Here is a 64,258-nt window from a genome sequence, read left to right as displayed (position 1 = left end):
TGCTGAGGAAGTAGACCAAGGTTCAAAACACACTGCAGAAATAATCCTGGTTGAGACTACTCTGCCCTGGCTCAATGCTAGGGAATCCTGGGAACTGTAGTTTTGTGAGAAAGTACAATCCCCAGGATTCCCTAACACTGAGCCAGGGCAGTTAAAGTGGTCTCAAACTGGGTTATTTCTGCACTGTGTTTTGGACCCAAGTCTACAAAAGCTAGTGCTATACATAATTATGTGTATTTCTCCCCTTTTCCTTTTGTAATTTGGTCAGAAATAAAAACATAATAGATAAAAAAGGTAATGCTATAACTTCTCTGGCACAGTCTCAAAGGTGCTACAAGGTCCCTTTGCATATTACAGTGGACCCTTGTTATACGCTGGGGTTTGGTTCCAAGATCCCCCGTGTATAACAAAATCCGTGTATGCTCAAGTCCCATTAAATATGACATAGCAAAATGGTGTCCCTAATAAAAAATGGAACATCAAGGTAAATTTATACTTTTTTGGAACATTTTCAAACCGTGTATGCTTGAATCCGTGTATAAGAAGGGCCGACTGTATCAGCCAGAAGTAATAGGAATCTCATATGCAACTCAGTGGCTAAATATGAAAAGTGTTGGAATAGATTTAAAAAATGGTCATAGCGGTGGAGGGAGGACAGTGTGAACCTTGGGATTCAACAAAGATCTGTATTGGGCCTAGTGCTTTTTAATCTACGGAGAAAATATCTGCATTAATTGGGGCTAATGTGGGTCACGTTTGCCAAACAGTTTGAAAAGAATCTCTCCATGCTGGAAGAAATGGGCCTTAAGCTACAAAATGTGGTTCAATGTAAGGAAGCATATTTTGGCATCTTATAGGAAAAGCTGGCAATGACTGACCAGGAAAGGCGCATTTTTGGTTTGCAGCAGATAGCTAGTGTCCCGCTGATACAATAAAGGAAAATGCCATGCTGGGATAAATAGAAGTCAAAATAAATTTGCACATATATCTCTGTCTGTGGTGAAATCACACTGGGAATACTGAGTAAAGTTCTGACCACTGCCCCTAATACTGTACCACTCAAAAATGTGTAAAGAGCAACCAAAATCAACAAGGGGCTAGAGCAATCCCGCCATGAGGAAGGGTTACAATATTTAGTGACTGGCTTTGCTTAGAAAAAAGGGGGAAACACAGAAGTATATAGATTATGGCCAAACTGGTCAGCATTAAAAGGAGGTATAACAAATTTATAAGGATAAGGCTATCAGTAGCTATGAGTCAGGATGGCTATGCTTCTTGCTCATTCTAAATAAGCAGGGGCTAATTCGGCTGGGCTTGCCAGCAGCGCAACTCATCTCCTATCTTCCTGCATTAAAATTTATAAATCAGTAACAGATTTTGTCCAGCTGAAGGTAACTACATACATCAGCTGCCTTACAGCTATGAGAAGTAGATTCCAAGGGGCCAATTTAACCACTGAGAGAAAATGCAGTAATAGGGCAGATGCACAGGTTGCTGCCACATTAAATCTGCCCAAGCAAGATATATTTGTTACCACTCAAACATCCCATATTCAAATTAGGTTATGGAATTTAGCCACCTTATATATGCTTACGTAAGTGATGTGCTGTTGCTGAAAGTATCAGGAAACATGGGACTGGTTAGAGGTTTTCCACCCTTTTGAAAACTTTAGGATTAGAAATAGTATCAGTTAACAGCAGCATATAATACACTCAGACCTCTGCATCTGTGGGGGATCCATTCTGGACCCTCCCCCTCACGGATACGGAAAAACGTGGGACCGTATCCCATTGTCTCTAATGGCGGCATGATGTGTGCACACAGCACCATTAGGGATAACGCAGCTTGCCATCCACAGATGCTTAAATCTATGGATGGCAAGCCTGTGGATAGCAAGGCCCCACTGTATATACTGCTGTATATAGATATATTTGTACACAGCCCAGCAACACCAGGCTTCTACACTGACTGAGACATCTGCTAGATAATTATTTTTTTAAAAAAAATATACAGTCGAGCCATATTTGCAGGGGACCCATTCCAGACCCCCCCCCCCCCCGGCAGAGATGATAATTTGCACATGCTCAACTCCCATTAAAAGTAATGGCAGGACGGTGCAGCTGTTGCATGTATGTGGCACTATTACCCAAACTGGGGGCTTGAACTCCACAGATGGTTAAATCTGTGGATGGCAACTCCGCTGATAAGGAGGGTGGACTGTAACAAAATTTCTTGTGGAAGGAGTCATATTCCCTTCCAACTCTATGATTCTATGTTTTTCACCTTGGAAAAGCAAAACCTTTTCCTGGCATATGGCAGCTTCCCTTCTCTACTAGGCTGCTTACTTCTTCCTAACAATCTGTTCTTCCGCTTGTTTAGGAAAGAATACTGGTTTAAGAACACTGCATCTTCCCTCACAGTCTGGTTAGTTAAGGGTTCTTTTCTGTTATTCCAAGTTCTTTAGGTCAGAGCAACCTTAAGATCTGGAACAGCCTCTACTTCAATCTAGCTGTAGCTGCAGGCTTTGTTGACACATTTGCTCAGGTTCTGTGTTAGAATATATACAGTGGGGCAAAAAAGTATTTAGTCAGCCACCAACTGTGCAAGTTCTCCCACTTAAAAAGATGAGAGGGACCTGTAATTGACATCATAGGTAGACCTTAACTATGAGAGACAAAATGAGAAAACAAATCCACACAATCACATTGTCTTGATTTTTAAAGAATTTATTTGCAAATTATGGTGGAAAATAAGTATTTGGTCACCGTCAAACAAGCAAGATTTCTGGCTCTCACAGACCTGTAACTTCTTCTTTAAGAGGCTCCTGTCCTCCACTCATTACCTGTATTAATGGCAGCCGTTTGAACCCTTTATCAGTATAATAGACCCCTGTCCACAACCTCAAACAGTCACACTCCAAACTCCATTATGGTGAAGAATAAAGAGCTGTCGAAGGACACCAGAAACAACATTGTAGACCTGCACCAGGCTGGGAAGACTGAATCTGCAATAGGCAAGCAGCTTAGTGTGAAATCAACTGTGGGAGCAATAATTAGAAAATGGAAGACATACAAGACCACTGATCAATGCCCTCGATCTGGGGCTCCACGCAAGATCTCACCCCGTGGAGTCAAAATGATCACAAGAATGGTGAGCAAAAATCTCAGAACCACACGGGGGGACCTAGTGAATGACCTATGGAGAGCTGGGACCAACGTAACAAAAGGCTACCATCAGTAACACACTATGCCGCCAGGGACTCAGATCCTACAGTGCCAGACGTGTCCCCCTGCTTAAGCCAGAACATGTCCAGGAACGTCTGAAGTTTGCTAGAGAGCATGTGGATGATCCAGAAGAGGATTGGGAGAATGTCATATGGTCAGATGAAACCAAAGTAGAACTGTTTGGTAGAAACACAACTCGTAGTGCTTGGAGGAGAGAGAATGCTGAGTTGCATCCAAAGAACACCATAGCTACTGTGAAGCATGGGGGTGGCAACATCATGCTTTGGGGCTGTTTCTCTGCAAAGGGACCAGGACAACTGATCCGTTCACAAGAAAGAATGAATGGGGCCATGTCTTGTGAGATTTTGAGTGCAAACCTCCTTCCATCAGCAAGGGCATTGAAGATGAAACGTGGCTGGGACTTTCAGCATGACAATGATCCCAAGCACACTGCCTGGGCAATGAAGGAGTGGCTTTGTAAGATGTGTTTCAAGATCCTGGAGTGGCCTAGCCAGTCTCCAGATCTCAAACCCATAGAAAACCTTAGGAGAGAGTTGAAAGTCCGTGTTGCCCAGCAACAGCCCCAAAACATCACTACTCTAGAGGAGATCTGCATGGAGGAATGGGCCAACATTCCAGCAACAGTGTGTGCCAACCTTGTGAAGACTTACAGGAAACGTTTGACCTCTGTCATGGCCAACAAAGGATATATAACAAAGTATTGAGATGAACTTTTCATATTGACCAAATACTTAATTTTCCACCATAATTTGCAAATAAATTCTTTAAAAATCAAGACAATGTGATTGTGTGGATTTGTTTTCTCATTTTGTCTCTCATAGTTAAGGTCTACCTATGATGTCAATTACAGGCCCCTCTCATCTTTTTAAGTGGGAGAACGTGCACAATTGGTGGCTGACTAAATACTTTATTGCCCCACTGTATATATATAGAGAGAGAGGTAAAGAATTAGAGACCTTAATCCTAAAACCCAGTCAACATGTTAAAAATGGGGGAAACAAGAAATTTATCAATGTTGAGTTAGGGAAAGTATACCATTTTCCAGTTCTAGACAATCAAGAATTAATGGAACACCACATCTACTACAGCTAGATGTGGTGTAGCTGACAAGACCAAGGACCAATCTGAAGGGAAGTGCCTAGTTTGTGCCTAACGATTCTGATACAATTGCAGAAATCTTGTCCCAACAGAAACGCAGATTCTCATGGTAAGAACAGGAGTCTATGATAAATGAAAACTTGCACATAGGTTCAGCTGTTCAATGACATATTATTCAAAGAATTTAAAATAAAATCATCTTTCATGAGCCAAATGTAGAAGTAAAATACAAGGGATTACATACTCCTCACTTCTCACCTCTTCCCAGGTTTACCACTATAGACAACTGTTGCCAAGTCAGTGAGGTGAGAATAGCTCCCAAATGTACTTTGCCAATCCAGAATAAAAACCAATTCTCAGTGGTCAAAGGCAACACCAAATCCAGATGGAAAGGGGACAGAATGAGCTATAGGAAAACATGCTCTCTAAATCCTGGTGCAATTTGTATATCTGTTAACAGGTTTGAACTTTCCAGCAGGTTGGGTACCTGAAAAAGAAGGAATTTTCTTGGCCTCAGTGTATGTCATCCTCACTCCAAACTCATTTAATCCAAAATTATTCTGCAATCAGAGTTACTATGAAAGCTACAAGCCAACAGCAAAGAATTTCTAAAGGAATTTAACAGTGTGTCACTGGATCAGTGGGATGCCCCCTACCACACTACTAATCTTTTCTGAAAATTTCTCATAAATAAAGACACATTGTTCAATAGCATGTTGAAAAGACGTGCTCGTCATTCTTAATAAACAACTAGCGTAAGAATACATAAGAGAAACAGGGCGGTATCTTTATATGATACACAAGTGTATGTTACAAGAATTCCATCAGGCACAGAAGCCTCAAGGTTTTAAGGCCTCAATATCAGGCCAAAAAAAATAAAAGATAAGAGAAAGAAAGAAAGAAAGAAAGAAAGAAAGAAAGAAAGAGAATGGACTGTGGTAGTTTGTACTTAACATCTAAAAATGTCACTTTTAAGGTCTTAATAGAAACTGATTTTCTTCTTTTTCTTCTTATAAATCATAATTGCAGGACAGTCTTCTCTCCTTTCCAAGACATTTCCGTGTGAGCTTGAGGAAACTGCAAACTGCTTCTCTTTAGATCATTTCCTGCTCTTTCCTAGTGCATGAGCGCCAAAGTAGCGGCCCATCCTGGCCAAGTCCCTTAGTTAAATTTGTTTCTTTTTTTTCCACATCATAAAAAACCCCAAAGTCAACCTCCGGCACTTCACAGCTCCCAGAGAGAGAGAGAGAGAGAGAGAGAGAACACAGCCCTCAGTGTGTCTAGAAGACTGATGCAGTTGGATCAGATACACAATGGGAAAGGTCTCTTTTTAAACAGAGGAAGCCTAAAAGGGCTTCATAACTACACCAATTAAAAAAAAAAGAACCAAAAGAAAAAAACTTAGGCATCTCCTTTAGTGTAAAAGGCTGTACAATTGATCCTGGCCTCATGGCCTACCCTCCCGCCCCACCCACCTTTTTCTGAGCTGGCAGGGATGCTTTAGTGCATGGTGCTGACATTTGCCACAGCAATAGCTTCCTGAATCTCTCGTATCACCAAAATTCGGGTGAGCATCTGCTCCATTTGCTCTCGACTGATTGGCTGGATGGAATACCAGATTGGGCTGTTGGGAGCTACCACTGGTTCAGGAGTCAAATAGAATGTGTCATTCCGGCCTTTCACGCTCTGGGGGCTGTGGAGAGAGAGAAGGGAGGGGGAGAGACAGACTGAACATTAAGCAATTACCCTGAAATTTCTACCAACATTATCCTAGTAATGCAGACTCCATTTACTTCTACTACTACAGGATCCACATGTGCTGAATATGGCATGGAAACCCAGGAGTTTAAACTTTAATTTTACTAATATTTAAGGTGGCTATGTATCTTGCAGACAAAGAAATCGGACAGAATTAGTATTTTCTAGTGATGGGTACTATTCAGCACGCACTTACTTCTCTTGCCAGTTCACTTTTTATATAGGTTGACCTACACACCTTAATTCCAAGACAGAATGTAGTTTAGTTGGATGAGCTTCTAGTGAGATGCACATTAAAGTAATTATAATTAAACACAAACTCCTTTAATCCAGCCAGTTATCTTCTGTGGCTCTCAATGACAATGACAGAAATACTCACCATTTGAAGAGGTAGAAGTCATAGAGCTTTATAGGACACCTTAAAGGGTTCTCAGGGTTCTCTGTCTGTTCTGCATACATGTCATCAGTAACTGCAAGTTAACCCCAACAACAGAGGTTTATTAGACACTTTGCAGGGAAACTAGAACATAAGCACCAATCTCTTTCTTGTTGGGGATGAACCATCTTTATTTGTTTCGATAGTTTTTGTTTACAGTCATATATAAAAACTTTCAATCTTCTATCCAGTTTTTGGCAAAAAGGTAGAAATCCTTTCTCAGTAAAAATCAAATCTAAAAAGTGAATAGTTGGTCAAAACTGTGGCTCAACCTCAATAGACACTGCCTAAATCCACAGCAGTGTCACTGACAAAGAAGTGGACTTTGAAAAGGACCTCTGGTTCTAAAAGAAGGAAGCAGACAAAACTTCCAATGCCACTTCAGAGGCCCCACAAACCTGCAGGAACATTTTGATACATTTTATTTAAATTCCCAGAGAAGTAGGTTTGACATACCCTGTTAACCCAATAAAACACCTACAACTATCAAAAATAGTAGAAACAGGACTGCAAAAAGTGCAGGCAAAATATTTGTATAGAAAGAAACATTTTTATGTGCAGAACACGAAGGAAAAGCACCACTATTAAGACTCAAGTTCTGCCCACTCTCATTCAAGTGTACTTGATTTAAAGTTTTACTCTGTGAACTATTGTGGGGATGCTTTACATGGAAGAGCAGTATAAAAGTATGATAAATGAATCAATAAAATGCCAGTTTGAAGATACCATAAAACCCCATTTCTCTCCTTGTTTGTCTTGCAACCTATCAGCAATCTTTCACAAAGACAGCACTATAGAACAAATAGGATCAGCCATTAGAAGCAAAATTAAGTTAAGTTGTAAGTTCTACCTTTCTGTCCAGCCTGGTGTATACCAAGTGCCTTCAGATACCGGATACTCGTACTCTTATCCTTGGGATTAGAAGGGTTCTTTTTAGTCTGCCTTAAGACTTTTGAAAATGCCAACTTCATGTGCTGGTCCACTGTTTTCAATAGAAAGTATCTGCACAAGGAGGGACACACATGCTAGTTAAAGATGCACATTTAAAAAAAATCATACTGAGAGAAGTAACCATTTTGCATCTAACAGGACGTAAATGAGAGTCATAAAATCCAGCATTTAGTCGTCATAATCAGGGAAATACACATTTTTAAAAAAAGCCATTTATTTTTAGTAAGCAAACACTGTTGTGGTGCCTTCACAGTAAATTCACATATTTATCATGAAGTTGCACAAAGAACAGTTTACTTCAGACATCTACAGTGTGAACTGAGAAGGGGTTTTGCCAAATTCATGCAGTGTATGCCTATCACTAACATTTAGCTGTGCTACTCAAATGACATCCCCTTGTTTCAAGACAGAATCCCTCCAACACCAAATGCTGGGGGCAGAGGCGTGGTCTGACAGATATTGCAGCAACATTGTGCTGATGACTTTGGAAACAAAATAATGAACAAAACAACAGCTAAGTGTTCTTTACATACAACTTATCTTAGAAAATATCAAAACAAAGATCTAAAACAGATCAGTACCAATACTGAAGAAGAGCTAAGGACAAGGCAGCATGATCTACCTACGGCCACCTAACAAATCAGTGGAAGAGGCAAGGCATGAAGTGGTTTTTTTAATTTTTGAGTAATCAGAATTCACTAACTCTAGATGCATTTTGATCTGATCCATTAAAGTAATTCCTGTCTGTTTGTTTTCTTTTTATCCACCTCCTTCCACTTCCACACATCACAATCCAGGACTCAGTAAACAATAGGATTCTACTTATTTTAAAGTAATTTATACATATTGGGAACAAAACTCATACAGCAGTACATACTTTGTGTTGAAAAACATAAGAGTAGTAAGCAAGGTGGCAGGGGAGTGAGCTCCCAGCTGCTTGCACTCCCACAACATCTCTTCCGTCACATGGCTCGGGAGAACATAGCCTGAGAAGACCAGATGACAGCATCACCAAAAGCACAGAATCAAGCAGCATTTCCACCCATCCACCAGATTTTTTACATACAAGAAATAATGAAAGAACTTTTTCTCAGTTTAACAGCAGTTTGTTTAGTTAGTTGGTAGTTACTACCATGTATTTTAGTTTACAACAATTCTAGTTAACTGTTCAGTTAATTATTCTATTAAATCAAAGTGCAGCTCACAGCCCACATGTATGCAGCTTTCTTGTTGCTGAATGCCTGCAAGACATTTTTGATTTATGGCAACCCTAAACCAACCCTATCATAGGGTTTTCTTGGCAAGTTTCTTCAGAGGGGGTTTGCTGTTGCCTCAGGCTGAGCGAGTATGACTTGCCCAAGGTCAGCCAATGGGTTTACATGGCCGAGCTGGGATTCAAACCCTGGTTTCTCTCCCAGTGTCCTAATCCAACACTCAAACTTCCAGTATCTTTTTGCAGCCCCCGCCTCAAGCTCTCTCATCTTTTTAATTCTGTCTTCAGTGAAAAAAGTGACCCCAAGATGCAAATAAGATAAAAGAAATCACATGGAATGGCATTGCCATTAACCACATATCTTCCAACTTGCCCACCTAGTCAATGTAAGACCTGATTTTCAGCTGAAAATCAAGAACGGGACACTATAAAGATGATCATTGCCCAAATACCAGCTGCCTATTTCATATTAAATTACTGTATTTTTAAAAATCGAACTCCATCATGCTTCACATTATTTTTCTACAATTACTATGGGCTGAAGAGTATCTTACCAAGAGGAGTGACACGAGGTTGGACATCCTTGAGAACTTCATGTAACCACTCAGTGAACCGTATATAATAGAGATCAGAGAAGATGTCATCAACACGCCCGTTTTCAAATAGATACTGCAAAAAACAGTAGCATGGGTGAGACAAAACTTTATCCACAGGAATCTAGTCCTTAAAAATGAAACATCAAGACAGTAGTTAAAGTGTACATGTTTTAAAGAATGCATTTAATACATAGTGGCTAGACAATTTATTAATGACAATAATAAATTAAAGAAAAACCTAAAATGACAGCAATGATTTTGTATTTGTTATGTGCTTTCATGCCAACTCTGACTTGTGACAACCCTCTCCAAGTTTCTTGATATAAATTATTCTGAGAAAGTTTGCATTTGCCTTCCTCTGAGGCTGAGAGAAAGTGACTTGCCTAAGGTTATCTGGCGGGTTTCCATGGCTAAGCAGGGTTCTGAACCCTGGTCTCCCAGAGTCCTAGTCCAACAGTACCCCATGCTGGCTCTGGACAATGGCTACCACCCATAAAATCTGTTTTTACTGTTTTTGTTTGTTCAACAGCTACTGAAGATTTTCATTTTATTGCAAGCTGCCTTCAGAGTTAAAGTGATGTGCCTGTATGTACATTTTCTTAATTATTAAAAACAGAACCAGTATATTAAATTTATAGTCAAGTCACTTACACACTGAACCTTTCCTTCGTAGTCCAAAGCTTCAGTGGTTACTTGCATGATTTGCTGACAATACACTATCTACTACACATAAATCTGAGTAACCTACTTTTCAACTGTTCTCTCTTTAGCACAGAGAATGCCCACAATTTCACATGTTAATTTTTTAAAAACATGTCAAATGTACAATTTTATATGTTAACCAATGGAGCACTTCTTAGTGCACAAACAGTAAAACATGTTTGGGTTTAATATAAAAAGTACAGCATTAATTGAAATTTCCCCACAGACTTTTTTCCCCTTCATGGCTTCAGAATCTCCAAATTTTTATACCTCTAATCCTACTTCTGTGAAAAATCCACAGAGAACAACAATTCCATGTATCTAAATAACTAGCCTATAAAGCTTGGTCATGAAGGGTCTGGAGTATAGTAATACTGTCAGGAATGGAAAGAATGTGGCCTGCAGACTATGTGCAGACCATACCAGGACCATTTTCAGACCTCCTGAGCCCATACCACCCCCACTTTCCCTGCACCCTAAAACCTGAAGATGATTTTAAAAATTGTCTCAAAGTACCTCTCAGGCTCCCAAGAGGCTTAAGGGGACAATTTGCAGAAGGATGTTATTCCAATATAATACACATATGTAAATGAAAGCAATATAATTGTATATTAAGTTGTTGTGGTGTTTGGAAAAGAGATAAGTGGTTTTATAAAAGGTAAAGAATAAAAACTACTGGATAAGTGTGAAGATTTCAGCTTTATTATATACATGACACCAACACAGAAGTGTTTCTCCTAAGGACTTAACACACAGTGCTGTACTTCTGCTGGAGGAAAAGTGATGTTCTTAAAAGCCTTCAAAATTACTCCAACTTATGGCTACAGTAAGATAGGATTTCCTTCAGCAGGATTTCTTTATGTTTCCCACTGCATTCCTCTTAGGCTGAGAGAGTTTTATTTGCCCAAGGTCACCCAGAGGGCTCCCATGATTTAGTATGGGCTGGAACCCTGGTCTCCCAGACTCCTAGTCCATCACTTAAACCACCACGTCATGCTGACATGCCATAGTAGATTCCAAAAAATGGGGGAGATAGGGTATTCCCTTTTTATTGCAGATTATTATGCACCCCGAAAATCTGTTTCAGAGGGCTAGGAAACCCTCTAGCATTAGTTCTGAGGCAATCCCAAGCACAGCAGTAAGGAGAAGAACAAAATTCAATTGCACTGGCAGTGAAACATCAGTAATTGTAATTAAATTACATAGCGTGAAACAAACTATAATGAGCCTGCTATATCAGGCTAACCATCTAGAGGCTGGAGTTCTGCCCTATATTAACCAATGGTGGGGCAGGCCCATAGGCATGCTGACACAGTCATCCACATTAATAAAGCCCACTAATATGGGCTTGAGCACCAGAATTTTTCCTAGCTTGGGGGGGGGGGGGGGGAACTGAACCAAACCGCTATGGATGGGAAAAGTCCATTGTATTTGTCAAAATGGAAGTATACTGGCATTCCATGGGTGGATTCATGGTTATGTGCTTTCTAATGTATGATATATTGTGTGTATCTCTACATCTATGTTTAAGATAAAATTCACTGTACGCAACTTGTTTTATGTCGAGCTACACAGGCATAAGATCCATGTTTTGTTCAGTTTGCAGGCATAAAACTTATGTTTTGTTCAGTTTGTACCCTTAGTTCACTTCTTAAACAAAAACAGAGGTGAGCAGTAATATGCTGTTTGAACATAGTCATTCTAATCACAACAAATATATAGCCATAAATTCTAATCACTTGTTGCAGATTTCCATGATATCATACCTTTTGAATACACAGGAAGATATAGTACAAAACATCTGGATCATATGGCTCGCCTTCACTATTACGAGCTTCACGGGTCATTAAGCACAGTCCATAATTCAATTCTGCTACAGCTGATGATATGAGATCTTCCTGGAATCTCAATAGCTGACGTCCTACAAACCACAATTAAAAAGTTGTTAACTGACAGTTTTCAGAAGGCCATTTCTAGATCTAATCATGCTTCCTTCACTATCTCCCCAGTAAGAATACGCTGGCATTTCCAAGAAAGGATTTGTCCCCAAGCACCTAGTAGTCAAAAAATCAGAACATGATCAGGAATGGGAAGGGCAGCTATGAAAGAACTAGAAAAGATCCTAAAGAGTAAAGATACACAACTGAGTACAAAAGTTAGAATCATACAAGCCATCATGTATGGGTGCAAGAGCTGGACAGTGAAGAAAGTGGATAAGTAGAAAATAAATTCATTTGTGATGTGGTGATGGAGAAGAGTACTGAGGATGCCATGGATGGCCAAGAAGATGAACAAATGGGCCTGAATCATGCCTGAAACCTCCCTGGATGCCAAGATGATTAAGGTGAAGCTGTCATTCTTTGGCCATATCATGAGAAGGCATGACTCATTGGAAAAGACAGTAATTCTAGGAAAGGTGGAGGGAAATAGAAACAGAGGAAGATTGCATGCTAGGTGGTTGGACTCTATTAAAGAGGTCATGGGTATAATTTTGCAGGACCTAAACAGAGCAGTGGAGGATTTGGGGGGGGGGGGGGGTTCTTGGAGGTGTCTCATCCACAGGATTGCCATGAGACAAGATCAACTTGAAGACAGTTAACAACAAACAAAAACAAGTGACTTTAGTGTTTTGTATAACCTTTGTAATGTGCCAATGCAGAAAAAATTCTAGAGGCCAGAAAACCTAGGACACATGCAAGGTTAGTTGTTCCATTAAGTTATCAAGACTCATTTTTAACTAATAAAAAATGAAAAAAGCTCTCAATCTATAGGAACACAGCAGCAAAATAATTAAAATTAATTTAACAATTTAACAAGACAAGTAAAAATGAAATCAGTAAAAAGAGTGAGGCGGATCAGCACTCAACTGAACACTTGGCATGAGCTGCCTAAAGGGAAAGGATAACTTTCGCCCAATATAAGCAAGAATTCCTTTGCCATAGCTGGAAAAGTTAGAGCACTACAGTAGAGCCTCGGGTTACGAAATTAATTCGTTCCGCGGCCGCTTTCGTAACCCGAACGGCTTTCGCAAGCCGAATCCCCATAGCCGCTAATGGGGAAAAGCCGCGATTTGGTGTAAAATCGCGCCGAAAAGCACCAAAAGTTTTTTCGGGACCCGAAAAAACTTTCGTAACCCGGATCAATAATTTCCTATGGGTTTTTTTCGGGTCCCGAAAAATTCGTAACCCGGGTATTTCGTATCCCGAGGTTCCACTGTATTACTTCTTCCTACAGAACTTACTGCCAATAGGTGCAAGCCTGTTCTGAGACTCCTTCTCCAGCTCTGCATTCTTAGTCTGTGCCCAGCTCTTCCACACCTCCAGCCCCTCCTCTGGCTTGAGAGATTGTGGAAGGAGAAGTTCAGGTGAAGGCTGAGGCTGTGGCTGCTGCTCAACTTCAGCAACCTGAACAGTTTGAGCCTGTGGGAAAAAGTTATTTCCAGTCACTTAAATCAGTAAAAGTAAGTTTTGTATAATTTATTAATATTAGTACATTTTCAATCACATTTCAAAACTATTCTGCCACCCACACAGTTAATTAGCAGGATTATACTATTCTGATCTATTTTGATATAGACAGCATTTTGATCAAACAATGCTCCAGGGAACTTACAAAATATTTCAACACCCACATGAACATATGCATGCATACATGTGGGTGTGTCCATGTATGCACATATGCACCAATCTTCATGGGAAAAGAGTATTCTTCAGCTTGTTTTAGCTCTTTATTCTTCAAAGGTAGGTGCCCACCTACCAGCAGATCTCTGGTTGATTTGCAGTACAGCAAAGATTTTTGAACCAACTGTTTTAACACTAACAGTAACAAAATTATTTCCCCCAAATCCCATTATGCTGCTAAAATGAAAACAGTCTGGGTAACAAGAAAAGCATCTTTCTTTCTTTCTCTCTTTCTTGTGTGTGTGTATAATGGAAGGCCTGTTAGCTCCATTCAGATGTGGTACTGAAAACAAGTTCCCATGGCCAGACTTTGTTAATTATAACTGTACATATTTTGAACTGGAACTGTTAACAGATCTTGAGATTCTAGAAAAAAACAAACACAAAGTTGATCCTTGAGGTCTGAAGTCTAGCCATCCAATACACAGCAGTTCTTCATGCCTCCTCTTAATTTCATCAAAAATACTGAAACAAACTCAGTTCCCCTATATGCAATTTCCCATTTCGTATTCTTTATGAATAATAATGAAGTGGGAGTCTGCCTACAAAGAGGACTGTGACTTCACTGGCATGGAGACATACTGGACTGCAAAAGAGGGGTCCCTGCTGAGATCAAAATAGACTTTAAATTTCTTGGACTTTGAAAATCTCCCTACTGCCTCATGGCCAGGAGGAGGAGAAGCCTGCCTGCACAAAACATATCCTCCCCATCATAACATCTTTAGGAAGGACTGAAACAATATACAGGCATCTGACTAACACCTCCCAATTGTTCCCCCCCCCTCCTTTTTGGTTTGTAACATCTTGCCTGATGAAACCCATGGAACTTTGAATGCTTCTATATTGTGCATTTTGGTTGGCCAATAAAGGTATCATTGATGGATTTTTGTTTGAATGAAGTGGGTGTATAAAACTGCTTAACCTGAGTGTCTTTTACTTACATTCACACACCTGTTAATGTGGGAATAAGTAGGGACAAAAAAAGGACAACAATTCTCTCATGAGCCAACTCTCCTTAGCACAGCTAACATGTCTCTTCCAAACCTATTTCCTTCTTTTCAAAATTTAATAGGAAAATCCTCCTGGGGCAGGGTTCCTCCTTGCTTTGGAGCAGACATAAGAAATAGTCCTTTTACTTAAGAGATGCAAAATGGGTGCCTTTGAGGGCAACAATGGAGGTTCATGCTTCATGCTTTTAAATATATACTTTACTCTACTATGAAAGTCAGTTTGCTGCAGTCTCCAGTTCATGCCTAGCAAGCCACTCTAACAAACCACAAGATTTCTGCAACATGACTATATGATAAACATAACTTTCCCCCGTTTCTCTGTTTTCTACAATATTTTCTGCAATGTTCTGGTTTACAATCCTAGTTTGTAGGTAGCTTTTAATCCAATTTCTCAATTCAGGAATCACAGGAAAGGGCTAGTTATTTCATCTCATCATGGGCGTCTAGTATTTAAACTTTTACTTGGGGTAGGCTAACAGAAAACAAGATTTTCATCTACCTATTCAACCAATCACCAACCCACATCCATTCAACAGACTATAGCAGACTCTACAATGCTGCAAAACTACAAAGACCTGCCTCTGTTGTTGAGGTCTGGACAGAACAGGTTTTTTCCCTTCTTGAAATGGGCCAACTCTTTCCAAAGACATTTTAAAATCCATTGGTGGAGGAAGAGAGCATATTGTAAAAAATATGTTTGTGACTGTTTTTAAATTATAAATGTTTTTCCCTCTATAGGTTGGAAGGGGAATGTAGTAGACCTGGGAATGAGAAAGTCCTTTTTTCCTGCTGTACTACTGACTGAGACTGTTCTACTTTCCCAGCAGTTCTGCCTTGGGCAGAAGGTCTTGCTAAGTCATCAAGGCTTAGATTACTGTATATACTCGACGATAAATTGACCTCATAAGTTGAGCACATGTTTGGGGGACAAAATTATGGATTTTATGACTCGTGGATAAGTTGAGGGTAAAACTTAGGGGCATGCAACAAAGGGTCTAAATGATGAAGCAAAGGAAAATGCCGCCAAAGAACCTACAAAATGTTGGCAGGCATAACTATCTGTGTTCACCCTAAAGGCTGGATGGATGAGAGAGTGGGGGGGGGGGGTCACTGCTTCCAGGACACATTACACTCTTGCCTATCACTAGGTGATGGTACCTTTTTCTATGAGTCGCAGTACAGTATTTACAATGACCCATGGATAAGTCGACACAGGTTTTTGGGGTTAATTTTTAACTAAAATGTACCTCTAGAGAACTGAAAGTATCAACAAGCTACTCTAATGATTACATAAAAACAATTCTATGATTCTAACTGTAACATCATTACCTTGTATAATCTTCCTCCTCATACTTTTTACAAATCATAGAATCCTAAAGTTGGAAGAGACCGCAAGGGCCATCCAGTCCAACCCCCTGCCATGCAGGAAATCTAAATCAAAGCATCCCCAACAGATGGCCATTCAGCCTCTGCTTAAAGACTTCCAAGGAAGGAGACTCCACTACACTCCAAGGGAGTTTGTTCCACTGTCGAAAAACCCTTACTGTCAGGAAGTTGCTCCTAATGTTAAGGTGCAATCTCTTTTCCTGTAGCTTGCATCCATTGCTCTGTATCAACATGCTACTCTAATGATTACATAAAAACAATTGTAACAGCATTACCTTGTATAATCTTCCTCCTCATACATTTTACAAATCATAGAATCATAGAGTTGGAAGAGAACTAGTCTCTGGAGCAGCAACTCCTCAATATGACATCCCTTCAAGTATTTATGTTATATATTTTGTGGTCTGATATGTGGGCTGCATGTTAAATGTGTGATTTGCACATATAAAGTGGACCCTCCATATTCGCTGTGGCTAGGGGCGCAGGACCCTGTAAAAGTGGGAAAACTGCAATTTTTTTAAAATAAAACTTTTTTTAACCTGAGACAACACCTATCTAGGAATTTCTAATCCAAATCCACCAGAGGCTGACAGCAGAATTGTGCTGGAGGACCTGGAAATGCCTAGAGTAGTGTTTTCTCTAGGAATCTGTAGTTCAGTGATGGTGAACCTTTTAGAGGCTGAGTGCCCAAAATGCAACCCAAGACCCACTTATTTATTGTAAAGTGCCATGTCCCTCTGGTTTTCTAGTAACAAACTCTGTGCTGCGGTGACGGCACATGTGCCCACAGAGAGGGCTCTGAGTGCCACCTCTGGCACGCGTGCCATAGGTTCGCCATCACTGCTCTAGGTTCTCCATCACAATCCTATGGTCAACTTCCAGCAGAGAAGTGCTGGAGGACAGAGAAATTCCTAGAGAGAAAATATTACTCAAATCCATGAATAATCAAAGCTGCAAAAGTCAATGTCACAAATGTGGAGGGCTCACTGTATTCTTATTTTGTACCATTATAGGTTATGGTAGTAAAATACATCACCTCATATAATCTATGAGAAACTATCTTCTTGAATTAGAATTCCATTCCTACAGGAGTGTTTTTGGTGTGTTTGTTTTCTTTTAAATGAGTCTCCATTTGATAGGTGCCAAAAGATCAAGCCTGTTGTCTGTTTCACATGAGCACACAGTTCTGTGTTGGAGCAGCCAGTTATGCTTGAACCAGGCCAGTATCTAGCAGCAACTTAAAGACCAATGCAATTGATTTCCCTTAGTAATTAGAAATAATGAGATTTTAAAAGTCTCTTACTGAAGGAAAGCTAAATGCTAATTGCTTTAGACAATGCAAATGATTATGGTTATTATTATCTGTCTGCCAATAGCTAAAGGGCAAACTTTACAGTAAAACACACTTTTGTAGAAGTGTTTCACAAGTAAATTATCTGGTTTCTTATAAACAAGTTGGACAGTTATTTAAGTTTACAACTGTAACCTTTTAAAAATACTTGGAACAAGGACAATAACAGGAAAACAAAGGCTATGAATATTTTTAATGCCCACCCTCATTAACATCCTACTATAAAAACAATTGGAATGATAGACAAATGTGGTGATGTATCTTTTTTTTATCCTTTACAGGCTAATTTATCTAATCTACACTGGCAGGCATTTTTACACACATATCTAGGGATTGCAGCTCAGCATTTTGCATCTGCTCACCTGTTTCAGGCCCTGCAGATTTAAGAACCCCTGACCCAATATCCTAAACCGCAATGCAACAGGGTTATGTGAACCTTTATATAGCACTGCAAAACGATTTTCCTGGAAAAAAATGGTCTTGGGCCATATTTTCTCCGCCTGTGATCAACAGATTTGCTCAACATTTGAAATCAAATTTACAGTATGACTTAGGCCTCTGAAAAATCTTGCTAAAATAGTCTGCATTTTAGTTTCCAAAAAACCCCAAAAGACCAAGTTTAACAAGAGTTTCCTTATCTGGTTGGAAAGCAAGCAATTAAATTATGACTGTCTGAGGATTTACAAAAAAAATGTTCACATAACAAGCCAATACAGTGGCAAAGAAAATTAAAACTATATACAAAAAAGGACAATTTCCTCTGAAGTCACAAACATGTCACTTCAAATTACAATTATTAGTGCAAATTCAACTATTACAACTATCAACTCAAATCTCTGTCACTTCAAAGTACTGCCCGCTGTAAACTCTACAGTATGCCATCAGACATTACAAGCTAAGCAAAACATGCTTAACTAGGGTCCAAAACATACTGCAGTAAAGAATTTTGGGAACTGTAGCTTTGTGAGACATTTAGCCTTCTCTGTCAGAAAATTTTGGTGCCACAATAAACTACAATTCCCAGGATTCACTAGCATTGAACCATGGCAGTTAAAGTGGTGTCAAACTAGGTTATTTCTCCAGAGTGTTTTGGGTTTAGGTTCCACTAAATGTGGATACACTCACTATTAAACTAAATATGTGTACCTATATTATCAAGGAATCACACAAATTGATGGTCCCTTTTCAAGATGCATATGCCTGGGGACCACTTGACAGCATGGTGGTGAAGAAACATGTTAAAGGTAAAATATAATGAAACAAATGTATGGAAAGCATCAGAGCAAACCAGTAACATTTTATTTTCCAATTTGCAGAAGGGTTTTTTCTTAGGCTTCACTGTACTGCTTGCTTACGAACAATCAAGGAAGCTTTGCTGAATGTCATTTTATTCCTTCAGGTTCATGTACCCCAAATTGTATGAGTACATACATGGTTTGAGTGTTGGACTATGACTCTGGTCTGGAGTAGTGAAGAGAGGACTGAAAAGCATATTAAAAGCAAAAAACAGTAAGGAGACAAGCACCACGTCCTCTGAGATGGTAAACCATTTATTCGTTTTTTAGAATGCTCAACGCATTTTGGCCTCAGCAGGAAAAGGCCTTTTTCAAGAAATCACTGCAGAACACTCTCCAAAACATAGGACCATTGCTCCTGTTTTGGAAAGGGTTCTCAATTCCAGTAATTTCTGCTAAAGGCCCATGAAGAAGACATGTTCTCATAATGATGATTTTATTGTTTTGAACTGTATTTTTTGAGCGATGTTATTGTTTTACTATATGGATTTCAGATGTTGTTATTGTTTTATGGCTGTAACCCCGCCTCGATCACAAGGAGAGGCGGGGGGGGGGGGAATGACCATCTCAGACATGTGGTGCTTGTCCCATTACTGCTTTCTGCTTACTTTTCAGTACTCTCTTCACTACTCCTGAGTCACAGTTCAACATTCAAACTATGTATGTACTCATACAATTTCTGATGCATGAACATGAAGGAATAAAATTATCTCCTTGCTGTTTTATAACTCTGGATATCAGAGAATTCCATCTTGGCTATGGGAACCCACTGGGTGGGCAAGTTATACTCTCTCAGAATAAATCTTGCCAAGAAAACCCCACGATCAGTTTGCCTTTGGGTCATCTTAAAATGGAAATGACTTGGAGGCAAACAACATCATCATCATACAGACTAGATTTTTCTATAGTTGCTGTTGTTATTTGCCTATCAAGCCAGCTGCGACTTATGACAACCCTATGAATGGGAGATCTTTGTGACCCAATTGCAAATCTGTTTTCCACCAGATATTTCAGTAACTATGATCCTTTAAGAAGACCTTTTAGCTCCAATCTGTCCAAAAGCATTCAAAACCAGCATGACTAGTGCATGCTTCAGTGCAAAATTCAAAAGCACATGAGTGAAGTCTTCCCAGAAGTATCACAGGGGACACTAGCAGCTATTGGTGACACAGCAGAAACTGCATTTAAACATTGCTTCCAGTTTGTAAGAGCCCGGTCCTTAAACTGAAATGGCTTGCATTTGAATTTTTTATAAGTTCAAAAGCTGTCAAGCTACTGCCTTACAGATATACCAGGTATTAAGAAATAAATGGGTATTAGGAATTAAAATGTAAGAAGGTACTTAAAAATGCCACTTCTGTAGACAGACAGGTCCCCCACAGTCTTTTACAGCTAATTTGCCTGACAAAGGTGTTGGCTATACTCCTGCCATTACGTCACCCCTACTTTCAAGGCCAGCATCCCCTCAAGATGGTGCAGAGAAGCCAATTTCAATGCAGCAAATCAAATTATATGGTGGCATTTGGCTCTAGCAGAGGTGGTAATACACCTTTAAGTCGCCAAGGCTCTGAAAAGCCTGCGGGGCTCCTTCTTTGAGTTTCATATACAGATTCTGTTACACTGGAAAGATGCAAGGCCCAGAAGGCAAAACTCTGCAGAGCTTCTGCTCAATCAACAGCTAAGAAATCCCGTGTCGCTGAAAAAGAATCATTTGCAGTTAGTCTGACACCACCATTAGCAGAATGAATGGCAATTTTTCAGGATAACTCTGCTTTCATAAAGTCCAGTTGGTCTGGAAAGAGAGGAAAAACAGAGCAACAACACCAGCACACAATGGGATCAGTAATTCCCAATATTTATTCTTTATATTAAACTGAAGCAAGTAAACTGTTTTAAGCTAATGAGATTTTTAAAAAGTCACTCATGGTTTAATGAAATATTGATTTACGAAGACAGCTGTAGTAACCATAGTCAGAATAGGTACATTCACACAGTAAGTGTTAGAACATAAGCCAAAATCCTATCAAATGTCCTATCTACAGTAAATACATGGTGCATGTACACACATTATATAAGTTCCACTGAGACAAGGAGTCTATGCCTGTTGTTGTTGTTGTTGTTGTGCGCCTTCAAGTTGTTACCAACCAACTTATGGTCACCCATCAATGGGTTTACTTGGCAAGATTTGTTCAGATTTGCCTTCATTTGAGGCTAAGTGTGACTTGCCCAAGGACACTCAGGGCGTTTTCATGGCTGAGTGCGGATTTAAACCCTTTTTTCCAGTCCAATGCCTTTAGTAATGCTCAATCACTACAACATGTTGGCTCTTTTCTACGTTAGCTGTGTATGCATTGGATAAAGTAATTTTTTAAGAAAAAGATTATTACATCTCTTCTTCTCCCTATCTTTTTACTGAATATTTAGCTTAAACATTCTAAAGGCTTTTTGAAGGTCATTACCAGAATCTACAACTCCCTCCTAAAGAAAGCAAGGTGAGTTTCCTCTGTTTGCCTTTTCAGTGACAGGCAAAAACCCTATTAATGCAAGCCTTGGGAAACTGACCTCCCTGGGACTTTTAACTAGGCGACAGCTGTATTTTCTTTGTGTGTTTGTGTACGATAAATTGTGCTTAGTTTTAAAATATTTGCACCTGTTTTATTATCTAACTACAGCGCACCCATGTCACACATGTGCACACCATACACAGTTTTCAGCTTACGCTGAAAGCCGTGAACCGGAAGAGGTAATGGTGTTCGTGCCACACCACGGACACAAGCCCCATTGTTTTTATGTGGTACAGTGTGCCCTTCCCTTACGTGGGGAATCTGTTCTGGAAACAAGCACCCCCACGTAAGGGAAATGCCGAGTATGCTGGACCCCCATTGAAAACAATGGGGCTTGTGCACGTGTGCCATTGCCTCTTCCGGTGCATAGTTTTCAGCGTAAGCTAAAAGCTGCATACAGCACACCCATGTATGATGTGGGCAAACTGTATTTCCCTTGTGTGTGTGTGTGAGGGGGGGGGGTTCCCGGAATGTACCCCCTGCATAAGGAAAGGGCACACAGTATAAGTTACTTTGAGCCACATTTTGGGGAGAAAGATGAGTTATATAAAGAAATATTAAGAAATAAAATAAAAAAAACCTTTCCATGCAATACTGGGGCTAGAATGATACTAATTAGCATTAATACACAGTAGTTGCTATTGTAAATGGTCAATTCCAAAAGAATGAAAACTCTTTTAAACCAAATTATTTTTAAAACTGTGATTGGTTTGGGGGGGAATTATAAATCTTATTTGATGCATTTCTTTAAAAGGGTAACCAGTGATAATCAATCCTGTAAACAGACCATATCTGGGGCTTTTAGTCAAATCGCTTTATTTGACAAATATTTATAGATTTATTTATTTATAGATTTTTTTTCTTTTGTTTTTTTACACAATCCTTAGCCCATACTTTATGGATACTCCAAACAGAGTTCAACAGCATACACTGCTCCTAGCACTGGGCATACCCGATAATACAACAAGACAGAATTCTAAATAATCTTGGCTCATTCCACTCAACTGTTCCAACCTGGCTCTTCCTGCAAGCAGGAGCAGCTAAATAAACTGACACCTCCCTTTTTGTTTAATGAGAAAAGTGAAGTAGGAAGTTTAGCTTCAATCTCCAATGATAAGCCAGGTATAAACTATGGCTTGTTATGTTGCTGGTAAATAACCAGTCCGTGATCCCCTAGAACAGTGGTGGCGAACTTATGGCATGCATGCCAGAGATGGCACTCAGAGCCCTCCCTGTGGGCTCATGTGCTGTTGCCCCAGCACAGATTTCGCATTATTAGAAAGCCAGACGGACATGGCACTTTGTGATAAATAAGTAGGTTTTGGGTTGCAGTTCAGGCACTTGGTCTCTAAAAGGTTCGCCATCACTGCCCTAGAATCTCATCTTATTGTAACATGTGAACATCTTATTGTAACACTGACGATGCCATTCTATCTATGGGGAAGGGCACACATTCAAGGTCTAGGTTCAACAACATCTGCTTCAGCTACACATTGTGCTTCCTAAGTATTTTAATGATCCCATCTTAGCCAAAACACTTACATCCTACACTAGCAGAAGGCAGAGAAGGCTCTAGTAACAGATCTCCAGGTAATCAGCAGTAGATCAAGAAGGGGGTCAAAATGGGCTTAAGAAAAGCAGTAAAGAGACTCTTTGATTTCTCTAATTAAGCTAGCAAGAACTGAGAGGAATAGGAGTAGACATGTACGAAAGGATCTGTGGATGAGTTCTACTAGAAACAAACTTCTGACTTAGCCTTTGCTCTTATAGACACTTTGTCCCACAACTCTGTCTCCACCTTTTCAAAACACTATGGCCTGTTACAGACTGCCAAAATAAAGCTGCTTCGGGTCTCTTTGGAGGTATGCTATTTAAATGATGCATGGGTCCTAAGAGTCTGGAGGTCGCGCCAAAGCCACACTGCATTCCTAAGCACTGGAGTGCAGCTTTGGTGCAGCTTCCGGATTCTTAGGATGCATGCATCATTTAAACAGCATACCTCCAAAGAGACCCGAAGCAGCTTTATTTTGGCAGTCTGTAACAGGCCTATGTTACACTTATGTCAGTCTTGCAGAGCCAAGTCTGTCCACTTCTGCCCTACTGATTCATACAGCTCTATTTTACTCAGATGTACTAGAGTGGGAATAGTTCCAACAAAGACATGCCTTTTCATACAAATCCAGGTTCTAACCAAGGCATACATTTCTCTCAGAATTAGTATGTAAAATTCTAGGGAGCAGTTGTTTTGTAAACCACTGATCTGACTTAAGCCTAACAAAACTCTTTATCCTGCCAGGTAATTCAATAAATTTTGAAATGAGAGCAGAAGGAAAATAAGAAATCTTTACTGTTTCACCTACTAGTATCACCCCAGAAAATACTACTCACCTTCTGCAATTATGCAGGATTAGATCAAACAGTCAACATTCCTAAACATCCCAGTGCAAAAAAACACAGAGCCCATTCTCAAAGGGAATATAGGGAATATTTGTTTGCATGTGTCTGCAGACACATGCAAAAAAGTACAAGGGTTTCTGCAGAATCTTGTACAGTAGAAAACAATAAATGATCTGTGCCATGTGTGACTATCTGATGCCAACTTGTCAAATGTCCACCTCTTTCTACAAAGACCCCAAATATCGCAAAAGCATAGACACATTTGGTCCACAGTAGTTTGTAAATGAAGATTTCACATAAAATAATTCATGTATTGATCTGTGTACATAATTTAGGTATCCTGGACACAATACATTGATAGTTCCACCCATGACTTTTCAACGCCTCTTTCACAAAGATCACAACCATTCCTTCCTCAGTCAGAACATTAAACATGGCAAACATTTTCTTTGTTGAGTAGTTTACTTACTGAGCAAGTAACCTGCAGCTGCTGCTGTTGTTGTTGCTGCCCCTGCTCTTGTGGGGTGGCCTGCTGCTGTTGCGGGTCCCATATGTGAACTGTTTGGGCTGTATTTTGGTAGGTCCCTGCCACTGCTTGCACTGCCACTGGAATGTGGATATTGCCATTCATAAACTGTGCTGGGAAAAGGGAATTAGCAAGAGTTTGCACCACTTCCTCATGAGAGTTTTTGACGACAGATGCACCTCCTACCATCTTATCCTTATCATCTTCCAGCTTCACAGTGGCCAAGGTAGTTGGGGAGCCACTGACATGGACAGCATTGTAGGCCTCCTGGGGGATGGCAATATGGGTTATGTTTTGCTGTTGTAGATCACCACGTGGCTGCGCAGAATAAACAGGGATGGTCCAAGTCTCCCCAGTAGGGCTGGTTATGGTCCCAGTGGCACTATAGAGGTGGGCACTATCCACCGTTAACAAGTCCGGCCTTAAGGATACATAACTCTGTTGCTGGCCCTGGGGGATGGCCAAGACTGTGGCAACCGGCTGCCCTGAAATAGCATATGACACAGTAATAGGCATATCCACTTTGCGCTTCTTTACTGGCTGGAGGACACTAGCGGTGCTGATCCTCCGCTCACCTTCCCGTGGTGAGCCTTGCTGAGGTGGAGGCGGGGAAAGGGCTCCAACTGTTTGGATCTGGATCTGCTGGCCCCCAGCAATAGCCTGTCCTGCCACAAGCTGTGCCTGGATCTGCTGGTGCTGTATGTGTTCTTCTTGTATTTCTGCACCCTGGATTTGCTGAGCAGTCTGCACGTGTTGCACTTGGATCTGAGCTGCTTGCAACTGAGAAGGACTAGGACTCTGAAGCGCTTGACCCTGTATTGTCTGGGATGTCTGTTGCTGTGCCTGGCCTTGGATCTGCACCTGGACCTGTATCGGCTGTTCCGTGGCTTGGTGAACAGTGAGTTGGGGGGAGAGCTGTTGAGTGGAGACTTGCTGAGGGGACTGTTGAACCTGAACTTGCACCTAGGGAAAAGAAAAACCAAGGATTCAACAGTTAGCACTCTTAACTCCAAAATCCTTACACCAGTGACTCTGTGACTAGACAAAAGAGTTTATATATCATAATGCTTCCTGTCAGAAAAATGAAGCCAGCCAGAGACCAAATAATAGCTTCCACATATTCAACTAACAACCCCGCCCCCCAATCTACTGCAGGGTCATAGGGGTAACTTTTATAAATAAGAAGTGAAAGGAAAAAAACCCATAATCTCAATGAAGACTGTACATATTCATAAACAAGATTTCATTTTCAACAACTGACTGAATGCAAGACACCATAAAAACAACAACAACAACAAAAAGGGAAACTGACATGATAAAGGGCCTACAATTGTTCTGATGAGATTCTGAAGCCTACACTTGGCAATGCTAATGAACTGCAACTTCCACAAACCCTTAGTAATGGCTATCCTGTTTAGGGTTCGTAGAAATTGAAGTCTACAAACAACTAAAAGGCCACAAGGTGCCCACCCAGTTCAAACCATATAGGCATGGCGACATCAAAAGAACAACTTAGAAGAGATTCACACACGCACACTTCGTACTTAAGAGCAGCATCAAGTAAATCTGCATCCATAAATAAGTCACCACTGATTAGAACAATACGATTTTCCTTTCACATCAAACAATGCCTTTTAATGGACTTCGTAAAGGCATACAAGCAAGTCACACAAGTAAATTTGAGAATGAAAAGGCAAACTATGTATATGCTTATGTATTTAGGCAAGCCTTTGGCTCTTCACTCATACTTCAGAATCTCATCAGACTCACTGGAGGAATCTTATGTCATTTTTTTTTAAATCTTGCATTCAGTCAAGAGCTAAAAAAATGATAAGTTTTTTTTTTCTTTTACTGATTATATTGATGATGTTGATGTGGTGTGCTGCACTTTGATCTTTTTATTATGTTTTAAATACATTTTTAGCTTTTGTATACTAACATTTTAGCTGTACTTTGTTTTAATTTGTTGTAAGCTGCCCTGGGCCCCATGTCAGAAGAAGGGTCATATAACATGCACATATTCTGACCATTCTTCTTGGAGTCTGTCAAAGCCAACAAATTAAAAACCTCCTCTTGTACTTTATTTTTCTAGATACTAATTACCTGCCTCAAGACAAGTTTTCTATTGTTTGTTTTGGTGTTGAGGACTTGCACATAGAAGTGCAGCTGCAGAAGGCAGTGAAACTGGTTCCTAACAAGTGCCAGTTACAAACACACATGGCCACCAACAAATATCACATGACAACAGTTGTTTTTTTTTAAATCTTGTGCTGCAGAAAAGAGAGGGAAACTTAACTATGAATGTAGGTGGAATATGCTCAGTACTGAAAACTTCTATTCAGGTGCATGAGTATCACCAAAGTGTTGGCTGCATATGTAGGACTGGTTTAGTGCCTTTAGAGATTAAAAGGAATAGAGCTTTTTTTAATTTCCAATGTGATACACAGCCATGTTTAGGCCAAGATGACGTCTTCGCCTTATATAATTCTATGTCATTGCTATTCCTCAGCCCCACTATGATTCATTAACATGCAAGCATTCAAGGAGCATGTCAGCAGCCCACAAATACTAAAACTTGTTTTGAACAGGTCTGCACTGCTCACCCATCAGTATACTGAATGGTTGAATGGTGAGAATTATAGTAGCCTCTAGCACACATGGTGGTAGCAACACTCTGTCTACAGAAACCTGTTGCTACATGCAGATTACTATTCATAAACAGGATTGAATCAATTTAATTTATATGCGAAGGCACATTAAGCATTCTGTAGAATACATTCTATCAGTACAATAAATTCAGTAACAGTTATTCAATGTCTGTTGCATTCAGAGTGTACTTGCTCACTATTTAATATACAGTCACTAAGCTAAGCAGGGTCAGCCCTGGTTGGATGGGGGAACCACCAAAAATACCTAGCGCTGTACACTATAAAGAACTGGCAAAACCACCTCTGAGTAGTCCTTGCCTAGAAAACTCTATGAAATTCATGGTGTTGCCATACATCAACAAGCAGCTTGACACACAAACACACGTAATATACATGTTTAAGAGTAGAATCCAAACAATATAGCAGTTGGAACTAAAATCCTCAGTGCTGTAAGTGCTTCTGCCTAGGAATGGCTGTGTTTTAAAAAGTGTCAAGAGCACCCAGGTTTACTGGACAGGAAACATTTTTCTAATATAAACAAAACCCTTTGTAAGCAAGTTAACTGAGAGCTCTATTGTAACACCATTCAGGCACCAGAAAATAGTTGTGAGTTTTTGAACCACATTCAGAAACATTTAGCTACTATAATTCAGTTTTATTGACACATGCAACATCAATTACTGCAACCAACATCCTGAGTTCTGAAATGTAAGAATATTTTCTCCTAAGCTGTTAGCAGAAACTATGCTTCAAAGTTTTTTTAGTGGCCAAAATATATACTAGTTCCTAAGCAGTAGAATTCTTTTATAAGGAAAAAAACCCCTAAGCATTAATTAGTAAGCCAAGGTTGGAATACACTACTCATAGCTAAAAAAAGTTTCCAGTTACTAGGTATTGATAAACTCAAGTACTAAAGAATCAGTATCATTTTTCTTCCTTTTAGATAAAGATAAACATCAAAATTCAGTTAGTTCAACTAGAGTATGCCTAATGAATCAACAGGAATTCAATGTGGGGTAGGATTCAGAAACCCAGTTGTGTTAATCTGGAATATCAGTATGCAAAGGGATCTTGTAGAACCTTTGAGACTAATTGTGTGAAAGAGTCTGTAGCTACAAGTTCTTTCACCGTGTCTCAAATGTACTACAAGTTCCCTTTGCATAAAGTAACTTGACAGACTAACATTTATTTACATTCCAATGGTTCAACAGGGCTCTAGTAGTTGCACCAACAACTGCATTTAGGCCTTTTCTCCAAGAACTGATTCCACAACTCAGAACTAATGATATCAACCACAGTGTCATATATGGTAAGAAGTGGATGCCCACAGGTAGCATTTGGCCTACAGATTGACAGTTGCTGCCCATGCCAGCATTGCTTAAAAAAAAAAGAGACAGGACTGTGACAGTAGACACAAAGCAATGAAAGTAAACCACGTTGTCAAAGCTTACTATGGAAAGAGGGAGAGACAACACAGAAATTACATACATGTCTGCTAAACAATTTAAGTATGTATCTCTCACTCCTTCCACATATGAACAGGAAGGTTTAGAAGAAGTTTATGCGCTCCCTGTGTAGCCAAACAATTCCTCAACTTCAGTGTTCTTTCTCTTCCTCTATTCTGACATCAACATGGCCTCGGAGGGAGAGAATAAGAGGCAATATCTGTTGGACTTAATCCCCTCCACCACAGCCATCCCCTTTTCTTATGTGTCATGTCTTTAGAATGCAAGTCTGAGGGAAAGGAACTGCTTTTCTTGTTATTTTTCTTGTAAAGTGCCATATACAGTGATAAAATCATAGAATCATATAGTTGGAAGAGACCACAAGGGTCATCCAGTCCAACTCCCTGCCATGCAGGAAATCTCTATCAAAGCATACCCGACAGATGGCCATCCATCCTGTTTAAAGACCTTTGAGGAAGGAGACTCCACCACTCTCTGAGGGAGTGTGTTCCACTGCCAAACAGCCCTTACTGTCAGGACATTCCTCCTAATGTTGAGGTGGAATCTCTTTTCCTGGAGCGTATATCCATTGTTCTGGGTTCTGTTCTCTGGAGCAGCAGAAAACAAGCTTGTTCCCTCCTCAGCATGACATCCCTTCAATTATTTAAACAGAGCTATCATATCACCTCTTAACCTTCTCTTCTCCAGGCTAAACATCCCCAGCTTCCTGAGTCTTTCCTCGTAGGGCATGGTTTCCAGACCCTTCACCATTTTAATTGCCCTCCTTTAGATAAGCTCTAGTTTCTCAACATCCTTTTTTAATTGTGGTGCCCAGAAGTGGACATGATATTCCAGGTGGGGTCTCACCAAAGAAGAATATTACTTCCCTTGATCTAGGCACTATACTTTTATTGATGCAGCCTAAAGTTGCATTGGCCTTTTTAGCTGCCGCACCGCACTGTTGACTCATGTTCAACTTGTGGTCTACTTGGACTCCCAGATCCCTTTCACATGTAGTTTCTAAATAAATTGATGATGATCTTCAGGCTAGCCCTGATGGAATCTTTACTTCATGGCTAAGAAGTAAAAAAACTCAAGTAGTGTCACTATTTATCCCATTAATACCTCATATTTCAGAATTTACAGTAAGCTGTTGTTTATGACTTAGTGTATCTAGTCACCAGAATAATGGCTATTATTTATCTTTAAAAGCATTAAAAGTAATCAAGATGTGTGTGAAATGCACCTCAAATCCCAATTCTGAAGCACAGTAGGGATGAAAATTCAGGTACACCATTCCTGCAAAGAAGCAGATACAACGTTTTGAAATACAGTCCATCCTCCGTTCTCATGGTTCTGAAACTCACATCCCTTGCTTATGCGTGAGGGATGAATGGAGGAGGAAACAGTGGGGCGCGTGCCCAAGGCGTGCTCCCACAGCCCCGCCCCTATATTCAAGCCATTTTTGCGAGGAGGTTCAGAACGGATCCCCTGCGAAAAAGGAGGGGCAACTGTAATGGTATTTGAAACATAATATTTCTTAAATGACTCGTCTTATTTCTTTGTTCTTCAGAAATGAGTTTGTGAATTCAGAAATGTATTTATATAATGATCAAGTTAGTCTTCTAAGATCCATCTGTTTGCAAACCACACACACTGCTTCAGAGTTGTTTGCAGCTCCCTCTTGGGATCAAAAAACACATTTGTTGATATGCAGCTACTTGTACTGTACAATTTTATACTGTGAACAAAAAAAACAACAAATAGTATGGAAAGATTGAAAACATGTTTCCCATTCATATTAGATATATAGCAATTGATTCATACAGTTCTGACATATACAACTCAATACAGTCTTTATCATACCTAGAAGACTACTCATAAACAATGCACTACTTTTTGTACTATTTTGTTTCATAGACCAAAGGAAGGAAATGTAAGATCAGTTGTTTCTAGCACTGTTGTCACACTGCCTAGAATTCAAACATCTGCATACACCTGAACAAAGATGGAAAACTGTAGTTAAGACATTTTTTTAAGATTACCTGAACTTGCTGGGGCTGCTGCACCTGTATTTGCTGCTCTTGCTGGGTTTGCTGCTGGACACTTGTAACGGGACAAGCAAGTTCAAGCAAAGATCCAGCCACTTCTGTGCTATCTGTATAAATACAGTTTCCACCTTGCTGATAAACCATGGTTGTAGTAGCAGCTGTCTGCTGAAATTCCTGCAGTGCTTCAGGGCCTTTGGAGGCAAGGGAGTCTAGGAACTCCTTCATCCTATGCTGAGGGATTGTTCGTGCTTTTACACGGATGTATTCTTCAAAGGAAATGGTGTTTTCCAAGGAATTATTCATATTGCAAGGTCCTCAGGATTCCTTAGAAGAGAAAAGCAAACATTTACTAACTCCAAGCTATCAGTCGAGTAGCCATTACCTTATTTATAACTTTTTTTTATGAATCAGAAGAACAATTATTCAGGTCATCGAGTGCACCCACTCCCAAGCAGCACCTAACCTGTTAAAAAGTCGTGCTTACGATAATATGCCGCTATCTGCTAAATTTCCCTTATGCTACCTTTCATCTCTCCCATTGGCCTCCAACAGAAATCTCAACCTCAGGTGAATAATTGGCTTCCAACAAGAATCTCGACCTCAAGTGAATCAAGCTAAAGCAAGCCAAATAAAGCAATTTTGAAAAAAATGCAACTGTTTTTATTTGTTCATCGCTTCAGGAGCTGAGAGGCAATACAGAAATATCTTAAATAAACAAATAGTACTGTTTATAAGCCATAAACTTTCCTATAAGCTGGGAATCCAAATATTTACAGAGTTTCTACCATCTCACTAGACAGCAATTCTCTTTATGGTATGAAATGAAATGTATTTTTATGAACAAAAAGTTTCTTAGTAATAAACACGATATACAAGCTACCTCTCTCTCTCTCTCTCACACACACACACACACACACACACACACACAGAATGACAGAAAAAACAAAACAAAACAGGAGTTACTACATTTCTGTCATAATTTCTACATTACAAATGGGAAACAGTCTGCACAGGCATTCTAATTCAAAGAAATGAAAAATTACAACTGCTACATGGGCATCACTGCTTCAATAAAAGGATTTATTTATGTGGATTTTTTAAAAGAATTGAAACCAAAAATATAGTGCCAACACAAACACAGTAGAAGCATACAACTAGGGGAGTAGAAACTTGCACAAGAATTCAGTGCTCCAATGATTTTAGCCCACCATTGGCACAACCTTTCTATGGCTGGTGGGATTACATGCTCCTGTGAGGGAAGACGCTATGCTGAGAGCAGCAGTGCTGCTACTGGGTCTCCCATTTCAAACAGGCTTTTGCTGAGGAGCCAAACACTAAATGTGCCAAATAGCTACTGGGCAGCAGCAGTAGCGGGGGAGTGACATTGGTGGAGGTTCTTTCAGAGATGAAAGAGTGGATTTTTTACCACAAAAAACCTATGGTGAGACAAATCAAAATAAACAAACAGATAATGCAAGAAGATAAGACTCCCAGGTCGGAAGGAACACAACAAGCTACTGGGGAAGAGCAGAGGACTGAGTAGGAGTAGCACTGTGGCTAATGAAGCAAATGAACTCAAGCCAAAAGGATGTTCAGCTGTTGACATGCTCAGAGGCGAAAGGGAAGTCTGAAGTTGCACAACCCATATTATAGGAGCATGGAATGTGAGGAGCATGAATCAGAGGAAGCTAGACATAGTAAAACAAGAAATGAAACATATAAACATTGCAATACTTGGGGTGAGTGAGTTAAAATGGATAGGAATGGGACATTATGTATAAGACAGTTATAGTGTTTTACTCAGGAAATGAAAATCTAAAAAGAAATGAGGTGGTAATTATAGTGAGGAGATGTAGAAAAGCAGTGAAAGGATATAATGCAAAGTCTGCCAAATAATGTTAATAAGACTTCAGTGAAAACCTCATCAATATAACCTTAATCCATGTTTATGCTCCAACTACAGAGGTGGAAGGAGGAGAGAAGAGTTTATGCTGCAGTCCAGAAGGGAACTGATCACACACTAAAAGAGGACTGCAAAAATATATGCAAAAATAGGAAACAGAGCAAAATCAAAGACTGAGGGGAAACTTGGCCTACAATCAACAAATGAGCAGGAGACCAACTGACTAAGTTTTGAGATGTTAACAGTTTGTTCATGGCAAACACATTATTCAAGCAACCCAAGAAGTGACTGGACACATGGACATCATCTGATGGTCAATACAGAAATCAGATTGACCACCTAATTGGAAGCAGATGGAGAGGCTTCATTTCTTTCTGGGAAAAAACAAGTTCAGGAGCAGATTGTGGCACAGACCATAAACTACTAATATCAAAAATTAGAATAAACCTGAAGAATACTAAACCAATCATCATGCTGAAATACAACCTGAAGAACATCCCCACAGAATTTAAAGAGAATGTGAATATATTTGCACAGTTAAGGGCTAATTATCTGGAAGCCAGAAGTCTGGACTGAAGACAAGGACCCTGGCAGAGAGGAATGTAAAATGTGGTAAAGGACAAAGGTTTTATGGATACCCCCAATTGCAGACAAGACAAATAAATGGATCCTAGAACAAACTGAACTTTAACTCTCTCTAGATGACTAAACTGAGACTGTTGTATCTTGGACATTTCATGAGACAACATGACTCTCTAGAAAAGACAATGGAGTCCATCCACACTGCAGAAATAATCCAGCTTGACACCGCTTTAACTGCCACAGGTCAATGCTATGGAATTCTGGGAACTGTACAGTAGTTTGTTTGTGGCACCACAACACTCTGGTGCCACAAACAAACTACAGTTCCCAGAATTCCACAGCACTGAGCCATGGCAGTTAAAGCAGTGTCAAACTGGATTACTTCTGCAGTGTGGACACAGCCTACAATGCTTGGTGAGGTAGAAGGCAGTAGGAGGAGTGCATTCCAGATGGATAGACTCAATAAAAGCAGCCATAGTCCTGAGTCTCTAAGACTGGAGCTAGGCAGTTGATGATAGGCTGACTTGGAGTTCTCATTCATAAGGATGCCATTAGTCAAAAGCAGTTAACAACCAAGGATTTTAGCTTCCATTAAACATACACAGAGCGAGTTATCTCTTGAAAGTGTGGAATGCAGAACACCCAGGTAAGTCTCAAAGATCTAGGACCTTGGAAATCTGCCTTATACTGAATCAATGACTGGTCCAACTAGCCCTCTATTATCAACATGAGCAGGCAGTGGCTTTCCACAGTTTTAAGCAGTCCTTCTTAGTCCTGTTTGGAAATTGCTGGTAGTTTCCCAGCCAAGTACTAATCAGACCACACTTTCCTTAGCCTCCAAAATCAGACAAAACAGGGTGTATTCATGGTGGCAAGAGGGAGATGTGAATTACTGCTCTGCATTGATTCTTGTACATTCCTGTGATGAGGAGAATTATGCACAGCAGGTTAACATAGGCAGGTTCATCAATCAGTATTATAATTCCAGATTATTATTTAGGGTGCATTATACCTAGTTTTGAACAGATGGGACAGGTTTTTTTTTTTAACCTACCCCTACCCCAAAACATCCCACAAAATAAAACAAACCTGGGAAGTTTAAGAAGTAACACTATATTATCTTTTAATTTCTGCCTCTGTTTAAAAAGTTGTAACCAAAATGGTATACTGACAAAATAGGCAGTGTAGGTGTACCTGTGTTTATATCTAAGTTAGTTTTTATTGGCTGTGCTTCTCAAATACATGCATGCACACCATCACTAGAAGAGATTCATCTGCCTGTCTCTATATAGGCTGAGCCTCCCTTAGCTGAAATGTTCATACCAGAAGTGTTTGGGATTTCAGAGCTGTTTTGAATATTTACCTGAACTGGGACCCAAGTCTAATCATGAAATTCATTTATGTTTCATAGACACTTAGGCTGTATTTTTCATAATTTTGTGCATGAAACTTGTGTACAATGAACCATCAGAAACCAAAGGTGTCACTATTGCAGCCACCCATGTGGACAATTTTGGAATATTTTGGATTTTGAAATTCTGGATAAGGGAGTCAGCCTATACCAAGAAAAGCTTTACCTGTTAATTTTCTGCATGCAAAACAGCAATAAGGCCAGTTACATATAGGGATTTCTATTTACATTTTTTAAAAAACCTGTACATAACCAGGGGTCTAATAGGATGGATCCAGATTTAGGTATCTATAAACTGGAGCTAAGGAGCATAGTTCTTTTTCTCTCCACTCAACCGCAGCCCCATTTTCAGCCTATTGAAAGGAGACCAATGTGGGTGGAATGTGGTGCAATGGTTTTCCTTCAAATCAGGTGAAGATACCTTCCATTAACAAAGCTCTGCTCACAGAAGGTGCTCCTACCAATTTCCTTCTTCCTCGCATGACAACTTGACACTAGTCAGCAAAATGTCCTAATGCCTTATGCAATATTTTCAAGGATCTGAAAGAGCAGGGACCTACTTTCATTAGCCTTGTCTCTCATGCCTAAATATGTGTCCAACCTATTAAGAGATCTTCACCTGGAAGAACACTAACTCACTAAAATGAGGAGATGTACAGTCACTGTTTGAATAATCCACTAATGAGACTTTCATTTATCCAATCACCAAACAAAAATGAATTGTTTTGGCAAGCACCTCACTAGCTTTACGGTTCCAGCCTCTTACTGACCCAGAGTTTATGTAGTTGGCAGTATACAAAATGCCCTATCAGTGGTTTTTCTTATACCTAGACAGCATGTTTATCTAAAGTTCAAATAATTTTTTTTTTTTTTTTAAAAAGGTTCCTAGCTCTCATGCTAGCAAAAACATATGACCGTGAGCAATACATGGCAAAAACTCAGGTAGAAGGGGACCAAGAACTTTATAATCTTCATCGTTCCCTGCCATCTAGTTCTCCTAAACCTTATCTCCACACTCTCTCCTCCTTCAATTCTAGCTCTCATTCAGGTTCATCAAAGTTAAACTCTAAGAAAATAAACTCAAAGTAAATATATATGTACAGTAGGTTGTTCTTAAATTATTTATTTTGTATCCGGGATTTTTGTTTATTTATTCAAAGTATGAGTTGAGAATAGAAGGCTGTACAGCATATACAACAGTCCTATTTGCTTTTCAGGTTCTGTGGATTTTTTTCTGAAAATAAAAACAAGTTAATGCTTACAAATAATCTGAAATATTTAGAGAATTATAAAATGTACAAGCTGCAGTTTATAAGATGTAATGTACATACTAAATTTTTTAGTCACTAAGCATTCCATTACCAACAATTGTGTGCAATTAGAGGAAAAGAAAACCTCAAAGACAGAGAACGACCACTACATATATTGAATCATGAGAAAGCCTATGTCACCAAAAAATCAGTCACTTCTGTAGTCATTTCCTCAAAGCCACTCAACACCCAAATATGTATTTCTTCATTGGAAATTTAATGCATTTCTTCTACAAAGGTAGAGAGAAATGTGTGCAGTCATATGTCATTTTTGATGCTGTTTACAACCAATACATGCATTAATGCTATATGTCTTCATCCCACTGCTGCAGGAATCAAATTAAGGCCTCAGATTCTAACTTCTGCTGAGGGCAGCAAATGGTATCTTGGGCCTTCTGGTGCTTGTTTCTGTTAAATTAAGCAGATCCAGGACCTGTTCACACATTACTTAGAGAAGGAAGGCAGTTGCTCTCACACTTACTCCTGGTCATTTCTGCAACTTCAAACCACATTATAAGATTGGATCACAAACCACACTAGTAATGTTCACCTAAACTGGGTCGGAAACTGCCATCACAAATAATTATAGGATCCATTCCCATTACACACGTAAGAATTCCAGAGAACCATAGAGAAGCAATAACTAGAGGGCAGCACCTGCGCTAAGCCAGGTAATATATAAATGGGGCCTCATGTCTTATCTAAACAGAGTACGGTATTAGGCATGACTTCTGTGAGCTCAGGCATGCCCAACTTTACATTTGTTTTAGGCTTAACTATTATATTAACCAACTCCAAAAGAATCTGTTTAGTGTATATGAAGTTTAATAGGTGTAAAGATTGCCACAAACATACTATGCCAGATGCACATGAATCCAAAAGATAAGGGATACAATTATAATATTTTTGGGGGGAAACCTCAGAAGTTCATTGTTAGTAATTTCATGTTTTTAACATCGGGATTATTTAACAGTTAACATTGGGAACAGGAGCATATTACACATTTTATGCAAAACTCTAAGTTATAGCTAACTATTACAACTTAACTACTTTTCAGAACAAATAATAAGTAAAACATATTGGTCCTGTATTTTAGCCAGTGAATTTTAAAATTAAAATGCTCCAATGAGGAAAGAAAAACAGATCCTTACTTTTCCAATAAAGGTTCCAGTTGGCAAACTTATGATGCCTTGCTTTCTGTGCAAGCCAGAATTAATGATGCTATTCCCTTTGCTGCTGACCCAGTAAACACAATTCCCAAGAGCAAGGGAAATTAAATGTAACATCTTTGACATGGTGCTCCCCCACCCCCAAATCAGAAATAAAGAGAAGCATTTGGGGCAGTCCAAGCTATATTGCCATTAAAAAAACAGACTTCACAATTATGCTCTCAATATTGTCAGATTTGAATAATCATTTCAAATGAGTATTAGATTTCATAGTGGGGGGAAAGTACAACCTAATGCCAAACATATTACTAAATGCCAATTACTTTAAAAGAATGCATTATCTAAGGAAGTAGCTAAAGATATAAACAGATGCTTGAATAGTTAACAAAACAGTTCATTGTTTTATTTTTGCTACTTCTCATAAATCAAGTGTATAGTTTAAGTCACTCAAATAACATTTTTATCTTTACATTTTATTATAGTCTTCACAAGTAGTTAACTACTCTGGGTATCTCACTGTCGAACTGAAAAAAGCTAAATAGTACTATTTAAGGGCTGAGGTGGCTGGCCTTAGATCCAGCAGTTAGGTGCCTCCAAAACTAACAAGGTAAGAGTGAAGAACATCCTTTTATTTGCAGAATTACAAATACTATCAAATTAGCATTTACAGATAATAAAGTTTAAGAGTTATCTTAATCTGGAACACTATAAAAATGAAATGGCATTTATTAAAAAAATGCATAAGACTGTATAGCTGAAATAAAAAAACTAATACAAGTACAAAATGTTGACACATGCAACCACATCTTAACATCACTGAAACAGATACAGACAGACTTGCTATGACATTTCGGAATATGCCCAGTTGTTGTTGTTGTTATATTTATTTGTATCTCACTCTTTTCCCAGAACTGGGACTCAGAGCGGCTTCACAACATTTAAAAAAAACAAACCAACAGTACAATTAAAAACATTGAAAAGAGGTGCATTAAAAAGGAATTAAATTATTACAATGTTAAAACAGATAGCTACTGAAAGAATAAAATACATTTTAAAAAGATAAAATTGTAAAAGGAATAAAATGCATTTAAAAAAGATAAAACGCCTCATTTTAAAAAGATAAAAATGAAACAACATCCCAAACGGTTCCTCTACAAGCATTCTGTTTTAAAAGCCTGTCTGAGCAGGTAGTTTTTAGTCTGCCTGCAGAAGGCCAACAAGTAGGGGCCATTCTGGTCTCCCTGGAAAGCAAGTTCCACAATCCAGGGGCAGCCACTGAGAAGGCCCTCTCTCATGCCCCCACCAACCGTGCTTGTGATGGCGGTGGGACGGAGAGAAGGGCCTCTCTAGAGGATCTCAGGGCCTGGGCCAGTTCATACAGACAGATACGGTCTACCAAATAGTGTGGACCTGAGCCATGTAAGAAAGGAACAATCCTTCATCATTTCCCTGGTGGTGCAGTGGTTAAATGTTTGTATTGCAGCTACTCATTCAAAACCATAAGGGTGCAAGTTCAGTACTAGCCAGGGCTCAAGCTTGACTCAGGATTGTGTCCTTCCGAGGTTGCTAAAATGAATACTCAGCTTGTTGGGGCAATTAGCTTACAGTTGTAAACCGTTTAGAGTGCTTAGTTCAGTATGAAGTGGTATATAAATTAAGTTGCTATTTCCCTTCAAAATCCAGATAAGGCAAGGGGAAAGAGAGCATGGGCACTGAAGCACACACTCCAGTGAACTACAGGGCTGGACATTCCACTACCCCACACAGCTCTCAGCATAGAAAAATCCATACATATCAGCTAGACAATCATCTATTTATGCTGATTCTGAGGAGTCAGGTCACATGGTATGCCAAATGAGAATCCTTCCCACTCCAAAGGGGGAAGAAGCATTTTACATATTGTGGGAACTAATATTAGATCATTTAAATGAAACTTACAAATCTGGGCTAACATTATATCTCTGCTGACTTTTTAATATTATTATTATTACTATTATTACATTTTATTTGTAAAGCTCTGTAAATTTGCACCCCAAACAGGAGTAGATGAACATGTATGTTTGTTGACAGGAAGTTATCCAGGAAAGCTATCATCTACCTTGGCATAAATCTTGACAAATTCTTCAGCCAGCACTAGTTTACCAGTCAGCATTACAGAAACTTACATCATATTGTGTGTGCCTGAATCCTTAAGACACCAATATTAAAATGGAATACTTTTATACTGCTTCTACATTCTCTTTTTTCAACTGAGTACGACAGGTACCATTACTTTCCCCTTATGCATGTGTATCTTCGATAACCTGCAGGCAGGGAGCAATTTTCATTTTCAAACCCACAATTCTCATTAGCACTGCTGCGGTGAGAACACCAGATCAGAAATGTAATATTGCAGTTTTTTAATATTATCTCTCTGTCTCTCTCACAAAGACACTGTACTTTCTCCTCCATAATTTCACCATGGTGATTACAAATATAAGTATTTGGGGGAGAAGTGTGTAAACTTCTGAATGCCAAATCTATCATGGCAATTTTTCAGAAACTACCTACCCTTATGCTGATCTAAGATGATCCAACATAGACTATCATACCTCATTGAAATCTTCCAGTCTTGGAACAGTCATTTGTTTTGTTACCTATAACCACTGCCAGTAAATTATAAGATGTAGTCTAGTGTTCAAGAAGACCATTCAGAGGGGGAAAACGCACTTGTTGTGTCATGCATTATTGCCATCACCAATGTTTAGAGACATACATATACATTTATAGCATTAGCAGTACCAGTGCAGCTAGGAACATATAGATGGATTTAAAAAATTACTGGAGCTATTCTTTCTTGATTTTTCATCTTTACTAGACTTTTGCAAAATGTGCTTTGTGTTGCTTTTTCATTTTTTAAACAAATAAAGGATTCCTAAAAACAACTCTTAGTTATCTGTACTTTCATGTAAATGTTAAGCGTGGAAGGTCAGATCATGTTGATCAGCAAAATCAGATAATTCAGAGTGCTTAAAATTATTAAAAACAAACACACTGGCAGTATGTGAACAATCTCGACTCACCAAGAACCCACACTGTATTTCTGATATTTGTGTCCTAAAACTCTTAAGGCTTCTCATGATGTGGCCAAAATATGGCAGTTAGTCACCTGGAGCTTATGTCCCAATAAATCTGTTCATCTTTATGGGACCACAAAGCTACAAGGGATGCTAAAAATAAAATCAACATGATAGGTTTTTTCACCGAGGCCTAAAAAGGCCTCTCAGTTGTTTCTTTCCAACTATTTCTATGCTGAGCATATGAATGGTTTAACCAGTCATTAGAGACAGCGTAATGTGCAGAAGACAGAGCCAGTGTGGCATAGTGACTGCTGACCTATGACTCTGGAGATAAGGGTTTGATTCCCAGCTCTAGCATACAAAAAACACTGCGTGATCTTGGGTGAGATACTCTCTCTCAACCTCTGAGGATGGCCATAGCAAACCTCCCCTCTGAAAAAAACCTTGCCAAGAAAACCCTACAACAAGGTCACCATATGTCAAAAATGACTTGGAGGCACACAGCAGCAGCAGCAGCAGCAGCAGCAGCAGCAGCAGCAACAGTGTGCAGGGGACAGTCCCTTTTCTTTTTTTTTATAAAAAAGGTGAAATCTAGAAACCTGCTTGTAAAACTGTGACGAGCTGAAACGTCTATGTATATACAGTGGAGCCTTGCCTCACCTGGGGATCCGTTCTGGACTCCCCCCTCCTGTGTAAGGCAAATAGTGCATAAGCTCAAGCCCCATTCAATAGAATGGGGCTTGTGCTCACAGCAGCGCGGCTTCTGAGTAAAGTGGAAGCCGCGTGTGGAGCGGGCACGCTGTACTGGTCTATAAGTCAACCTCAGTATAGGTTGAGGGCAGGTGTTGGGGCCAAAATGATGGGTTATTATAGGACCCACGGATAAATTGGGGTTAAAAGTTAGGGGCACGTAAGAAAGCCTTCACAGGATGAAGAAAGGGAAATCAACGCCAAAGAACTTACAAAAACCCAGCAGGCATAACTGTGTTTGTCCTCTCCCTAAAGGCTGGATGGATGAGAAAGTAGAGCCGGGTCAGTATCCCCAGGTCAGTCTGCAATCACCAGGAGATGATCTGTCCTTTTTTCATAAGTGTTAAAGTACAGTACTTACATTGACTTGTGGATAAATCAACTCAGTTCTTGGGGTCAATTTTTTTTGTCTAAAATTTCTAGGCTTACTGTATATACTCATGTGTAAGTCTAAAACTTTTAGTCAAAAAATTGAGCCAAAAACCTGGGTCAACTTTTAACACGTGCTATTTAAGATATTTTAACCATGCAATGTTGTTGTTTTAAGACTGTACGCTGCTTGGTAGGTTTTTTATTCTTTTTCCTTATTATTTTATTTGACCCTTACTATGTAAAGCACTGTGGAAATGTTACAGCCCTCTATAAATAAATGATAATAATAATGATGCAAGCTCCAGGAAAAGAGCTTCCAGCACAACATTAGGAGGAACATCCTGAGAGTAAATGCTGTTCAACAGTGGAAGACACTCCCTGGGAGAGTGGTGGTGTCTCCTGCTTTGTGGAGGTTATTAAACAGAGGCCAGATGGCCATCTGTCACTCGCACAGGGTGCTTTGATTGTGAGTTCCTGCATGGCAGAAAAGGGTTGGACTGGATGGCTCTTCTTGGGGTCTCTTCAAGAGAAGGTTAAGAGGCGACATGATGGAGGTTAAAGGGTGATATGATGGGAGAAGAGACAGTTATGAGGTGTGATAGACCTGTTTAAATATTTAAAGGGATGTTACATTGAGGAGGGAGCAAGCTTGTTTTCTGCTGCTCCAGAGACTAGGACCCGGAGCAATGGATGCAAGCTCCAGGAGAAGAGATTCCAGCTAAACATCAGGAGGACCTTCCAGACAGTAAGGGCTGTTTGACAGTGGAACACACTCCCTCATTGGAGAGCGGTGGAGTCTCCTTCCTTGGAGGTCTTCAAACAGAGGCTGGATGGCCATCTGTCGGGGATGCTTTGACTGAGAGTCCCTGCATGGCAGAATGGGCTTGGGCTGGATGGCCCTTCTTGGGGTCTGGTTCTATTATTATAATAATGAGGAGTATATATGGCATATATGGGCTTACGCAGCGACAGTACTTACCTGCCAGGACCATTCAGGAGGCCTAATGGGGCCTTACATGTACTGTACTCCGTAGTAGTGCAAACTGCAGCAACCTGCAGCCATTGAATCTCTCTTTAAGAGACGAAATATTCAATTACAGAGTGGTTGGGAAGGCAGAGGCCCGCGCAGCATCAAAGGAGAACCCTGCCTTGCGGCTGTTACAGCCTCCTGGCCGAGAAGGAGGAGAAGGAGAAGCATCCTCCTCTTCTTCCTCTCACAAAGCTTTACTGCCAGGGGCTGAAAAGGCGAAGAGGGAAAGGGCCGCAGACCTGGTGTCTGCGCATGCGCACTCCTGGAACGACGACGCTGGGGAAAGTGCGAGGGCGCGCACTCTTGTCTCTCCCAGCGTCGCCGTACCAGGAGTGCGCGTGCGCAGACACAAGAATTGTCTCGCTCTCTCTCTTTCCTCCCTTTCCTCTCACACAGGATTCTTGCCGCCGCGCGCATGCGCACACCCTTCACTGCGCTCTCTCTCTCTCTCTCATATACACACACACAGAAACCTAGAGTTTAGGAAACGCCAAGGGAGAGAGCCTTTCGGAAGGCTAACGGGGTCTCCCCGCAGGGGCCTAACCCCGCCCTCCGAGCCGTCAATCTTCCTTCCCCCCCACATACACACAGACGCCACACAACAGCCGGGGCTGTCGGGAGCGCGCTTTCGGCCCGGCCCCCCTCCCCTTCTTCTCCGTTACTGTTGCCGCTCCTTACTTTCCAGCCACCGTTGCCTCCTTTCCCCCCTCCCGCCGCCGCTGCCGCCGCCCAGCCCTCCCCGGTCTGGCTCCCATCCTCGCTCCGCCTCACCCCGGCCCCTCTGCCGCCCGGCTCCGTCGCCGCCACCTCAGGCCCCGCGTCTTTTTTCTCCCCCTCACAGCTCCCTGGGCGCCATCTTACATTCAACCCTCTTCAGCCAATCAGAGCCCGGGACTGCGGCTCGCGAGAGCTCCGCCTCCAAGCCTCGCGAGAGCAGCCACCCCCTCAAAGCCACGCCCCTCTCGCCTTAAAGCGGACTGGAGCTTAGTTCCAAGGAGGACTCCAAATGGGGGAGCTTTTTATTTCCCTCAGGCTGTTGTTTTGCTTGACTCTTCCTCAGCTCTCTTTACTGTATAGCCCTGACTGTGAAGGAATCATAAGTCCAAGACACACTACATAAATAAACCGGTTTGAAGCCGCTTTAACTCTTTGTCTGGCTCTTTGCTATGGAATCCTGGGAGTTGGAGTTTGTTGTGGGGCCCTCTGGGCCCCACAACAAACTCCAACTCCCAGAATTCCATAGCAAAGCGTGAAACAAACAGTTAAAGAGATTTCAAACCGGTTTATCTCTCCAGTGTGATACCTTTATTGGACCCACTCAAATGCACATTATACCTCTTGCAAGCTTTCAAAGTTACACTGGCTTCTTCATCAGGCAAAGGTGTTAAAAACCATACAGGAGAGGAATATATATATATATATATATATATATATATATATATATATATATACACATACATACACACACACACATATGATGTTAGAGTCTCAGCAGGCCTGCATTTTGTCAAGATGTTAGTCCTGCGTATGGAGGGATATCTATGCAGGCAGGTCACTCCTCCTCCTGGCCATGTGGAACTGCCAAACAATGCATATTAAAGTCCAGGTATGTCTTATGAGATCCAGGATGTCTCACTGTTATGAAGGTGTTTTCTCCTTCTTCCCTGTTGCTTTCTATCGCCTCGGATTTGTTGCATTTGTGAACCTTCAAGTCGTTTGTGAGCAATGGCGTCTCTAAGGCAAACCTATCCTGGGGTTTTCTCAACAAGATTTGTTCAGAGGAGGTTTGCCATTGCCTTGCCCTGAGGCTGAGAGAGTGTGGCTTGCGCAAGGTCACCCAGTGGGTTTTGAGCAGGGAATCAACCCCTGGTCTCCAGTGTCATAATCCAATGTGCAAACATTGCACCATGCTGGCTCTTGTGGTACTAGGAAAAATGTATTTTAAAGTCCAGGAATTTGAAAATCCACTAGCAAAAAAAAGGACTTCCTATGAGATGTCTCAGTCCTGTCAAGGCATTGTCGTTTTCTCTGTTGCTTTCTATTACCTCAGGTGTGTTGTTGTGGTGGTGTGCCTTCAAGTTGTTTCTGACTTACAGCAAACCTAACGCTGTGCCACTGTGGGGGTTTTCTTGGCAAGTTTCCTCAAACAGGGTGGAGTTGCCATTGCTCTCTTCTGAGGCTGAGAGAGTGTGATTTGCCCAAGGTCACCCAATGGGTTTCATGTGGAGAATTGAATCCTGCTCTTCATGATATATATTGGTTGGCCCAATAAAGGTATCACTGTTTTGTGGATTTTGGATGATACTGTACTTGGCTATATAGCCAACATGGCTGTAATGGACAAAAGAAATCACACTCCTTTTATAGTGGTTAACTCTTATTATGTTACCACTAACTCACAGTCAGGAACTGCTGATTTATGGAGAGACACTTTCTCCTTGAACCTGACCCCATCATGAAAGGCTCCCTCAGCAAATTTTTGCATTCATCCTAAGCATACAATCCTGCCTGCCTAACTACTCTAATGAAATTGCCTGTTAGGTGTCCCCTATATGTGTTTCTCTCTTACCTCTTATCCCAAGACTATTTGAACATTTTGTGTTTGTTAATGTATTCTTTGCGGAATTGTAATAAATAAACGTTTTAAAAAATGTACAGTATATACTCGACTATAACTCGACCTCATGTAGGAGTCGAGGGCAGGTTTGGGGGTTAAAATTATGGATTTTGATAGGACCCGAGGATAAGGTGAGGGTAAAACTAAGGGGCATGTAAATGAAGGATGTAAAGGATGAAGCAACGGAAAACAATGCCAAAGAACTTACAGAATTCCAGCAGATATAAAGATTTGCCCTCATAAGGATGGATGAATGGATGGATGAGAGAGTGGAAGGGTGTGTGTGTGTGTGTGTGGACTTGAGCCTCTAGACTGCATATTTAACAGGGAAGCTACATTTGTTTCATGCAAGACAGCCCAAGTTTACTCTTCCCAGGACCCTTGGAAAGAATTCCAGCATATCTTCACACTGGTACATAGCCCACATATTGCAGATGAAGCACATTACCCCTAACCAAGGGTAGGACTTGGGAGAGAAACCAGTGGTTTTCCAAATGATCCAACACTCAGGTTCCATCAATATGACTAGTGGTCAAGGATGAGGTGAATGTGAAGTCGAAGGCTTTCATGGCCGGCATCCATAGTTTTTTGTGGGTGTTTTCGGGCTATGTGGCCATGTTCTAGAAGAGTTTCTTCCTGATGTTTCACCAGCATCTGTGGCTGACATCTTCAGAGAATACTTGCCTGAAAAGGAGTTGGGTATATATTTACTGTGTGACCTGGGAAGGCAGGAGGGATTTGCATGTGGATTGTTCTGTTACTAATGACAGGCCTCAGGGTGGGAGGGTCTGTAAAGGAGGATTAATGTCTGCTTGATTAGTGCTCATTGTCTTCTGGATAACCCCTGACCCTGAGAGATTTCTCATTTGCATTTGCTGAGTCTTCATCTTGCTGTTTTTCAGGACTGGTAGCCCTGAGGTGAATTACTGTCCAACAGCATCTGTAATCTCACAGGTTTTGCATTGTTATCTATCTGCATGTGGAATTTCACCTTCAGGTCAGTTTCATAAAAGAAACAACTAGGCCAGGAGGCATTATTTCATCTAATTATGGTATATTTTTATTTATTTCTTCCAGGATAAAATGACCTACACTATTCATGCCTTTTGGGGTTACATAACATATTATGAAGGAACAACCTTTTAGTATACTGTACTATACAATACTACAATCCATTCCACTAGAGGAAACTGAAACACTCACATGAAAAGCAGTTATATGAACATTAGGAGTGCAATGTCAATGTTCTGTTTTTGATAGGACAACTTCTAGTTCAGATTAATAAAAAATGAAGCAGTTACAGACCTTTGTTTTCCCCAGCGTAAGCACCACAATATCCAATCCACAGCTTGTGTTCCTTTTGAAGCTTTATAATCATTGGAAAAATTGTGGCCCTCTGGATGTCATTTGACTGCAAGTCCCAGCAATCCTAGCCAGTATATTCCAATGGCGAAGAATGCTAGGAGTTGCAGTGCAACTTTATCTGGAAGGATACATGATTTCCACCCAGAGTTTATAACAAAGACCAAGGCTTGTAAGAGCAATGAGAAGAAAAACCTGTTTCACAGAACATCAAAAAAGGGAAACTGCTGGTGTGGTCACAGTTGTAAAACTGTCAGAAACTCCATATATATACAATATATATATGACAATTGTGAGGAATAAGCTCCTAAATTCCAGAAGGGGCAACCATATCAACAGATCAGCATCTTGGGTCCTGAGTTTGAGAAAAAGATCTGATCAAGAAAATAAGGAAGAACTTCAGAAGAACTTTGCGCCAGAAAGACTGAGGATTCCTAGTCTAGGAAATCATATAGCTGAACAGCTAATGGAGGCGTAAATGACTTTCAAATGATAAATACTTTGCAAACATTATGAGATCAGACCAAATTGACTAGCAGAGCTGAACAGAATACAGAATTGAGGAAATGATCAGGATGTTCTGGTTTCTTCAAGGGAATTCACAATCATGATAAACATGGAATTCCATCCTAAGAAGTGCCCAGAACCCAAAGTCCATAACCTCTGGCCCAGCTTCAGCAAAGTTTGCATTAACAGTTTCCGAGATAAAGCACCTTGGTTCATACTGAACTCAGGAATTTCCTCAATGGTTTTGGCAATAAGGACTCATTTAAGATCTATAAGAGTAACTGACATCCAGATATTTGAAGATAATATATATCAGTTAAAAGGAGACTTGTAACACAACCTGATCCCTTGATAAGCATAATGGTATAGGATTCTAACTTCTAATGGTATAGGATTGTAACTGATTTCTTTCTTTCTCCCCCACCATAGCAATATTTGGTGCAAGAAGATTGGCTTGCTGAGAGGTCTACACACAAGTCAGTGTAGATATATTCTCAACCAAATCCCACATCAGGAAAGGGAAATTAGAAAGCACATTATTTTAAACCAAGAAGAAGAAGAAGAGTTGTTTCTGTTGTCCCATTAGCTAGTAAACATACATACATACACCCCTCCAAGTATCTCCCAAATGGGCCAATTGAGCAGTTTCTGCAGGTAAACTGTAGTGTTTCTTCTATCTGTTGAAATTTTAGTTGCAGTTGCAGGCTCAGCAGACTAACTCAAAACCACTATATGAGGTGGGCATGGCCAGGTCTACTGGGAGTTGAAGATTTTTAGGCTTATTTATGCTCTGCAAAGATATCCATTACCACCCCAAAAGGGCTCTGACAGCCAACTGCAAGAAAGCAATTCAATTTGTGTCCCAAAGTCTACATTTTAAATATTTCATAAGCCAACCCAGCTAGTCTACTAACTATGCAGACCCAAAGTCACTAAGGAAAAAAAAATAACAAATGTGACTAAAGTTTACATTTTATTACAAAAGGGTAAACTTACTTAGCAGCTAAATGGGATAACTGAACTCTTCACAGGGGCTATGGTTTTAAATACATTTCCTTCCCAGCTCTGTAGGATAGACAATTAATAGCACCTGAGCCATAAGGTGTTTTTCTGTGAAAAGGTATCACTTGGCACCATCTTTCATGTGCCTTTCAGTCCTAAAAAACAGATTAGGTTGTCCTCCTTGCTTGCTTTAACAGAGAGATGGGAAATACCTGTGAAAAAAGTAAAGAAAGAAAGTAGTTCTAAATTTCCTGACATGACCTATACAAAAGAGTACCAAAGACACTGCAAAAAAAAAAAAAACCCTAATATACATGACCTAGGAACTTCATGTTCCTTTGCTTCCATTCCCTTGTCATGAGTATCTACCTGTTAGAAGGGGAATAGTACCAGTTTCCTTCAAAATGGAAAGCAGCCTGTATACTGGTCTGGTGTACTGGTATGAGTGGTGGACTACAACTGAAGACCAGGGTTCAAATCCTCGCTGCCCTATGGATGCCAACTGGATGACCTTGGGCAAGTCCCAGTCTCTCACCTTCAGAGGAAGGCCATGCCAAACCCCTTATGAATAAATCTTTACAAGACCCATGACAGGTTAACCTTTGGTTCGCCATAAGTCAGAAACAACTTGAAAACACACAACAATACCGCTCTAGTCTAATGAATACAAGCTGCAAGGCTATTCATACATTTCTATTCAAAGATATCTGTGTTAATCTGAGGAAGTAGACTTAGTCCAGAAAAGCTCATGCTGCCAACCTCTTTCTTTCAGTTAGTCTCAAAAGTGCTACAAGATCTCTCTAAAATACATTTCTATTACTGCCCCAGTACCATTCCTTCTTGGGCAAGTCACACTCTCTCAGCCTCAGGGGAAGGAAATGGCAACCCTGCTCTGAACAACTCTTGCCAAGGAAAACCCACAATAGGGTCACCATAAATAGATACAAACGATAGGGCCTTAGGGTCACAAAGTACAGCATCGTCCAAAACCCACAAAACAGTGATACCTTTGTGAGGTCAAAGGCTTTCATGGCAGGCATCCATGGTTTTTGTGGGCTTTTCGGGCTATGAGGCCATGTTCTAGCAGAGTTTCTTCCTGACGTTTCATCAGCATCTGTGGCTGGCATCTTCAGAGAAAGAAAATGCCAGCCACAGATGCTGGTGAAACATCAGGAAGAAACTCTTCTAGAATATGGCCACATAGCCCGAAAAACCCACCAAAAAACAGTGATACCTTTATTGGAACAACCAAAATGCACATTATACATAAAATCATAGAGTTGAAAGAGACCCCAAGCACTATCCAGTCCAACCCTATTCTGCCATGCAGGAACTCACAAGCAAAGCACCCCTGACAGATGGCCATTGAGCCTCTGTTTAAAAAACTCCAAAGAAGGAGAGTCCACCACAATGTTTTGAAGCTCCACTGGCTTCTTCATCAGGCAAAGGTGTTAAAAATGACACAGGAGAGAAAAAAATATTGAGGAGTCCTAGCCCTAAATTTGGTCCAGATGTTGTGGTTGTGGTCCTCAGCCCAGATGGGTCTGCAAGGGTATTCATGCCGGTGGGCCCCTCCTCCTTCTGGCCATATGGGTGCTGGGAGATTCAGTCCTGGAAAGAAACTTAGCAAGATAAAAGGCCAATGCCTTTAAGGCAGTGAGTCCCAAATTTTGACCCTCCGGATGTTTTGGACTTCACCTCCCAGGATCCCTGACTATTGGCCAAGTTGGCAGGAACTTAGACTAACAGAATCATGGAATCATAGAATCATTGAGTTGGAAGAGACCAGAAGGGCCATCTAGTCCAAACCCATTCTGCCATGCAGGAACTCACAATCAAAGAACCCCCTGTTATAGATGGCCATCCAGCCTCTGCTTGAAGACCTCTAAGGAAGGAGACTCCACTACACTCCAAGAGAGTTTGTTTCACTGTCGAACAGCCCTTACTGTCAGGAAGTTCCTAATGTTGAGGTGGAATCTCTTTTTCCTGCAGCTTGCATCCATTGCTTCGGGTCCTGTTCTCTGGCGCAGCAGAAAATAAGCTTGCTCCCTCCTCAATATGACATCCCTTCAAATATTTAAACAGGGCTATCATATCACCTCTTAGCCTTCTCTTCTCCAGGCTAAACATCCCCAGCTCCCTAAATCTCTCCTCATAAGGTGTGCTTTCCAGGCAGTTCACAATTTTGTTGGCCCATCTCTGGGCCACATTCCCACTTACAAATAAATCGGTTCAGCAGCGGAGCATGGTTCACACTACATTTGCCCTGATTGGATTTTCTTGCTGCAAAATAAAATAAAATAACCTACTTGTGGTTCACATTGATCAATGAATTGATTCAAAATAGACCTGCTCCAGCCGGCTGACAGGCAAATTTAAATTGATTCCGATCTGCATCTGGTTCACACTTGTGTGGAATTGATTTATCCAAAAAGACATGGAAAAAAACAGCGTCAAAAAGACATGGGTTAAATGGGTCTAATGCATGGCCCTCCTCACCGAATCGCTTTAAAATCAGCAATTCGGGGTTCAAGTGCGAACCATGGTCATTTAAACCGGTCGAAACTGATTTGCGATTTGGTTTAAAAGGTAGTGGGAAGGAGGCCCAGCTGGACACACTCCAGCTTCTCAGCATCGTTTTGGAACTGTGGTACCCAGGCTTTGGGGAGCTGAAGTCCTGAACCCCTGGAGGACCAAAGTTTGGAGGCCTCTGCTTCAAGGTCTCCTTGTTTTATGGGTTTGAGATGATGCTCTCCAAGAGGGGGGTGGGTGGGGGCCTTGGGGTGGGCCAGTGTGCCCCCAGGGGCTTCCCCTCCCTCCCTAAGGGCTCCCTCCCTGTTCCTGCCCTGGCCCAATGAAAGGGAAGCCAGGCTGCTTTAACAGCCCCATGTGCTGCCAGTGGCAGCCTCCCCTTCTTCCTCAGCCCCAACAAGGACGCCTTAAGGGGGAGAGCCAGCCAGAGCCTCTGCTGCTGGCCCCAAGGCAAAGCCGCCCAGCTGCCTCCTCCTGCTCCTCCTTGGTCAGGGCCAGAGGCTCCCTTGCCTGGGGGCCTGCCCTCTGGCCCAGGCCCAGCAGAGGGGGCTCTCAGGGGCCATGCTCTCCCTGGCTCAGTCCACCTTAAACAGAGGAGCCCGGTGGGCCTGCCTTTGGTGTGTTTGTACACAGAGGGAAATGTGCGGGGCTTTAAAGGGGCAGGGAGCCCGGAGGGAGGGAGGGACTCCAGCCTTTGGGAGGAAAAGGGCAGCCCAGGAGGGGAGGAGGAGGAAGAAAAGAAGAGGAGGAGGAGAGGGGGAGGAGGAAGAGAAGAGGGAGAGGAAGAGGGGGAGAAGAGGAGGAAGAGAAGGAGGAAGAAGGGGAAGGGAAAAGAGGAGGAAGAAAAGAGGAGGAAGAGAGGGAAAGGAGGAGGAGAAATCCCAGAATCCACCCAGTAGGGGGTGCCTTCAGGAATTTGGAATTAATAATAGGATTTATTTATATGCCGCCCAATTTGGAAAAGGTGATTTTCTTTGGACTGCAAAAACCAGACTCCATCGAGTGGGGCTTGGTTCACAATTCGCTTGCTTGGTGCCTTCAGGAATTCGGCTTGCAAACCCATCTGGGAGATTAGAAAATGTGCTTTTGGGGGGGCTATAAACCCCAAAATCCACCCAGAAAATGTTGGTCTCAGGAATTCGGATTGCATACCCATCTGGGAGATTGGGAAAAGGTGATTTTCTTTGGACTGCACATCCCAGAATCCCTCCTGTAGGGTTTGGTTCATACTTCAGTTGTTTGATGCATTCAGGAATTCGGCTTGCAAACCCATCTGGAAGACTGAAAAACGTGCTTTTGGGGGGAATACAAAACCCAGAACCCACTCAGAAGGGTTGGGCCCTTGGTTCGCACTTAGTAAATAGGGTGGATTCTAGGCTTTGTAATCCAAGAAAAGCAGCCACATTAGGAATTCAGTGTGTGCAAAAATGAGCACCTTTGCAGAGTCTGTATTCACCTAATGAATGACAAAAGTGGGTCTTCCAGATGTTTTGGACTCCAGCTCCCAGAATTCCTGGCTGTTTGCCAAAGCAGACTGTGAGTTCTGGGAGTCCAAAACAGCTGGAAGGCCAAGGTTTGGGTTGCAATGGGTTGTTACAACGTACGAATCTCTGTTGGCCCCCAAAATTTACAAATTAATTCCCAGCAGCTGCCAGGAAGCACAGATCCAGGACATGCAAGATGGTTGCGCACCTTTGTTACCCAGGTTCAACCATTCAGACGCACACTGCTCCTGGAGAGGGAGGCTCCATTTCCCACTGGATCTAGGGAAGGCTGCACATGCCACACCCTGGCATTCCCATCCCAGTGGATACAGGGAACCAAATTGCAATTATGCAAATTGCAAATTTTTGCAAACCACCCATTGCAAAATTTTGCAAATCACATACAAGGCTTTACTTTCAGAGAGGAAATCAATGATTTCTACAGAATTGAATACTATGCTTATTTTTCTATAGATAATAGAAAATTGCTTAATTTTGGATTAAAAATAAGGCTTTTAACATGAGGATTTGAATATCATTTGAAATTAGATGAACCCAGAGTAGTATAATAAAGACATTAACAGTAATTGTAAGATGTCAAGAAGAAAGGAAGAAACATACAGAAGACAAAAAGGAAACAAAAGAATACACTATGTTTATTGTATATACACCTTAGTGTGAACATTTGTAACTATTGTCTTTTCAGTCAAGATATATGTAAGAATAAAAATTGCAATTAAAAACAATTGCAAATCACAAATCGCAAATTTTGCAATATTCCTCCTTCATGCCAAATCTCCACAACTTCCTTCCGCGCATGCCTCCTCCTCCTCCTCTTCTTCTTTTAGGACAATTTTTATTTAAAAATTTGCAACATACACCAAGAATCGCCAACCCCTCTTTCCCTTTCCTGGGCCGATAACTTTGCCAGTCCGCAACCCTAATGGATGCCCCGCAGTCTGTCCATGAAACTGTGGCGTTTCCTTGGCTGCAGAGTCCTACCCTCCTCGTGCCTTTCTTTCTCTGAGAGGTGAGACTTGTGGGCCTTGGCACTGCTTGACCGTTGGACCCGCTTGGGCTCGCTGACCGTTGTGGTCACTCGGCCTCCCCTCTTCTCCATCCTCTTGGCCTCCCGCAAAGTCTGCCGCTCAAAGGCCTCCACGATCCGGGAGATGCGGTTCTCCGCCTGCAACCGTTGGGCCACTTCTTCGACTGAGAGGTCAGGCTGGACCTTGCCGGATACCAGCTGGGCACGAGGTCTCTGTTGCTCACAGAAGAGGCAGTTGCAAGTGGGTGGTGAGATGCTGCCATCGTCACAGGGCAGGATCTGCACCGATGGCTAGAAAGAGGACGGAATGTCAAAAAAGCAGAAATTGTGGTCACCATCATCCCCAGACGTCGTACCCCATAGCCGAGAGGGATGCCATGCCCTCGTTCCTGCAACCCCCAACCTTCAACATTTCCCAAATTTTAATCCTCTGCCTTCTCATTTTCAAGCTGCTTTCAAAAAGTCCTGGTTTCCCTCTCCTCCAACTATTTTTGTCCTCAGCTGATTTCCATTGCAAACCCTCCAACATTTCCCGAACTTGCAAGTATGCTCCCAATTAATCCTATGCCTTCCTGTTTCCTGTTTCTCCTCTGCTTTTAAAATGCCCTTGCGGACCTTTCAAACTCTAGGATGCTCTGTATTCCTGCATTGCAGAAGGTGGGTTGTAGTCTGACCCTTAGTAGTCCCTTTTAACTCTAGGATCCTATGCATTCCTGCATGGTGGAAAGTGGATGGCCCTGGGATGTGTCTGTTCCACCTCTAGGATGCTCTGTATTCCTGCTTGGCAGAAGGTGGTTGACTATATGACTCTTAGTAGTCCCTTTCAACTCTAGGAGCCTATGTATTCCTGCATGGCAGAAGAGGGTCAGACTGGATGGTCCTTGGGGGTCCCTTCCAACTCTAGGAGCCTATGTATTCCTGCATGGCAGAAGAGGGTCAGACTGGATGGTCCCTTGGGGATCCCTTCCAGCTCTAGGACTCTGTGTATTCCTGCATGGCATAGAATCGTAGAGTTGGAAGACACCACAAGGGCCATCCAGGCCACCCCCTGCCATGCAGGAACTCACAATCAAAGTATCCCTGATAGATGGCCATCTGGCCTCTGTTTAAAGACCTCTAAGGAAGGAGACTCCACTACACTCCAAGGGACTGTGTTCAACTGTCGAACAGCCCTTACTGTCAGGAGGTTCCTCCTAATGTTGAGGTGGAATCTCTTTTCCTGTAGCTTGCATTTGTTGTTCTGGGTCCTGTTCTTTGGGGCAGCAGAAAACAAGCTTGCTCCCTCCTCAATATGACATCCCTTCAAGTATTTAAACATGAGGCTTGGACTGGATAGCCCTTTGGGGTCCCTTCCAATCCTAGGATTCTATGCATTCCTGCATGGCAGAATGAGGGTTGGACAGGATGCCCCTTGGGGGTCCAACAATATGATTTTTTTACCAGCCATAGCCCAGGCATACCTGATGATGATGGTGGTGATTATGGTTCTCTCCTTGGTGTCTTGTCCATCTGGGTCTCATTTCTGCAGCAGCACCTGGCCTCCGACAATTCCCAATTTCTCTAGCCCAGAGATCTCCATCCTTTTGGTTTAGGGAAGTATAATCATGGCACCATCCTGGGATATCTGGGTGTTGGTTTCTGTGCCTCAAGAGGTCTGGTCCTGGTGGCCGTTCCACTGGAGTCTGCTCCAGCCACCGCTGGACTTTGGAGAGCCGGTCTGAGACCTGTTGCCTGGAGGAAGGGGCTGCTGGTTCCTTCTCTTGGCAATCTGCCATGCTGCCATGGTCCTCCTCCCGTAGTGGGGTCCAGCAGTTCTCATACGGGACAGGGGGCTGGTCCTGATTAAAGGCTTGGCATGCATGGCACCGCTGGATATGACTGATCCGGCATTGGGGCAAAATCCTGGCTGAGCTGCTGACCGCTGTGGAAGGACCGCTTCCTTCTCGCTTCCAAAGGAGGCCCTCTGAAGCCCATCTCTTACCTCCAAGATTTTGCTGGAGGTGCCATGGGTCTTGGAATGCTCCGAGGTGGCATGTGTCCCCTATTCTCTTGGTGTTACCTATTCCGTCAGTCAACTGGACATGTGTCAGTCTCTCGGTCTTTCCTTCAGGATGGCCCTTTCTGTGATGTCTCTGGCGACTTTCCATATTTTTGGACTGACACGGTAAATGGCTCCCCCAAGAGTGGAGTTTCTCAGACAAAAATGTCTCTAACTTTTCGGCAGCATTGTGTGTGAACAACGATGACCGTTCAATGCTGAATCCTGGAGCCGGGTGTTGATTCGGATAACGGTTCTTCAAAGGGTTCTCTCCTGAAACTTGGCAACTATGTCTTTGGTAGTCAATGTACTCCTTGGTGCGTGGGTTCGATTGTCCGAGGCTGCAATCTCGGATGGATCGGGAGAGATCTATGGATCAATAAAAATATAACGGAAGGAATTGATGATTGACTTGATGGATGGAATTGAGGACGGAGGCAACTCAGGACCTTCTCCAGAAGTTGGAAGAAACTGGATATACAGTGGACCCTCCACATTTGCTGGGATTAGCAGATCAGGACCCCCATGAAAGTGGACAAACTGCAAATTAAAAAAAACAACCCACTGTTTTTTAATTTAAGAAACACCTCTCTAGGAATCTCTAGGTCTTCCAACACAACTCTATGGTCAACATCCATCAGAGGTTGACCATGGAATCATGCTAGAGGAACTACAAATGCCTAGAGAAGTGTTTTCTCTAGGAATTTCTAGGTTTCCCAGCATGACTCTATGGTCAGAGTTACCCTGGAGGACCTAGAGAGGACATATTAATCAAAGCCGCAAATAATCAAAGCTGCAACTTTGAAGGGATGACTGGAATACATAAAAAATTAAGTACAGGTTGAATCTCTCTTATCCAAAATGCTTGTAATTTTTATACGCAATATTTTAAAAATAACTTTGTGCATGAAACAAATGTACACTTTCCTCGACCACTAACTGAAATTATCATCCTCGTTATTTTACCTCCATCAAAATTTTCTACATTGGACTTTGAAAGCAACACAATATTTTAAAAATAACTTGGTGCATGAAATGCACAACCAGTAATTGAAATCTATCATCTTTGTTATTTTACCTCTATCCAATTTTGGACATTCAAATCAACACAATATTTTTAAAAATAACTTTGTGCATGAAACAAATATACACTTTCTTTGACTGTTAATTGAAATTATCATCTTCATTATTTTACTTCCATCAGAATTTTGTACATTGGACATTGAAAGCATTTCCAGAACGTGGAATTGACTGGATGTAATCTGTGAAAAATTAAGTACAAGTTGAGTCTCCCTTATCCGAAATGCATATAATTTTATACACAATAACTTTGTGCATGAAACAAATTTACACTTTCCTCGACCACTAAATGAAGCCTATCATCCTTGTTGTTTTACCTCCATTAAATTTTGGACATTGGACATGAAAATTTGCACACGGAAAGCAAAAAGTGCCACAATCTCAAAAAAGCGCAAAAATAATTTTGGAATATTTTGGATTTTAGATAATGGAGACTCGACTTGTTGTTGTTATGTGTCTTCAAGCCACCTCTGATTTATGATAACGTTTCCCAAGGATTTTAGGACTCCAGGTTTAGTATTTTCTGTGCTCACCAGAAATGATGGATGCTGTCGAAATCTCCCGATCACCGGACTCTCTGCTGCCGTTGTTGACGTAATCTGGGTCTGTCTCCCAGTCATCGTCTGCCATGTTGACACCAAGTTCAAGACCCTTCTTGCCCCAGTTGGGATTCTGGAGGTCCTGGTTGCGTTTGCAAGTATTGCGAGACCCATGGTCCCAGTTCATGCACCCAGACTGGGCCATTGGTGAGGACTCCAGAAGACCTTCAGAAAGGGAATAACAATCCTTGGATATTGGTTTTTTAAAAAAACTTTATTAACTAAAATAACAATAAGACAAAAACACAAATAACAAAACATCTGCATAAGCGATCATTTACTTTGAAAAACTCCAAATTATATCAAATCTACAATCTTCTTCTCAATGGGCTCATTCCTGTAATTCCAATTTGGCACAATTTCCACCGTTTAGACCACCGTTAACCCAATCGTCCTGCCTTGATATCCACCTTTCAGAAGTTTGAAGAAGATCCAAAAATTCCAAATTTTAAAAATTCAGGACCCACACTTCCAATCCAAAATATCTCATATTCTGCAGTAGTTTAGAGCAACAACAACAAGTTAATCCATCCCCAATTTAGCTCCTGTCAGTTTTCTCCGTCCCAATTTCAGTTTTATTTTCTTTTCAATATTATCGGTTTATAGCACAGTGGTTATTTTCCAATAATCTCAGCAGCTCCAATCTTTAATCCATGAATTTATACAAATAAATTAATAAAATCGGTGGCGCCTCTGGACGAATAAATTGCTGACATTCAATGCTGCTGTGAATTGCACACCGGGTTTTCTGTTCCTATAGATTCAATACAGTCCCTTGTTGCCTCCGGATTTACTTTTGATTCTCAGCCTTTGAATACAGGTTTCAGACTCTCCTCCAAGCCCCCTCTCAACCCCTTATGCCTAAGGAATATTTTCTGATCTCCTAAAAGCTCTCAGGGATCAGCTCACCACATTTACCAAGAACGTCTGCTCAGAGAAACATCAAGGACTGTCTCTCTGAGGCACCATAACCAACCACAGTCCTTGGGTATTGTGTTGGAGCTACAAGAACCTGGCTTTAATCATAGCTAGGATTCAGGTTCCAGCCACTGTGATGTCAGTGCACTGTCACACATGCTGATGACATTTCACATCATCCTCCACTTTATTGGGCTTGCACTCTTTATTATTATTACAATACTGATATCCTTATGACTTTGACATTGTGTGCCTTCAAGTCATTTCCGACCTAAGGTGAGGCTATCATGGGGTTTTAGGGTCATCTTCCACACTGCCATGCTTTCCATCATCTTCCATATTATTGGGCTTGCAATAATAATAATCTCCCAAGCCCAACATACTTTCAGTATAAAAACAACCATATTAGCCTATATTATGAAGTTGTAATACTTAGGTTTCAAGAGGTATCCCAGGTCTAACAGACTCTCAAAATAATAAAAACCACGGTAGCCTTTATTATGAAGTTCTAATATTTAGGTTTCAAGAGGTATCTTGACAGTGAAGCCATCACACTTTTACAAAAGCTACTGTGGCCAAAGAAACTTAGGGCATCCTCCTACATCCCAGCACTCCTCAATGTGTTGGACTACAACCCCCATCATCCCCATCCACCATGGCCAACATCCATTATGGTTGGGGATGGTGGGAGTCATTACCCACCATTCTGGACTGTAGGTTGCCAGGAGGCTGTTTATGCATTTGGAATCAAACTCTGTCTGGATTTATATGGCTGAGGGGGTTTCAAAGACTCTTCCTTCTGTGCATACCTCTTCCTCTTCTTCTTATATACTTATATTTGCTGATGACACAAAATTAGGAGAAGTAGCTAACACCCCAGAGGACAGGATCAAAATTCAAAATGACCTAAATAAACTGGAAAGCTGGGCCAAAGCTAACAAAATGATATTCAACACAGAAAATGTAAGGTACTGCACTAAGGGCAGAAAAATTAAATGCACAGATATAGGATGGGGGACACCTTGCTTAAGGAGACTACATGTGAAAGGGATCTAGGAGTACAAGTAGACCACAAATTGAACATGAGTCAGCAGTCTGATGCAGCAGCTAAAAAGGCCAATGCAATTTTAGGCTGCATCAATAGAAGTATAGTGCCCAGATCAAGAGAAGTAATAGTGCCACTCTATTCTGCTTTGACCAGGCCCCGCCTGGAATATTGTGTCCAGTTCTGGGCACCACAATTAAAAAAGGACATTGAGAAACTGGAGCGTGTCCAAACGAGGGTGAGTAAAATAGTGAAGGGTCTGGAAACCATGCCCTATGAGGAATAACTTAGGGAGCTGGGGATGTTTAGCCTGGAGAAGAGAAGGTTAAGAGGTGATATGATAGCACTGTTTAAATGTTTGAAGGGATGTCATATTGAGGAGGGAGCAAGCTTGTTTTCTGCTGCTCCAGAGAACATGACCTGGAACAATGGATGCAAGCTCCAGGAAAAGAGATTCCGTCTCAACATTAGGAGGACCTTCTTCACAGTAGGGTTGTTCGACAGTGAAACAAACTCCCTCAGAGTGTAGTGGAGTCTCCTTCCTTAGAGGTCTTTAAACAGAGGCTGGATGGCCATCTGTCAGGGATGCTTTGATTGTGATTTCCTGCATGGCAGGGGGTTGGACTAGATGGCCCTTGGGATCTCTTCCAACTCTACGATTCTATGATTACATGATAATTTTTATTTACAAATTTGCAACATACACTAAGACCAACTCCTCTTTCCCTTTCCTGGGCCAATAACTCTGCCAGTCCCCAACCCTAATGGATTCCCCACAGTCTGTCCATGAAACTGGGGCACTTCCTTGGCTGCAGAGTCCTACCCTCCTCGTCCCTCTCTTTCTCTGAGGGATGAGACTTGTGGACCTTGGCGCTGCTTGACTGCTGGACCCGCTTGGGCTCACTGACCATCGTGGTCACCTGGCCTCCCCTCTTCTCCGTCCTCTTGGCCTCCTGCAAAGTCTGCCACTCAAAGGCCTCCACAATCTGGGACATGCGGTTCTCCACCTGCAACCGTTGGGCCACTTCTTCGGCTGAGAGGTCAGGCCGGATCTTGTGGGACACCAGCCGGGAATGAGGTCTTTGTCACTCGCAGAAGAGGCAGTTGCAAGTAGCTGGTGAGATGCTGCCATCGTCACAGGGCAGGATCTGCACCAATGGCTAGAAAGAGGGGAAAATGTCGAAAAAGCAGGAATTATGGTCACCGTCATCCCCAGACACTGTACCCCATAGCTGTGAGAGGTATGGCCATTCCCTTGTTCCTGCAACCCCGAACCTCCATTTTCCTAATTTGCAAGGATTAACCCTGATTAATCCTCTACCTTCTCATTTTCTCAGATGCTTTCAAAATATCATGGTTTTCTTCTGTTCCTCCCGCTTTTGTCCTCAGCTGACTTTCATTGCAAACCTTTCAATGTTTCCCGAATTTGCAAGGACACTCCCAATTAATCCTCTCCCTTCCTGTTTGCGGTTTCTCCGCTGCTTTTAAAATGCCCTTGGGGTCTCTTCCTAGGATTTTCTGTATTCATGCATGGTGGAAAGTGGGTTGGCATGGATGGCCCTCAGATGTGTTTATTCCAACTCTAGAATCAACTGCATTCCTGCATTGCAGAAGGGTGTTAGGCTATATGACCCTTAGTAGTCCCTTCCAACTCTAGGATCCTATGTATTCCTGCATGGCAGAAGAGGGTCAGACTGGATTGCCCCTGGAAGTCCCTTCCAACTCTAGGGTTCTGTGTATTCCTGCATGGCAGAAGGGGGTTGGGATGGATCGCCCTTGAATGGGTCCCTTCCAATTCTATGTATTCCTGAATGTTAGAAGTGGGTTTGACTGGATGGTCCCTTGAGGCTCCCTTCCAACTTTAGGATTCTGTGCATGGCAGATGAGGATTGGATTGGGTAGCCCTTTGGGATCCCTTCCAACTCCAGGATTCTATGCATTCCTGTATGGCAGAATGGGGGTTGGACTAGATGTCCCTTGGGAGTACTTTCTAACATTATAATTTTGCTACCAGCCATAGCCCAGGCATACCTGATGATGGTGGCGAATATCGTTCTCTCCTTGGTGTCTTGTCCATCTGGGTCTCATTACTGCAGCAGCACCTGGCCTCCAACCCCTCAAGGGGTTTGCACCTTTTTCTCCCCAACATCTTCTTCTCTGCCCCAGAGATCCTCATCTTTTTGGTTTGTAGATGCACAAGCATAGCACCATCCTGGGGTTTCTTGGATCACTGGATATTGGACTCTGTGCCTTGGGGAGCCTGGTCCTGGCGGCCGTTGAAACCGGGGTCTGCTCCAGCCACTGCTGGGCTTTGGAGAGCCGGTCGGAGACCTGTTGCCTGGCGGAAGGGGCTGCCGATTCTTTCTCTTGGCAGTCCACAATGCTTCCATGGTCCTCCTCTCATAGCAGGGTCCAGCAATTCTCATACAGGTCGGGGGTCTGGACCTGACTAAAGGCTTGGCATGCCTGGCAGCGCTGGACATGATTGATCTGGTACTGGAGAAAAATCCTGCTGAGATGCCGACCGCTGTGGAAGGACCACAACTGCCCTGCTTCCAAAGGGGGCCCTCCGAAAGCCATCTTTTACCGCCAAGATTTTGCCAGAGGTGCCACGGGTCTTGGAACGCTCCGAGGTGCCACGTGTCTTATACAATAACACCATTAAAAACAAATACAATAATCATAAAAGATAATCAGTCCCCAAAAGTCTAACAGATTTCAAGAGTTTTCAGGAGCTACTGAAAGGCTCCCATCTTTCTTTCTTAGATCACATTCCTCTTCTGAGGAATTAACTACAGTTGCTACTTTATTTTGTTTTACTAGAGGCATATTGGTTAGCAGAAGCAGCAGCCTTTCCTCTTTTGCCTTTATGTCCTTAATCAAAACGATTGCCACACCTTCAGTTCCAGCTTTGCCTCTTATTTTAAAAAGGGAAGCACAATAAACAAATTGTTTGGCCAAATTCCCCCCAGGGGAGACTGAAACCTCTAAACTAGGGGATGATGGGGCAGACGGAGAAGACTCCCTGAAACTGGGAAATCCTTTTGCTAACCCTCTCTGATCCTTTCAGTCTGAGTGGAACATGGAGGAATGAAGGGAGGAGATGGCAATTGGTTTTGGAGGGAAACTCCCCACTCGCACTTCTGAGATAACTGAGGCCTCTTTCAAACTGGCAATGCATGCCAGAAACAAACTCTCCACTTGCAGTTCTGAGGTAACTGGGGTCTGAGTGCAAACCAGAAACAAATGTCTGGGATAAAGCTTAACTCAGAAACATAGGATTAAGAATCGGATCACCACTCGCCTCTTGAAATCTGCTTTCTCTCTCTCCCCCCCCAAACCTCTTGCCAGGTTAGATGTAGGGGCACATTCTGGCCAAGGATGGGTAGTTCTCCCTCCTCCGGCCATGCCAAGGTCCTCTTAGGTTATCCATCTCACCGCCCAAACCCCAGCCAGGGTTGGTGACTGCGGTGTGGCACCATTTGGTTAAGGACAGGGAATAGCCCTCCTCCACTGCACCAATTCCTTTTAAGTTCTCCATCTCACTGCGCAGACCCCTTACAGGGGTTGAAGTCTGCAGCAGCGTGCATCTGGCCAAGGACAGAGGGATCTCCCTCCTCCAGCTGCACCTGGGCTCTCTGGCCTTTCAGCCCCTTCAGCCAGACATGGCTCGGCTGTCTTCTTCTTTAATGCTGGAGATGGGCCTAGTTGCTTCACAGCAGCTTCTGAACTGTTGCTCCATGTCTGGCTTTGGTTCAGCAGTTAGAAAGTCAAAGGATAGAGCAAAGACTAAAGAAAACATAGTTGTTTTTGTAGGTCAAGGCAGGAGAGGACAGATCATGAATATAAGAAGGATAGAATAAATATTAGAAGAAGCATTACATTCTTTAAGACAAAGTCACGGAGGAGAAAAACAAAGCCTACTCAGAGCCGAGGCAGGAAAAAGACTGAGGGATGGTGGGGGTTGCTCCTTTCTTCAAGTCTGTTTTTCCTGTCTATTTTGGAGCAACAAGATGGAATCAACCCATGTTATAAGATGTTTCCACCTCCATCACTGGAAAAAAGCAGAGACAGCTTTGCTGTTGATCACTTTTAACAAAGTGTAAATGGGATGAGAAAAACTGGGTTCAAACTCCTGACGTTTCCAGGAATATTTGGGGAGAATGATGGAGGTTTATTATTATTTTTGAACGCTAATGAGTAATGGAACTAAGTAGTTTTTAAGAGTAGTATGTCAAAGCTCTGATTTAATAGCATTTCTTCCAGAGATGATTTTCTCCCCATCTTTTACTGCATTCCATCCCAGTCTGGTCAAATCAACTTCCCTGAATATCATTTCTTATTCTTGCCCATAAATGTTAGAAAATATGTGGATGATATGTAAGGAAGGTTCAGAAACTAAACGGAGTTCTTGGCAAGATTTCCAAGGGGTCACATGGTATGACTTTCTTACAGAACTGAGGCCTGTTACAGACTGCCAAAATAAAGCTGCTTCGGGTCTCTTTGGAGGTATGCTGTTCAAATGATGCATGCATCCTAAGAATCTGGAAGCTGCACCAAAGCTTCACTCCAGTGCTTAGGAATGAAGTGTGGCTTTGGCGCGATCTCTGGACTCGTAGGACCCATGCATCATTTAAACAGCATACCTCCAAAGAGACCCAAAGCAGCTTTATTTTGGCAGTCTGTAACAGGCCTTAGAAAAAGTTATTTTTTGGAAAGCATCTCCTGGAAACCCTTAACCAAATTCTGGGAAATCCCAAGAGTTGCTATCCAAAAACATTTCCCAAGCTCTGCTCCAGGAAGCCTTAGAGACGTTATGGAAGCAACAGCAAAACATTTTACAATTAATTTTATCAGGTGGAGAAAAATAAAATAGACAGATCGTGTTATTTAATGTACTACACTAAAATCTACAGGATCAGGCTGTGAGATTTTTTTTAAAAAAATAGGAAAAACAGATTCTGCTGTTTCTTTTTGTTCTGCACTGTCTCTTGTGCAAGGCTTCATGCCTCCATGTCCATATATTTTCTTTGTCCCACTCCTCCTCAAAGCCTAGTTGTCATCTTTCTAATTTTCTTTCTATTTTCTTTTTCAGTGTATTGGAGCTAGAGCCATCTTCCTATTTTCTTTTTCAGTGTATCAGAACCAATGCATTTTTCTGGGCCATATCTCTCTGATACCTTATTGTCAGGAGGTTCCTCTTAATGTTGAGGTGGAATCTCTTTTCCTGTAGCTTGCATCCATTGTTCCGGGTCCTAGTCTCTGGAGCAGCAGAAAACAAGCTTGCTCTCTCCTCAATATGACATCCCTTCAAATATTTAAACAGGGCTATCACATCATATCTTAAACTTCTCTTCTCCAGGCTAAACATCCCTGGCACCCTAAGTGCAGGGCATGGTTTCAAGACCCTTCACCATTTTAGTCGCCCTCCTTTGAACATGCTCGTTTCTCAACATCCTTTTTGAATTGTGGTGCCCAGAACTGGACACAGTATTCCAGGTGGGGCCTGACCAGAGCAGAATAGAGTGGCACTATTATTTTCCTTGATCTAGACACTATACTTCTATTGATGCAGCTTAAAATTGCATTGGCCTTTTTAGCTGCTGCATCACATTGTTGACTCATGTTCAATTTGTGGTCTACTTGGGCCCCATTCTCACTCGCTCATTTGTGCTGGATGGAACTTGGCAGATCCGGGTTTCCCTCTCCCAAATCTGTCGAGAAGCAAGTGCCCATTTTCATTTACCTTATTTGGGGTAATTTACCCCTGAATTCCATTGCAGCTCTTTGCGGAGAGTTCACATTTGCGGTACCACTTTAAAATGAAGGCTCCTGTGCTGTCAATCAAATTCAGTTCTGCTTTCGTCACGGTGACGTTTCCTACAGCAATTAGATAACCGGATGGGTGCTTCCCCCTCCTTTTTAAAAAAAACTGGCGGCAGTGTGCGCATATTTTGTCAGATTTAAAAACCTCCAGGTGTGTGTATTTGGGTCACTACAGATTATGGATCTTCCTCTGCCTCTGTTTTCAACCCCAAAATGCAATCGAATGTCATCTCTGCATCCTCCCTCCTTGCAACCCCAGAAT

At 41.6% G+C, this 64,258-nt stretch overlaps 2 protein-coding genes across 4 annotated transcripts; both read right to left on the bottom strand.

Moving 5' to 3' along the window:
- Nucleotides 1-4,494: 4,494 nt before the first annotated feature.
- Nucleotides 4,495-42,793, bottom strand: LOC149321251 (transcriptional regulator QRICH1-like). 3 transcript variants are annotated; one of them, XM_089518361.1, is made up of 12 exons: nucleotides 42,710-42,793; nucleotides 41,888-41,980; nucleotides 30,347-30,676; nucleotides 24,152-25,171; nucleotides 13,241-13,418; nucleotides 11,766-11,920; nucleotides 9,256-9,370; nucleotides 8,366-8,474; nucleotides 7,388-7,539; nucleotides 6,481-6,571; nucleotides 5,819-6,036; nucleotides 4,495-4,830 (listed from the first exon to the last, which is right to left on the bottom strand). In XM_089518361.1, exons 3-11 carry the CDS (start codon nucleotides 30,653-30,655, stop codon nucleotides 5,844-5,846), a joined length of 2,322 nt encoding a protein of 773 aa, XP_089374487.1. In that variant the 5' UTR covers nucleotides 30,656-30,676; nucleotides 41,888-41,980; nucleotides 42,710-42,793; the 3' UTR covers nucleotides 4,495-4,830; nucleotides 5,819-5,843. The 3 variants fall into 3 exon arrangements, with proteins under 3 accessions (XP_089374487.1, XP_089374484.1, XP_089374493.1); XM_089518358.1 differs by lacking the exon at nucleotides 42,710-42,793 and adding an exon at nucleotides 42,287-42,611 and having other exon boundaries at nucleotides 41,888-42,177; XM_089518367.1 differs by lacking the exon at nucleotides 41,888-41,980.
- Nucleotides 42,794-52,228: 9,435 nt separating this feature from the next.
- LOC149321250 (uncharacterized) lies at nucleotides 52,229-56,406 on the bottom strand. Its single transcript, XM_089510043.1, has 3 exons — nucleotides 56,142-56,406; nucleotides 53,951-54,897; nucleotides 52,229-52,781 (listed from the first exon to the last, which is right to left on the bottom strand). Exons 1-3 carry the CDS (start codon nucleotides 56,350-56,352, stop codon nucleotides 52,383-52,385), a joined length of 1,557 nt encoding a protein of 518 aa, XP_089366169.1. The 5' UTR covers nucleotides 56,353-56,406; the 3' UTR covers nucleotides 52,229-52,382.
- Nucleotides 56,407-64,258: the final 7,852 nt, after the last annotated feature.

This window comes from Sceloporus occidentalis, unplaced genomic scaffold, assembly GCF_023333645.1.
Source record: "Sceloporus occidentalis isolate IW3139 unplaced genomic scaffold, rSceOcc1.0.p SCAF_1, whole genome shotgun sequence".
In the NCBI taxonomy this organism is placed as follows: Eukaryota; Metazoa; Chordata; class Lepidosauria; order Squamata; family Phrynosomatidae; genus Sceloporus; species Sceloporus occidentalis.
The sequence above is the reverse complement of the archived record's forward strand: the minus strand, read 5'-3'. Positions and strand labels throughout refer to the sequence as shown.

Bases quoted from the DNA above. Each gene is read 5' to 3' on its own strand.
- LOC149321251 (XM_089518361.1), bottom strand. From the start codon at position 30,655: ATGAATAATTCCTTGGAAAACACCATTTCCTTTGAAGAATACATCCGT. The intron at 25,172-30,346 runs GTAATCTTAAAA...TCTTTTCCCTAG, and splicing joins AGCAGCCCCAGCAAGTTCAG to GTGCAAGTTCAGGTTCAACA. The intron at 11,921-13,240 runs GTAAGTTCTGTA...TGTGGTTTGTAG, and splicing joins CAGGCTTGCACCTATTGGCA to GACGTCAGCTATTGAGATTC.
- LOC149321250 (XM_089510043.1), bottom strand. From the start codon at position 56,352: ATGGCCCAGTCTGGGTGCATGAACTGGGACCATGGGTCTCGCAATACT. The intron at 54,898-56,141 runs GTGAGCACAGAA...ATTGATCCATAG, and splicing joins GACAGCATCCATCATTTCTG to ATCTCTCCCGATCCATCCGA. The intron at 52,782-53,950 runs GTATGCCTGGGC...TCCTCTTTCTAG, and splicing joins ATCACCACCATCATCATCAG to CCATCGGTGCAGATCCTGCC.